Consider the following 72089-nt stretch of genomic DNA (forward strand, 5'->3'; position numbering starts at 1 on the left):
AAGCTTTTCTTGCTTGGAGCTCGCAATTCTTGCTGTTATGTTATTTGTCTTTGCTAGCCGCCCTCAATATGCAACCGTTCATACCATGGTCATTAGCATGACCAAAATCTCCATTTACTTGGCACTTTGCTAAGCTCCCCTTTAAAAACTTCTCTGACATGAACTTGGCAACGTTGGCTCTTTGTCGGCCCTATGCCCAAGCTGCCTTTTTACCTTGACATAAACTTTGTCATGAGGTTTTCATGATGACCATCAACATGGCCATTGAGCTCTTCATGAGCTACATTTGCATGCTATTAAGAAAGCGTTTTACAAGGTTTCTCTTAAGAAACCTTCGTGCCATATTTTGTGGAAGTTGCTGAGACTTCCACCCAAACTTACTCACTTTCAATGAACAAATCCATGAGCTATGCCCTTGTCGGAAATCTCCAACAAGGACTGCAAATCAGCCCATACATGCTCACCTCTAACTGGACAAGATTGCACCTTTTGCACTCTTGCCCAATTGCAAAAGCCACTAGATTCACAAATCCCACACAGTAAAATTTCTTCAATTGAGTACTTTCCTTGTGCTCAAAACCATATTCAATGAGACAAATATTTCACAAAGCCAACCTTCATTGGCATTCCTTCTTGACGATAGCATTGTTTATAACGAGGAATTCTTCAAAATGCCATCCTTGTTGAAATTTCTACAGCAAACTCCATGTTGGCACCCCATGTTGCAAAATCTCCGCTTACACAACCATAATTGGCAGCTTCTTTGTTGTTGATGAAGACTCCATAACCTTCATAATGCTGAAATCTACACTCTTTAACTTCATGGACTACTTTAAGTGACCTCCAATCTTTAAATGAACCATAAAAAAAGGCTTAATCTCACTCAAATTACTCTTCCTAAGATATTGAGTGTACCATGTTTTTTTTTTCTATACACAAACCATGATAAACCAAAACTCTAAAACAAACAAAGTTAATCTAGGCTTAGCTAAACCTTTCTCTAATACCATGTTAAGATTCTAAGAATTGTGCTAAGCTTAATGCTAATCACATATTAACCGAGGCTCATAAGGTGAACAAGATAAGCACACTCAACATCTTGTGTTTGCAATATTTTTATGAACCATACAATGAAAGGCTTCTTATATAGATAGCCTCCACCCCAATCTCCTTTACACATCATCATGCCATGTGGCATTCCCTTTTCCACATTCTTTTATATGACTCTCACCATTCACACAATATCTCATGTGGCATTCTTATCTTTCCACAATAAGATAATACCTTGCACTTCTACCCGAGCTTTATTTTACATTGCACATTTCAACACATGTTGTGGCTCTTAAGTCAAGTATGGCTCTAAAACCATTATGCCCATGCTATGGCTCTAAATCCCTCGCTCCATGGTCTGCCCCATTCCCATCTCAACCGAACACCACTACCCTTATAGTTGTACACAATTCGGCACTATGACACACCCTTCCCAAGTGACATTGGTTTACCGATGCTAGAGCTAATAATCGTCAATGCACTGATGGCCTATAATCATCACTGTCGTAGGTTATTATCATAATTCCACAACCCTTGTACTTTAGCATACAACCTTCATTCTCTGTTTTTTTCAAAGACTATCAAAGCTTCTTACACAAGCACCCAGCTCGAAAGCAAATGCTATCTATCATATGTGCATACATTAATCAAAGCTAAAAAAGAGGGTTTTGGGTAGAGGATCACCCATGTGCAACGTGCAATGGTCATAAAACTTTGCAAGTAGATGGAGAGTGACCTTATGGACTCATTCGTCGCAAAGTTCCATTAAATACTCGAGAGAGAGGCTCGTCACTCTAAGCAAGTTTTTGACTACTTGGTGGTCTATGGACCATATGATAAAAAGAAAGGGAGTTAAGGATCAACCCCATGCAGCGTCCGAGACGACCTACAACCAAGACTCCCACCTTCCCACACTAGCAAAGCCACCCAGCAAGTACCCCTACCGCTTATCCAAAGCATTGAAGGGGAAACTCTTATGGCCCAAGGTGCAAAAACAATAACATCTAGCACACGACCACAGTTGCCAAAGCTTGGATGGCCATGGAGCTTTGCAAAGTAGAAGGAAAGTGACCCAATGAACCCATCTTCTTTTTCTCCCTTCTTTTCCTTTTAGACTGCAATTGCCCAAGCTAGAGCAATCATCTAGACTTGGTTTACTATAGTCACGGTTTAGATGCCTTAACATGTACCAACCTACTTGCAAGCACTCCATCCTACCAAAGCCAGGCCTTTGAGATGGAGAATGGCACTAGAGCCATTCTTGGGGTTCCCATTATAAAGGGAGGGAAGGAATGGTACCACAACCATGCCTTTGGGATTGGGAGAATGGTTTAAGAGCCATTCTTGGGGTCTCCGTTCTTTTTAAGAAGCAAAAATAGATAAGGAGAGGGAGCGACAAAGTTGCATGCCAAGGAGCCACATGGATACCCCCAACGTTCAGAAACCTCCTCGCACCCTCCACAACCCCTATCCACGTAGGAACAAGATCTGGAAAGGCTCCCCCCCCCCCCCCCCCCCCCCCCCCCCCCTCCTGCCGCCCTCTCTCTATTGTTACCTGCCACATAAATAGTAAAAGGCAATGTTTTCTTCTAAATTGAGTATTTTATTATAAAATTTTAAAAAATAATTTTAGAAACCTCTAGCCCTTATCCTCACATGCATGCCTACGACCATGGACCCGAGATATCCACTCACACCCCTGAACCCTAGTAGTCCCTTCCGGACGAACCTTCCGAGTGCGCGCTTCCCGAGTGCCCCTACTGGCCAAGCTTGCTGCGCTTTTCGCACCATGGAACATAGAGTGGGCCAAGGTGCAAAACGAGCAGAATGTAGCACACCACCACACCCTTTCAATGTTGGAAGGCCATAAAAGTCTGTAAGTAGGGGAGAGACCTTATAGCCACTCTTGTAAATTTTCGTATGGCCATCAAGCATCGCAAAGGTGCCAATCTGTTCAACATTCCGCTCTTTTTGCACCATGGACCAGAAATGGTGTGCCTCCTCAACAAGCCTAGCTAATCCATAGGCTAAGACCTAGAAAGTATCCCTACTAACCCACATTAGCTAGCTTGATCAACACCTAGCTGGTCCGTAAACTGGAGTCGTGACATTGCAGGCCTATCTCATGCAACAAATCCAAAGGTCAAACCAATGTTCTACAAGCAACAATATGGCTACATATCCGAAAACCTTTTAACAGTACTCCCCTTGAACTAGTGAAACACACTGAAATTTGTAACAAATGAGATTGGAAAGGATTCATATGCCAGGAAGAGTTTATAAAATCTAGACTTGCCTGGAGCACGAGTTAGGTTCAGATACTGCAAAATGACAACATTCGATTCTTAGGTTTATAAGCACTACTCTTTCTCCATGTAGTGATAGTGCCCTATGTCTGCTCACTGCCGTACAATGGATAACTGAAGCCCATTCAAGATCACAACTATAATCTCATCCTGATCCAGGCCCAACTTGAAAATTGCCCTTGCTAGATAACCAGTCTCCTCAGACTCCTTGGACCAGATTCTGCTGTACTCAATGGTTTTTTCTCTGTAAGAGCCTTGGTGTATAAAGTTATTCATCAAGTAAAACACTTACCAAGAATGAAGCTCTAATTAAAGACTGCTTCAAACATCAAAAACAGTCAATAAAGACCTCGGCATATGCTAGCTTGTGATATAAGATTGAGCCGAAAACCAGCTCTTACACTTCCTATATACCCTAGAGCTACATTTCTTTGACACCTTCATTTTGAATGCAATCCATGGGCATACTGCAGACAATTTGATGGCTACCTACATGGGTATATCTGCATGTGGTTCCATCCACTAGCTAAAACCCAACAAAAGAAGGGGATTTTTGCTGCATCACCAATAGCCACGTCCCCTTGATCGACCCCGCCAACCACCTCTGAAACCTCTGAATGATCCCCTGCCACCTGGAGGGAGTCCTGCCAGTGCACGGTTCACAAGAGCTGGAGGAACATCATCACCACGACCTCTTTTTACACCACCCATTCGTCCAGCTCCGTTTTCAGCTGTGGCAGTTCGTTTGATTCTACGAAAGCAAACAAACATACAAGAGATCAGAGCAGAAGACCTAAGGTGAAAGGCCCGTAAGGCACATCTGTAGCAGTAACTGAATTTTGGTGTATACCCTGCATTAAGAGGAGTAGCAGTTGCAGGTGCCTTAGGAGCTTCTTTCCAGGACAGATTTATCTTTCGATCTCCAATGAATACAGGGGCTTTTTGATGTAGAGGCTGAAACATTATTTTGTCAAACGCACATGTTAATCCCCTGTATGATTGATGGTTGCCTGACTGCTAACCATTTAAAACTGAGAGTTTTACCTGTGTCAAGGATAGAATATTGTTGCAAGTTCTCATTCCAGAGAGTGTCTTTGCCTGTTTTGCTCTCTGAATGTGCAGCATTGATCAGCAGTGCGATAATCATTATGATAGCTTGAAGTTGATAATTTGAAACAGGGTAGAAAACTACTGTTAAGAGACATACCACTTCACTCTTCGCCATCTCATCCTTAGCAGCAGCCATTGCCTTCCCAAACTCCCCAACTCCTTGTGTCAACTTCTTGTTTGTAGCTTTTGCTAACTCTTCAACTACCGTCAACCTAAAAAATGTTCACATAGTTGAGTTCAATCAACAAGATTACTGAATCTCCATCAATCTTGGCTGAACACTTTGTCTGTCACCAAAACATCAAATCACTCGTACCAACACTGTGTCTCAATTTCAAACAACAACAAAAGCATCATCCTGCATTCTAGGATCTAGCCATCAGTGAGTGAGCTTAGCTGGATATCTTAATGCAACCCAGTTATGCAATGCGATCATGTTCAGCTTTGATTTAAGGGTACAGCATGCAGGTCCATGCTAGAAAATTCTGGCTTCATAAAGCATTGGTAGAGCTTGCTAACTCACGGCCGGGTCAAAACCAGAACGGATAGTTCAGAGATGGCTCTCAAGCCACCTCCAGAGAGCTGTAACTAGGCTGTATCCAGCCTTTGAATTGGACAAAAGGAAAATCAAACAATGAACCAATGGAGGGAAAGATCCTCCCTTGTCTGGAATACTACACCCTCAATTTAATGCTTCAATTATAATTCACTTAGAAAAAACACAATAGATTGCAATACAATGGACTTTGGAGTCACAACTACATTTTTTTGGCGAGTTGTGTCTGCTGTGGTCAAAAGAATGAGTGATGAGAGCAAGCATGAACCTAGCACTGTTTGAAAAATTCTAGCAAAATCTCATCTTCTTGTTCTCCCTCGAGCACCTCTTGAATCAAAGCCAACAGAATGTAACTTGACTGTGCTGGATTCGATCCCATCTGATTTGGCAATGACGAGATGTGGAAGCCAGACCGATAAGTATGGAGTCATAGTCACAAGAAACGTTTCGAGGTTTTTGGGGTTTTGTTTCGAAAGGTTTCATCCCTTGGCTAAGAAACCGCGAGGTTTCGAAAAATCAATAATTTCATAAAGTATAAATACTTAAAGAACTTATAGAGGCCATTTAAAAACATAGTGTAATGATGCAAAAATGGTCTCTTCTCACTCATCTCGGAGAACCATCCTTATTTTGGTGAGACATTATGGCAATTTTGCTTGATTAGATGCCACAAGTGATTCAATCAAGGACTCTTACGAAATTGAAGAAGAGAAGGTCAAAATTGGGAAAGATTTAAGACATTGAAGTAAGAAAAAGGGGAAAGGAGAGAGGAGAAGAAGAGAAAAAGAGAAGAAGAGCAAGGAAGAACAAGAGGAGAGAAGAAGAGAAAGGAAGAAGAAGAGGAGAGAAGAAGAGAATACAAGAGGATTAGACGTGAAAGAAGTAGCAGAAGATAGAAAAGGGAAGGAGGGAGGCAAGAGAAGAAGAGGGAAGAAAGGTGATAAGGAGGATATGGAAGAAAAACAAAAATAAAAGTCCCAGAAAAATCAAGGGGGAAAAAAAAAAACAAAACCTGGAATGTCGACGAAATTGTGCCGTACTGGAGAGGTTTCGAGGTTTTTAAAAACCGTTTCGAAGTTTCGAGGTTTCGAAATTTCGAAAGCTAGAAACAGGTTTTTTTGTTACTACGTATGGAGTCGGGACCAATAATCAAGAATTGAAAAAGAGTTGGGTTGCGACAAAATGTATTCTCATAAAGAACATATGTCAATTCTTGTTGAAGGCAAAATATTCCAATCTCCGATTTAAAAACAACTGAAGTTCAAATGCTTTAAGTATACAGGAGTCTAATGTTTTGGCATACCCATTTGCAGAGGCCTTTCAAAAGACTCAAGACAGGAGTCCACTAAGTGTACTGCACTTAGCTGACAAACATAGAGAAAGCTGCAACAGAATACAATTGCTTAATCAGTTTTAAACAGCTTACCTCTCCGTAAAATCTTTGAATAAATCCGAAAAGTCCTCGCCCAACCTATCAGAGGGTTGACCAGTTACTATCTTGTAGCCACACAAGCTGTTTGTTGTATTTGGTGTCTGTCAAGAAGATAAAACATGAAATCATATATATGGACCTCAGTAAGATAGACTCAGCTGCAATTGAAACCCCCAGTTTGCCCTGTGTTCGAGAAACGCAACAAGCTTGGATAAAGAGTAGCATTGAAAAAACACCTCACCTTGTTAGCGAGCTGATGGAAAGTATAAAGCAGGCACTCCACAAATGTGTAATTGAAGTCCTCAATCGTTTTCCTTCTAGGCATGTACTTCTGCAAAACACAGGCATCAAAGGAACTACCAACATCACTGAGAAGCAAACATGGGAGAAATCGAAGGTGAAATAAGAGGAATTCAAATGGGAAGAAGGAATATGAGGAAAGAATTAAGACACAATTATGATGGAAACAACTCTACACCACAAATGTAGATATGTGCCCCCTAAAACTATACCTTTAAGAGCTCCAAAATGGATGGCAGGAGGTGCCTTGCATCCTGTGCAGTCACATGCGGAGAGCTTTCTGCTAGGTTCTTCAATAAATCAAGCTTTTTCTCCTCGGAAAGCTGCAAAAGATAACACTTTGGTACTAAGACCCTTATTGTTCAGAAAAACACAAAAATCGGATAAAAATTTGGGACGGAGAGAACTCTATAACTAGAGAACTTTCATCCAGTCCAGTAGGACTCCAAAGCTTGCAAGAGAGGTATGCACACTGGTAACCAATCATTAACTTGCATGCAAACACATGCCAATTATGTTTGGCGTCAAACACACCATGCAAAAAGTTATCACAAACCCAGCCTTCTGACTACCATGTCTCACCTTATCAAATACAGGAAGTAAATGTTTGTTGATATAGTTTAAAAACTTGCTGTTTGAGGCACCTCGCTGCACAGGGTCCAAAAAGAACACATTTTTTTTTTCAAAAATTCAGAAGCACCAGCTCTTGCCACCACTCGACTTAACAAATTATACCATGTAAATTGGAAGAGCCAAGTATAAACAAGACATAAGCCTGTCTATATGATCCGTATCGGAAACCTGCCAAAGAGATAAAAAACACAAGCCATCAAAACCACTTCACTGAACTAATAAAATTGTAGCTAGCAGTAATCAACATTAAGCAAGTAATAGTCAGCAGAAGGCTCTCACATTAAACTGTGCATCTAGATCAGCTTGGCCCTCCACTATTTCCAGAAGCTCTTGAATTCGATCAGGAGATGCCTTGTCCCCAAAAATAGAGAGGCTTTTCAGGAAGTCCATAAACATCTTGAACTCTGCTCCTGTAACATCTTGTAGGCTCTGAACAAAAAGCAGACAACTCAAAACAAAGCTAACATGCGTGAAATAGTCGTGAATCAAACAACCCCATCAATCCATCTCAGCTTGCTCACCTTTTTTATCAGATCCGTTATGTGTCTCTCCATCTCTTCCTGAGGTTTCAGCAACTCCCCTTTCAAGGGGAACACCTGCCCATGCAAAGATCAAAGTGTGTGCAATGATTTAAGGAAGAACCGAACTGAGAGCATGGAAAATGAACTGGAGAAACACACCTTGTCTTTTACAAAATGAAGCACTTTCTCCCGAACATTCTCATCAGAGCTCTCAATGTGCTTAAACAAAGCTGTCAAGGATGCTGTCAAAAGTAAAACTTAGTTTAGTTTACAGGCCTCTTGGATTCTGTACATGCTCATATCAAAGGCTAACCAGAATGAAACTTGCTTTCAAGGCAAACCTTTTGAGTCTTGTCGAAGAACAGACATTAATGCTTTTTGCACAGCATCCTTCTCCAAGCTTTCCTCTGACCAAAACAAATCATTCAATACCAACATTAACCCAGCTTGCAAGCACCCATAACAATTCACTCCTGAAAACCCTCTACCTACAAATGAGCTTAAGATCTAGAATTCCAAATCAGACATGAAAGGCATAAACAATTTGGTCATTTCAAAACCATCAAGACGGAAAAAAAAAACTCTTCCTTCAAAGTCCACTTATAAGCTCGTAGGCAATCTATTATTGGCCCTTGCTTTATTTATAAGCTTTCCTGCTTTACTTATAAGCTTTTAGCCATTATTAGCCCTAGGCTATTAATTATAAGCTCTTAGCCAATCTAGACCTCATCTTGCTAGTGCCCTTAGTCCACATGTGATTCCTCTAGGTTCCCACGTCCTAGCTAAGCCTTAATCCTAATCTTGGGTTAACTCTAACCCTAATCTTGGGTTAGCACACGCCCCTAGCCCTTACCCTAGACTTGTCAAGACGTGTAACAACCCCAAGATACTCCACCTAAATCCTAGCCATCTCCTTAGGTTCTTGAATAATGACATCTTCACCTTTCTTGATCTGTAGAATGGTGTCCTGTGTTCTATTGTTTTGAAGGGCTTTATAGAAATATATAGAGGGGGTTTGTGAAGAACTACATTTTTTCCATTTTTTGTCTTCCATGAGGAATTGGGAGGACTTGCAATATTGCTATCTTCTCTCTCTTTGCTGGGAAAGAATTAACATATAGGCGCCAATGAAGAGAGAAAAGGGGCAGCAAGAGGTAGAAGGAGAATTTTGGAAAACAATAGGGGAGAGGAGAATGCCTTAATTCATACTCTAGAAGCTGACACTGGCAACCAAACACCAACTCATGTAGCCCGACAAGAGTTCAATTGACCTACTCGAACATGACATCTGTAGGCCAAGATAATGATTGGCTAAGGGCAAGATAACGACCTTAGCTTTTTCTCACATTTTTGGGCTTTCGTAAGTTTCCTTTTAAAATTGGTGTTTTTTTTTTCCTCACAATTTTTGGGCTTCTCAAAAACATCTTCGAGAAAACAACGTTTGGATAAAAGCGACGCGTATATTTTGGGTGTTGGGGTAAAGGCGTTATGCCCACCCTTATAGTGTGTACAAGCCCATAAGTTATAGTACATAGTACACTTAGTACTTTTAATGTACTAAGTGCACTATGTGTACTAGTGCAATATACATGTGTGATAGGGGAGTCACACACTCATGCTTTTCATGAGTTGACTTATCCCCACAACTCTCTCTCTCTCTCTCTCCCTTGTTCTTCTCTGTGTATGTCTCCCATGAATGAACTCTAAACCCTAATTCTGTTTTTCTCCCCATCAACTGGTATCAGAGCCGGTGCCCTTCGAATCTCTGTGCAGTAGCAATCAGCTTGACTCTCCATTCAATTGGTCGTGGCCAACAGCCAGTCTTTGCATTTGGGAATCCAGCAGGTTTAGCTGTGGTGCGTGAGCAAAGCACTCAAGCGACCAGCTTACAGGCATCGCAGCAAAGTAGAAAACGGAAGCCTCACCGTAGCGCAGCAGGTAGCCTACGCTACCCAACAGGCCAGCCCAAGTCGAGCGTAGCTGGAGGAGTCGGGCAACCATTACTGCGCTTTTTCCACGCAGGCGTGTAGAAGGCACTTCAGCGTGAACGAAGGCAGCAGCAAAGTGAAGCGAAGGACGACTTGACACAAGGCGTGTAGCGTCGGCTGGTCCAAAAAGCGAGCGAAGGTAGCAGCCGTAGCGCTGGGCGGATGAGCGATGAGCGTGGACTGTCGACTACAGATGCTGTGCGTAGACTGGCGCTAAGCAAAGACGTCAGCGGCCAGTAGCGAAGGGAGCCTCCGATAATTGTTGGCGGTGGTCATGCAGCAAGCCTGGCCGTTCGTGCAGTCAGAAAAGACTTGATCAAGGCTCGAGCAGTTGCAGCTGTGTCTCCTACCTGGGATGGGCCAGTGCCTAGAGTCTTCCGTCGAGCGACTGACATAGAAACAAGGGCATCAACACTCTGCTGTCCCTACCTGCACAACTGCAAAAGCATCAGCATCAGCATCAAGCATCAGCACCAAATTCGCCTGCAAATCAGAGAAAATCAAAAAATTACAAGGTATTTGCCTCAATTTTTTTTTGGGATTTGCAATTGAGCAAGTACAATCAACAATTGAGCAGGTACAGGTGCCCAAATTGCTCAATTTTTGAGCAAAATTGGCAAAATTAGGTGACATTGGTCACAATCAGGATAAATTTGCAAGAAATTGGTCAAATCAGGATCAATTTGCAGGAAATTGGATGTCGAAATTTGGGGCTTTTGATGTAATTGTGCAATTAAGCACTCATACATGCTGTATGATGTGAAAAATCGCACATTTGGGCAAAATCGCAGCAAATTGCAGTGCAAATCAAGGGGCTTTTGTGCCGATTTGGTTGATTTGCATGCAGGCGATCGCATTTGATGCTGTGGATAATGTGTTGATGCCTTACAAGCACTCAATGTGCCTGTAAATCAAGGGGCTTTCATGTATTTGATGTATATGTGGCCAGGGGGAAGCATCGTGAACACTCTGGATGCCTTCATGTGCGTCAATGTACCATGTATGATCAGAAATTGATCTCAAATCAAGGGGCTTTTCAAGTTTGTATGCTTGTTGAGCTTGGCAAAGCAGCAGGCAAGACATTTATGCCTTGAATCCTCAGAAATCAGCTTGCAGTCAAGGGGCTTTTGCCCAATTTCTGTTCGGGACTGTTTTATGCAGTGTTCGGGACTGTAAAAGTCTGATTTTTACTCATTTGGACAGCCAGGAGAGCATTTATTGCTACTGTACCTGCTGGTACAGATTTGGCACAGCTTTGTGCAAGTTTTGGCATGGCTGTACACTGTTTTGAGTGACCAAAAGGTTCAATTTCAGCTGCTGAACTTGCCGGGACAGGTTTGGTACATTACAGGTGAGCACTTAGTACTGCTGTACAGTACTTTGGAAGGGCAAAAGAGCACATTTAAGGTGCTGTCCAAAATCTGCAGCAACCAGATTTTGGTGTTTTCATCACATAAAGTGGGAGAAAAGTTGCATTCTTGCTTCCGCAGTGGGAGATAAAGCTTGGAAGAACATTTGTGAGCACTTTGTGTGCTTAGGGTGCAGTGTTTGCACATCTTTTGGTGCAGTGTTTGCACATTTTGCAGGGAGTCAGGCATTGACAGGTTGCATATTGCTATGGCAACCACAGGTGAGAGCTCTTCATTGCTTCACATCAAGAAGCTTGAAGGCTCGCATAATTATGATATTTGGCAAACCCAGTGCTACAATGTGTTGCTCCAGAAAAAGCAGCACAAGCCTATCAAAGAAAGGGGTGTAATGCCCGCTTCTCTTACGGCTGAAGAGTGGGAAGATATGGATGAGCTGGCAAGATCTACTATCATGTTGTCTGTGTCAGACTCATTACTTTTCAGCATTCGTGAAGAGAAGACAGCTTGGGGAATGTGGCAGAGATTGCAGGACTTGTATGCCCAACAAAGTGCCTCAAGCAAAGTGTATTGGTTGAAGAAACTCATAGGTCTTCAGATGAAGGAAGGGGCGTCTATGACAGCCCATTTAAATGAGTTTAATGGTATTGTCAGCCAGGTCATTAATCAAAAGTTGGCGATGGACGATGAGTTCAAAGCCACTTTTCTGTTATGCACTTTGCCAGAGAGTTGGGACACATTCAGGACAGCCACTAGCAATTCGCATGCTATGCTGTCATATGCAGATGTTGAGGGTGCTCTTCTTCAAGAAGAGATGAACAGGAAAAACAACTCTGTTGGAAAGTCCAATGCAATGAATGCACGTGGGAGATCCCAGCAAAGGGGGAAAAGCCAAGAAAGGGGAAGGAGCAAGTCTCGCTCCAAAAAGGATTTGGAATGCCATTATTGTGGCAAGAAGGGACACATTAAAAAGCAATGCTACAAATGGAAAAATGATCAAAAGGAAAAGGGAAAAGGCAAAGACAAAGAGAAGGATGAAGCCAAAGATGTAAAGCCAAAGGGCAAAAGTGGAGTCAAGATTGAAGAAATCAATGTGTCACATGCAGGTGGCAGTGAGGATGAGGTCCTCTTTACGTCTTCACTTCTTACAGGTGGTCATGGTATGCACTCATGGATCATTGATTCAGGTGCCTCCTTTCATGTCACAGGTTGCAGAGACTTGTTTGTCAGGTATACTGCTGGCAATGAAGGAGTGGTTTATTTGGGTGATAACCATGCATGCAAGATTCTTGGCAGAGGTGATGTGAGGCTTGTATTTTCAGATGGCTCACAGCTTATGCTCCATGATGTCAGGCATGTGCCTGAGATCAAGAAGAACCTGCTTTCTACTGGACAGCTTGATGATGCTGATTATGTTACCACATTTGGTAGTGGAAAGTGGAAAATTAGTAAGGGCTCACTGGTTGTTGCCAGAGGCTCTAAGGTGGACACTCTTTATTTTATGCATGCAGGTGTTTGTCACCATGCTAATGTAAATGCAACCGAGCTGCCGGAAATTTCTATGTGGCATAGCCGGTTGGGACACATGAGTGTCAAAGGAATGGAGCAATTGTCTCGTTTGGGTTACTTGCCTTCTCTAAAGTTTTCAAGTTTTCAGTTTTGTGAGCATTGTATATATGGTAGGCAACTACAGTGCCCCCACAAGAAAGCTCTTGGACAGAAAGATGCTCAGTTAGAGCTTGTGCATACAGATGTATGTGAGATGCCTCAGCTTTCTTTGGGAGGGGCAAAATATTTTGTGTCTTTTATTGATGATGCCACACGCAAGGTGTGGGTCTATCCTCTTCGCTTGAAGAGTGATACATTCTCAGTGTTTCAGAAGTTTGTTGCTCTTGTTGAGAATCAAACTGGCAAAACACTGAAGGCCTTGCGTTCCGACAATGGTGGAGAGTATATGTCCAAACAGTTTCAGAACTTTTGTGATGCTAAAGGCATCAAGAGGGAGCTCTCTACTCCTTATGATCCTCCACAAAACGGGACAGCAGAGAGGATGAACAGGACCATACAGGAGAAGGTTCGTTCTATGTTGTCACATGCTGCATTACCTCATGGTTTTTGGGCTGAAGCTGTTATGACAGCCGTTCACCTTATAAACAGGTCACCTAACACGAGGCTTGGTGGGAAAGTGCCAGAAGAAGTATGGACAGGGAAGCCTCCGTCATACAAGCACTTGAGAGTGTTTGGTTGCGTTGCGTACGTGCACATACGCAGGGAAATGCGCACCAAACTTGATCCTAAGTCTCACAAATGCATATTCCTAGGATATGGTGACAGAGGTGAAATGGGGTATAGACTTTGGGATCCCATGAATAGAAAGATCATACGCAGCAATGATGTCATTTTTGATGAAACATGCATGTATAAGGAGCCTGCAAGGCAACAGGAGCCTGGCAGAGTCATCTTTGATGATGATGGACATCATGGACAACAACAAAGGGCTGTAAATCAGCCATTACGGCAGGAAAACCAGCCCTTAAATGGTGCTGAAAATGGTCCAAATGGACAGCCAGATATGGCAGAAGATATCCCTATGGATATACCACAGTTAGAGGATATACCGGGCATGACTTTTCAGCCTTATGGCATGGAACAGGAGCCACCAATGGGTGATATGCAGGCTGAACAGCAACCTGCAAATGATGGTCATTGGGTACGGAGGTCCACTAGACCCTCCAGAGCCCCTGACAGGTTTGTTCCAGGGGTTGACTATTTGATGCTTACTGACTGTGGGGAGCCCTCATGTTATAAGGAGGCTTTACAGAGGGCAGACAAGGCTCTATGGGAGCGTGCCATGAAGTCAGAGATGGATTCTCTGCATAAAAATGGAACATGGAAGTTGGTGCATTTGCCTGCAGGCAAGAAGGTTTTGCCATGCAAGTGGGTATACAGGCTCAAAGTTGCACCAGATGCAAAGCCAAGATACAAAGCCAGGTTAGTGGCTAAGGGCTTCAAGCAGGAATATGGTGTGGACTTTGATGAGATCTTCTCTCCACTGGTCAAAATGACCACACTTAGAGCTGTGTTGGCTTTGGTTGCGCATGATGATCTGGACTTGATTCAGATGGATGTGAAGACTGCTTTTCTTCACGGTGATCTCCATGAGGAGATATATATGCAGCAGCCAGAGGGTTATGCAGTAAGTGGAAAGGAGAAGCTTGTATGCAAGCTGAAAAAGAGTCTTTATGGGCTCAAACAGGCACCAAGAGAATGGTATCATAAATTTGATACATTCATGAAATCCCAGAAATTCAGGAGAAGTGACATAGATCACTGTTTGTACACCAAGAAAGATTTGGATGGCAGTCTATTGATTCTCATTTTGTATGTTGATGATATGTTGATTGCCGGGAAATCTCGTAAGGAGATGGATGCATTGAAAAAGAGGCTGCATGAAACCTTTGATACGAAGGATTTGGGTGATGCAAATCACATCTTGGGTATGCGGATACTTCGGGACAGAAATCAGCATGTGTTGTATTTGTCTCAGAAGGAATATATTGGCAAAGTTTTGCAGAGGTTCAATATGGACGGGGGGAAGAAAGCTAGTACTCCTTTGCCTCCATATGTGAAACTCAGTGCTATGGACAGCCCACAGTCAGATAGAGACAGGGCTGATATGGCCAAGATTCCGTATGCTTCAGCTTGTGGCAGTCTCATGTATGCCATGGTTGCTACTAGGCCGGACATTGCATTTGCAGTGGGAGTGGTTTCTAGATACATGGCCAACCCTGGCAAGAAGCATTGGGAAGCAGTGAAAGGTGTCATGAGATACCTGAAGGGCACACAGGATTTGTGCATTTGCTTTGGCAAACAGGATGCATTAGTGCATGGTTACACGGATTCGGATTATGCCGGTCATCCAGATAACCGGAAGTCTACTACCGGTTATGTATTTACATTCACAGGAGGTGCTGTGTCATGGATATCCAGGATGCAGAAGTGCATTGCCTTATCTACTACAGAGGCCGAGTATATTGCAGCCACAGAGGCTTGCAAGGAGGCATTATGGCTATCTCGGTTAGTGGTTGATTTGGGTTATACAGGGGATATTCCATTGTTGCATTGTGACAGTCAGAGTGCCATTCAGTTGGCAAAGAACCCTGTTTTTCATGCAAAGACGAAGCATGTGGATGTGAAGTATCACTTCATCAGAGAGGTGATAGAGAACAAGCAAATTCAGCTTGTTAAGATTCATACGGATGACAACCCGGCTGATCTGTTGACGAAGAGTTTGCCTACGGAGCGGTTTGCTCATTGCAGACACTTGATGGGCATTGGATGAGGCCATTTTCAGCCTTGATATGGCCTTGTATATTATCATGTACATGCTGATTTTTCTTTTCCTTTACTTAAGGGCACTTTGCCTTTAAGTGGGAGGTTGTTGGGGTAAAGGCGTTATGCCCACCCTTATAGTGTGTACAAGCCCATAAGTTATAGTACATAGTACACTTAGTACTTTTAATGTACTAAGTGCACTATGTGTACTAGTGCAATATACATGTGTGATAGGGGAGTCACACACTCATGCTTTTCATGAGTTGACTTATCCCCACAACTCTCTCTCTCTCTCTCTCCCTTGTTCTTCTCTGTGTATGTCTCCCATGAATGAACTCTAAACCCTAATTCTGTTTTTCTCCCCATCATTGAGAAAGAGAAGGTGCAAAGCGGTTTTTTTCTCCAGGTTGACACTGGTTTCCAACATTGGCAAGCCGTTATGATTTTGAATGCTAAGGAAACATAGAGAATGTATGTCAACTCAAAAATAGTGTTTGGTGCGTGGAAATGGCCTTTTGAGGCACCTATGAGCTCTTGCCGTGTATCTCCATAGCTTGAGAGCGGTTCTCCCAAGCTGGGATACATGCATCTTTGGCTTGTCGAGCTGTTGCGGTGTCACATTGGCGATTGGCTTCAAGAGTAGCCAACGAAGTCACCGTCTCCATGTCCCTCCAATGTAGGGCTTCCTCCCTCTTACGTTGGGTATTCTCTTGGGCTTGGTTTGCAAGAGGTTACATCATTGCCATAAGAGAATCCATGGTAGGGTGAATGGGTGCATCTTGGGTGGAGGTACTTAGAGCAGAAACTTTGGGAATGCAGGATTCTCTCTCCACCGTGTTCTTCAGAGGAATGTTGCTCTTTAGGCTCAACGAGTCTCCTGGAGCGCAATAAGCACCTCCTTTGTGGGATGTTCCTACAGGTTCTTGCCCGGAGGAAAGTAAACCATCCACAAAGAAAACATCAGCACTACCTTTGGTCAAAGCCTAAGCTCTGATACCAATGTAACATGAGGCGTAGCGGATGATTTCAATGCTGATTACGGAGTTTATTAACTTAATGATTTGGGAAAGAGAGAGAAGAGAATACGAAGTATGCACAGCACCTAGTACTAAGTCCCAATCACCCACTTAAGGGCCCCCAGGGCTTGCCTGTGCATTTACTTATATTGTTGCAAGAGAATGATAAAAAGAATTGGACTGTTTTCAGTTCAAACTGAGAACTGACTTAAATAAGGGTTTTCCCATGGGGAACACCTGTTTTCCTTGACTTGATGGCTGCCTGGGACTGAGAGGTACAACCTCTGGCAGTAGCCAGCCTATTATATGATGAGGATCATCGTTTTGCAGAACCTCTACTTGGGCTGAGTCTGCACCTTCTCTGTTGCCTTGCATTTGGGCTTCCCTTACTTGCCTGTAGGTTGAAGTTTGAACAAATGAATGATAGGAGCAATCATCCGAATGGGAGGCAGATAGGGCACGGCACCTATAAATATGTTCTATAGAGCTGGTCGGCCAGTCCTACACAGGTTGACTAGGGTTGTTGGATAAATAAATACAAAAATGCCTTTTTCCCTTGTAAATGGGCGCCCTTTTGATGACCAGCCCTTGCCCCTTTTCTTTTGTGTCCTGGGCACCCATTTGGCTGCATTTTGTCATGGCCCCTCAATGGCACATTTAACCCTCCCTAAAGGCTCACAAATGCACAATGCCCATCCCAAAATGAGTCCTAATTGTTCTAATTAGCAAGAATGTACACGTGGCACCCTAGAAAAGCAGGTCTGTACGTGACAGATGCCCTTTTGGACATAGATGAGTTGCACGGAAAGATCTTTACACTGAAAATGATGTGTTTCAATGCTAAAAAAATTTAATTCCAGTTTTTAAGAGAAGATTGACTATTCTACCAAATTCAGTCGTTTTCGCAGTAACTAGTTTTTGTTGGCATATAACCTGAGTTTGCCCATACGTTGGTAGACAGGGGAGCCAAAAAGCATGTGTTGGCTGTAAGGATAGACTCGTTTGCGCACAAAAAATCAATGTTGCCTATGTAGCTACTCTTATTTGGCTAGTGACTAAGTGAATAAGGAGAATGGAGGAGATCAATGGCAGCCACTATTTCTGTAATTGGATAAGGTTAACTAAGCATGCTTAGTGAGTTGATTACTCCTAATGATGCTGCTAATTACCACTAATAATGAATGCTAAGAATTGAAATGGGTGACCTAGGCTCTGCTACCATGTTAAAATACATGGTTTAGGTGGGCTATGAGGTGCGTGAAGATTGCAAAAGCAAGCTATGGTGGATTGAAGATGAAGAAATGCATGATTAGAGCATAGCCTTTACACTAATCACAAGGATTAAGATATGAATCAACACTAATCATAAACTCATGACTTGCATTGATGAAATAAGCTTGCATACATCCATTTCATGTGTACTGATACTAAAACGGAGCCATGTGCTAGACTAAGGTTTACAACCATTTCATCTAATGTGCCCCTAGCACTTATTTATGTGCATTTGTGCACTATCCCTAACAAAAATAATATTTTCTGTGATATTATGAGCACATTACACCACTACATTTTTGCTGACATTCCCCCAGGCCCCCTTAGTGGTTATGTGCACATGTCTAGAAAACCCAGCCCGTGTCAACAAGTTAAGCTTCATCTTACTTGTGCTCTTCTAAGGTTGAGTTGGCAACTTCATCTCCAGCTTCTTTCTTCCCCCCTTAGTGGTTATGTACACATGTCCAGTGTTGCATAGAAACGCGTTTCTTACAGATTTGAAACATACGAAACGTTTCGTCACATACGAAACGTTTCGTCACATACGAAACGCGTTTTTTATTCATCATGCATATTTTAAAAACCTACAACGCGTCGCATCGAATCGTTTCGTACGGTGTACCTTTTCTGTTCGTGTTTCCCAGTGGCGGCCGCCTGTACGTTTTTGCCGTTTTGTGTGCCAGCTTTCCGTCGCCCATGTCAACAACTCAGCCCGCCTGCTCCTTGGTGTCCTTGGGCCTTGTGGAGGTTTTCTTAAGGGGTAATGTCATGTTTTACTTTATGTTGGTTTTCTCTGCACAACTCACAAAGCAACACGCTTTTTTCTCTTCCATCAATATTTATGGCATATCTTCCACCCTTGCTCTATTGAGGCCTAAGGCTATCTACCTTCTCTTCCCCTTGCTCTATTGTTGGCCAAGATGACAGTTAAAATCATGAATTATATAATGAGATTACTTTATGTTCTGTGTCGCACTTGCAGGGCCAACAATCTGCATTTATCCCGCCTTGTAGGATGCCTCGAACAGGTGATTCTCTTTGGAACAATGTCACCTTCGAGTCTAGATATGGTGGCTCGGGCTCCGGAAAGTGGAAATGCAACTTTTGTGTTGATAAGCACCATGGCAGTGTCACCAGGCTGAAGGCACATTTGTCACAAACAAAGGGTTTTGGCATCGGGCCATGTAAACATGTGCCACAAGAAATCTATGATAGCCTAAAGGCTTGGAAGGCCATGCAGCTAGGTATCCCCGTTGAGGATATCCCCAATCTGGGAGAGCCTGATGCACGTCAAAGTGTCTCCAAGAGGACTCGCAGTATCAGAGAGGAAGATACCATTGGTGAGGTTGCAGGTGGTGTTGCAGGTGGTTCTAGCTCGGCATCTCGAGCAAAAAGAACTAGTCTTCCAGTGTTCAAGAAAGGACATGTGCAGGTAGGGATGCAGAAGGCTGCCATGAAAGAGGCAACGAGGGAGTTGATGAAGCTGTTTATTCAATGTGGATTATCCTTCCACATTGTCAGGACTCCTAGATGGCAGAAGGCAATGAGAGCCATCTCCCGCATTGGGTGTCAGTGGGATGGCCCCTCCTACGAAACATTGCGCACTACTGAGCTTCGCAAGGAGCAACTGGCTGTGGAGATGGAGATGGAGTCTCTCAAGGCCACTTGGGCAAAGTATGGTTGTACTTTGCTTTGTGATGGATGGACAAATGTGCGGAAGAGAAATGTGTACAACATTCTTGTGTCCTCCTGCAAAGGCACAATGTTCACTCGTGCCATAGATGCATCGGTGGGAGGTAATATACAGCTTATGAGAAAGCTCGAGGATGAGCTTCTCATTTATCGCAACAGTAGCCATATGTTTGGGCGAGCTACTGCATTGCTCAGGGCGACACAGTTGGAGCCAGTGTCTTGGTGGGAGAAGTACGGTATTGGGACACCCAACTTGGTAAGGTTCTTGATTCTTGAATCTTGTATCTTTGTCTCCTATTGTTTCAAAATCGACATTCAAATGCTACTCTCTTTTTGACTCTAACTTAACATTCTTTTTTGTACAATGTAGAGACGGATTGCATTGAGAGTTCTCTCCCAGGATTGCAATTCAGGGCCTTGTGAGAGGAACTAGAGTACATGGGCTCTTTTTCACACGAAAAAGAGAAATAGACTCTCCACAGCACAATTGGAGACGCTTATCTTTTGTCATTGCAATCTCCAATTGCTAGAACAAAAGGGTCATCCCATTGAGCCTCACCAAGTGAACCCAGATAAGATTGATATCATGAAGTGCAAGGAGATTCCCGACATTCCTCAAGAGGAGAGAGACATCTATTCTATGCTCTATGAGGAGATCATGGCTCCGGCTCGCACTACACGATCTTCTTGAGAGGCTAGTACTAGTGGTGCACCTGCACCTCTAGAGGATGAGGCATTTGAGGACTCGGCTACCAGCAGTGACCCTGAGAGTGAGGCTACAGAGGCAGAAGATGCAGAGGAGGATGAGCATGAGGATGCAGATAGTAGCTAGCAGCTGCCAGCATCATTTTATTTGGACATGTTATTTATTTTGATCTTGGATTTTGAGTCATGACTCATCACCCACGTGGTGATCCTTTTGATTTCTGTTTAGTCATCACCCACGTGATTTGTGATATCAATGTGGTCTCTTATAAGTTATGTCAACAGTTTTTTCTTTTGTATATTTCAAGTTAAAAATATACATGCTTTTTCTATTTTGTATGAAACCTTTTTGTACCCGTTTCTTACCTTTTATGAAACGTTTCGAAACGTACGAAACCCGTTTCATACCTACCGTTTCAAAAACGCCTGGCAACACTGCACATGTCTGGAAACCTAGCTCGTGTCAACAAGTTCGGCTTCATCTTTCTTTAGCTCCTCTGAGGTTGAGTTCACAACAACTTCTTTCTTCTCGTTGGCAAGGGCTTCTGACACTCGTTGATGTAGTGTCTAGCCTTGTGGCCGTAGTGACATTTCCCTTTCTTCTTGGATGGATCCACAATCCATATTGTCTTTAGAGAGAAAAGCATGTTCTTCCCCTCTTTTAAGCTTGTTATTCCTCGTCTGCTCCTCTTGAAGAATTAATCCAACCAACTCATCAAAAGATGAAGGGTTTGCACCACCCCTCATAGACAAGTTAATGGATGTGTGAAAACTAAGATAGAAGTGTTAGGTTAGGGTTGCACACAAACTGAGACACACAGAGAAGTACAGCAACAAGCACTCTCGAGAGAGAGATGGTGATTGATGCCCACACAAAGAAGATGACATACAATGTGTGGAGCTTGGAGGTTGACTCCACAATATCAAAATACAATAATTGTGGTGTCCTTTCACACCTAATATCCAAGGGAAAAAAACCTAAAGGGAGAAAAGTACCCTTGGTTAGCCCATGTTTACATGTGGCACAACGTAGTCTACTAATTAGTAGTTGCCTCCTAAACGGTAGTCCAGACTACCAATTAGTAGTCCACTCTACTTACTAGTAACTAGTAAGTAGTTCAATCACCGTACTTTGCGTACTCATACACGTAACGTACCGTACCGTACCGCACCATACCTAAAGTACTCAATCACTATGATGTTTACCCACATTCACATGTGGCACTACTCATAGGAAATGTGCCAATAAATCCCCCTTGTAGTGGCAATGTGAACCTGTACAAGGTCTACAGCAAATCACTCTCTGTAGGAGAGTAAGCATAAAGCTTTGTGAAAAGCTTCAACTTCTCTCGAGGCACCATCTTCGTGAACAGATCTGCAACATTGTCATGTGTAGAGCAGTAAAATAATGAGATCTCCCGTGCATGAAACCTCTCCTTGACATAGTGATAATGAATCTCTATGTGCTTAGTACATGCATGAAACACACAGTTTCGTGCCACGGCTATAGCACTCTGACTCTCAATGAGTATGGTGGTGGGTGTCTGCTGACACTCACGAAGATCGGTCATCAATCTCCTCAGCCATACACAATCTACTGTGGCTGTAAAGGCTACCCTGTAAGTTCCATAGTAGTTAGGGGGTTGTTTGAAACGGGTTTCCTAAAAGTTTCAAACGGGTTTTGTAAAATCAGCCCAAAGTTTCCTACAAGTTTCCTACCTACAAGTTTTTGCATGTACAAAAGTTCAAATATATATTGTATAAAATATATAAAAATAACCCTAAATGCATAGAATACTTGGAAACATCAATTTGAAGCCTATAGTCTTTGAATCACAAATAACAAAAACCATATAATCATCCATCATCAATGCCCAATGATCATGATTCATAGACCATGGTCCACTGTCCATATATCCATGATCCAATCATCCATCATTCCATGCCACCAAAAAAAAAACCATACATTGTCTACATAAAAACTTTCGCACAGATTTCGACGTTAGATTTGGGACAAAAAAAGTCAAAAAAAATGCTTGAAAAAAACGTTTCAAAAACGCTTCCAAGTTTCTTTCCCTGTAGGAAACGCGTTTCCTAACTACTATGCCCTATACTCAGCCTCACAAGTAGATATGGCAACAGTGGGTTGCTTTTTGCTCAACGATGATATGCATGAATGCCCCAAAAAAGAAACACTTCCCACTGGTGGTGGATTGCCGTGTACCATGGTCACCAACCCAGTCGGAATCACTGTAAGCATGTAACTACAAGCTGCCCTCGCTGGGATATACCAACGCAAGATCCAAGGAGCCCTGAAGATAGCGTAGGATCCTCTTCACTCCTTGCCAATGCTTTGTACTTGGGCTATGCATAAATTTGCTACACTGGGAAACCCCAAACTCAATATCTGTGCGTGTGTTGCATAAGTATATGAGACAGCCCACTACTTGGCTGTAAACACTCATATCAAAAGGCTCTCCAACAACATACATGCTCAATTTAAGCCCTGGCTCCGTCGGAGTAGAGATGGGCTTACAATCTTGAAACCCAAATTTGTGCAACAGCTTTTGAATGTACTTTGATTGGTGTACATAAATCCCAACATCTATCTACACAAATTGTATGCCCAAATAATAATGCAACAATCCCAAATAATAATGCAACAATCCCAAATCTGTCATCTCAAATGACGTTTGCAATTCAGCTTTGAAAGTGATTTACTTTAGGTTTCCTTTCATGCCAAGCCTCATATGGCGTTATGGTTTCAATGCTTTGGTAGGGCATCTATTCAACACATGTGTAGCACACATTATTGCCTCCATCCAGAATTTGTGAGGCAAGCCTTTGCCTTTAACCATGCATCTAGCCATTTCCATCAAAGACCTGTTCTTTCTCTCAGCAACACCATTTTGCTAAGGAGAATATGGCATCGTGCATCGATGCTTTATGCCTTTTTCTGCCATAAAAGCTTTGAAAGCAATGGACATGTATTCCCCCCCTCGAGCTGTACAGAGGGTCTGCACTTTGCAACCTGTTTGATTTTCAGCTTGTGCCACAAAATGCTGAGAACATGCAAATACATCAGATTTTGCTTTCAAGGGATACACCCAAGCAAATCTGTAGTAGTCATCGATAAAGGTTACAAAGTATAGGTGCTTTCCAATAGATATATACCTTCATAAGGTCAGAAAAATCTGAACTTACTAATTGAGAGATTTGAGAAAGAAATAACAGTGAATAAGGACAAAGACAAAAACAAAGCATTTGAAAGATCAAAAATAAATAAACTAACAAACCTAGCTACTAAGGAGAGGAAATCAAAAGATAATATCAAACGAAGACTTTCAATTAAGACATTAACCCAAAAAAAAAAAAGCAAAACAGAGAACCAAACATTAAGCTAGACCTAAAGCACTGAGATGCTTTCCAATAGATGGTGTCCGCATAGGACCACACACATCACTGTGCACAAGCTGTAATTTCCAGACAATCCTTGTTGATCCATCTTTTGGGAATGCCTTTCTGTGCATCTTACCCAATATGCACCCTTCACATACATATTTTGGTGGCAGTTCTACATGAGGCATATCCTGTACCATTTCATGCCTTTGCAATAGCATTAAACTGCAATAATTTACATGCCCAAACCTTGCATGCCAAAATTATGCCTCTTGCATGGAAAGTGTAAGAAATCAAAATTGATGAGAATAACTCTTTTGAAATAAAAATAAATTTCTTTATGCATCTTCCTATGCATAAAATGAAAATTGATGAGAATAACAGAAGATTTATTCTTCCAATTCTGTTCCTCTTGTAGGAACAAGCCAACCAACTCTTCAAGCAAGATTGGTTCCGGGTTTCCTCGCATAGATAGAGCGAGCGATGTGTGGAAGTTCAAGTAAGTTTCTCGCAGAGATGATAGTGTCCTGGAAACCAGCTCCTTTTCAGAAATGACCTCATCAATATTGAGCAACTACTTCTGAAGATCCTGGATCTTTGTAAGATGATCAGCCATACTATCACCATCATTCATGTCCAAGTTCTCAAGTTCATTATTAAGATATACAACCCTAGCCTCATTCTTTGCCTGATACATGGTTTCAAGTACATCCCAAGCTCGCCGTGAGGTCCTGCAAGACCGGATATACAGTATGATTAATCGCTTTTGTCAAATCCCCACAGATCTCCTCGTAGAGCAATCCTGAAACACGACTCGAAAACCTGCAAAACAAAGCCAAACATTGTGAAGGGGGTGCATGCCGACTCACCACCCAACCATGACAGCCGTGGGCAAAACCCACAAGTCTTAGTTGTCCCCACCGAGCCACGAGCTAAGCTAACTAGCAAGACGCACCGACCAATCTCTATCCCATGACGTCCCATACTGCCACCACAGAGCCACCCTTGCGGACATCGAGACTGCTGCCGGCCTCAACTGCATGAAGCAAGTGCACGTCTGCACTAGATCCAGGCTCCTGACCGTAGAGCTCTCGCAAAGACTCGCAAAACTCTATCCCCAACTAACTGACCTTGGCCACCCTTTTGTAGGCTCTAGGCCGGTCACCGGGCGTCCACACTTGGGCGCCCGACCGTCCATACTTGGGTAGCCGCTCGTCAATCTATCCCTAGCCCACAGCTCGCCAATCAGCCTACCTAGCTCCAAGCTTCCCCAAGCCTTGAAGCTAGTCTTGTGTGCGTGTGTTGCACACGATAGATACACTCTCTACACATGACAGCTTTACTAACAAAGCAATCAAAGCCATCACTTGGGCATCGCGAGTATCCCATCTTTTATGCTCCTGTGAGAGAGGAGTAGGTACTGCAACTTGTGGATCACCACGACCAGGTGTGTTAGGTGCTATGTTGACAGGGCGTACATCTTCACCTAACACATAACCCCATAATCCTTTGGCCACAAGAAGGTTTCTGACCATGAAACTCCAAAGGGAGTAATTACTACCATCCAATTTGTCCTTTTGGGACAAAACCCTGAATATATATGTCGTATTCCCAACCATTTGCCGAAATCTCTTTACCAAGAGATATGCAAACACGTGCAAGCAAATATGCTGTAAAAAGCACCTGCCAGGCAAAATCCCAACACACCGGAGTGCAATGCCAAGCAACCACAAGGTCCTATACAAATGTTTTGCCCCAAATACAAGGTTGCAGATAAAGTTTGTAGTGTCCTGACAACACAATCACTATATAAATTTGGACAATCACCGCATAAATTTGCAATGCGGAAACACCCCAAATTTATGAGCATCAATGGGTTGCTTTATGTGTCAATTGCACATAATTCACAAAAGCCCCAAAAATCTGTGTACAAATGAGTTTTAATTGTGCGATTAAGCACTGATTTTAGGAAAGCCCCAAATTTCTCTATGTCCTGTAATTGCAATTGTGCAATTAAGCACTAATTTCTTAAAAATCCCCAAATTTCTTTGAACCCTGCACCAAAATTTTTGCCCGATATTGCCGCTTACACTTGATTTTTACAATGAAGCCCCATGAAATGAGCCCCAAAACTGTTGGGTGTTGGACTCACACACTCACACACACAAACCTGCACATTAGGGTTAGGTGCAGGGTAGAGAAGCTCACACACAGAAATGAGAGAGAGAGAGAGAGAGAGAGCCAAAAGTGTGGTATCCACAAAATGCAAGTCAACTCTTGCATGTGTGCCACATCCATATAATATAGAGGTACAAAATATTATATGTTGAGTGTCCTTTCACACTTGATGTCCAAGGGGAAAAACCACATGGGAAAAAGTGCCCTTGGTTAAGCCCTGTTCACACATAGCACTACTATAAGTGAGCATATGCCTACAAATCCCCCCTGTAGTGGAAGTGTGAACCTGTACAAGGTAGCAGATCACTCTCTGTATGAGAGTAAGCCCAAAGCTTTGCGGAAAGCTTCAAACTTTTCTCGAGATAAAGCCTTTGTGAATAGATCTGCAACATTATCCTGTGTAGGGCAATAAGATAAACTGATCTCCCCTGCATGTAGCCTCTCTCTGACATAGTGATAATGAATCTCTATGTGCTTAGTACGTGCATGAAATACTGGATTTCGTGCCACAGCCATAGCACTCTGGCTATCAGTGAGAATGGTGGTGGGTGTCTGCTGACACTCACGAAGATCAGCCAATAGTCTCCTCAACCATACACAATCTACTGTAGCTGTAAAGACTGCCCTGTACTCAGCCTCACAAGTAGATGTAGCAACAGTGGGTTGCTTTTTACTCAACCAAGATATGCATGAGCTGCCAAGAAAAAAACAATTCCCACTAGTGGATTGCCTGGTATCGTAATCACCAGCCCAATCTGAATCACTATATGCATAAAGCTGCAAGCTGCCCCCCCTGGGATAGAACAAACCAAGATCCAGGGTACCCTTAAGATATCGAAAAATGCGTTTGACTGCTTGCCAATGCTTTGTGCCTGGGCTGTGCATGAATTTGCTCAACAAAGACACCCCAAAAGATATGTCTGGCCTCGTGTTACACAAGTAAATGAGGCATCCCACTGCCTGGCTATAAAGGCCAGCCTCAAAAGGCTCTCCAATATCATGCATAGTAAGCCGTACACCTGGTTCTACCGGAGTAGAAATGGGCTTACATTCATCCATGTGAAACCTTTTTAGCAAATTTTTTATGTACTTAGTTTGCTGCATAACAATGCCATCATCTGTATGCATAAACTGTATGCCGAGATAGTAGTGTAAAGGCCCCAAATCTGACATATCAAATTCAGCTTTCAAATCAGCTTTGAAATCTGAAATTTGTGCTTTGCTTGTACCTGTAATGAGCATGTCATCTACATACAAGATGACTATGAGAATATCGGCATCGGTTTTCTTCACATACAATGTGCTTTCAGCTGAACTATTCTCAAAACCTTGGCTAGTTAGATGAGCATGTATCTTATCATACCAAGCTCTTGGAGCTTGTTTTAACCCATACAATGCTTTGTGCAACCTGCATACTTTATGTTCCTCACCAGGAACTACAAAACCAATGGGCTGATTTACATATACTTCCTCCTGTAAATCCCCATTTAAGAATGCAGTTTTGATATCCAATTGATGCACTTTCCATCTTTTATGGGCAGCCAATGCAATCACTGATCTTATTGTGGTCATTCTCGAAGTAGGAGCAAAAGTCTCTTCATAATCTATTCCCTTTTTCTGGGAGTAGCCTTTAGCCACAAGTCTTGCTTTGTACCTGTCAATAGTACCATCAGACTTTCTTTTGACTTTGTACACCCACTTTGTGCCAATTACATGCTTGCCTTTAGGCAATTCCACAAGATCCCATGTATTATTCTTCATGATAGAAGAAATTTCAGCTTGCATAGCTTGCAACCAATGCTCATTCTCATGTGCTTCTTCATAAGAAGAAGGCTCTTCTGAATCAAAGAGACCACCCATTGCGAATGCAGACTCCCCACGATGTACATTCAAGGCATGGCTGGAACTAGCCCTTGTTCTACCTGTGAGTGGAGCTGCAAGTTTGCTTTCTTGCAAAGTTTTCAGCAACCATCTTGGCACTGACTTGGCTGTGTCTATGCTCTTGTTTGCTCTTCCTGCAAGAGTAAACCCACGAGCTCTTCAAAAGTGACGGGATCACCACCTTTGCTCTTCCCTGACAAGATCTTCCACTTCTTCTACAGAAGGGGGCTCCATGGCTGGCTGGTCCACATGTTCTACATGTGGATTTTCTTGTGTAGGAGCTGGCTGATCTGAATCCCCCCTAATTGCAATGGGTAAAAGTCCATCAAACATGTCCTGTATGCTTGTATCATTGCTTTTATACAAGCTGACCATGGGCTGTTCTGAATTTTCAGCAAATACCACATCTCTACTCACAAAAATCCTTCGTGTAGTTGGATTATAAAGACGGTATCCTTTGCTTTCATTGCTGTAGCCCACAAAAATGCATTTAATTGCTTTGTCATCAAGCTTTGTTCGGAGTTGTTCTGGCACATGTGCATATGCCAAACACCCAAATGTACGCATATAATCCACTGTTGGCTTTCGGCTATACCAAGCCTCAAATGGTGTTATGGTTTTCAAAGCTTTTGTTGGACACCTGTTCAACACATGAGTTGCACACATTATAGCTTCCATCCAGAATTTGTGAGGCAACTTTTGTGCTTTCACCATGCATCTTGCCATCTCCATGAGAGATCTATTTTTCCTCTCAGCTACACCATTCTGCTGCGGTGTATAAGGCACAGTACATTGGTGTTTGATGCCCTTTTGAAGCATATAATCCTTGAATGCATTTGACATGTATTCTCCACCTCTATCTGAGCGGAGTGTTTGGACTTTACATGCACACATATTTTCAGCCATTGCTACAAAGTGTCGAAAGCATGTAAACACATCTTCTTTTGCTTTCAAAGGGTAAGCCCAAGCAAACCTGGAGTAGTCATCAATGAATGTGACGAAGTAAAGATGCCCCCCTATGGATGGTGTCTTCATTGGACCACATACATCACTATGTATGAGCTGTAATTTACTTTCAGCTCTAACAGCTCCATCTTTGGGGAATGGTTTCCGATGCATCTTTCCCAAAATACACCCCTCACATACATGTCTTGGCGGAGACTCAAGAGGCGGCATATTATCAACCATATGATGCTTCTGCAAAAGCATCAAACTCTGAAAATTTACATGCCCAAAACGAGCATGCCATAGCTCTGCATGATGCATAGCAGGAGTGTGGGCAGCCACTGTATTTGCATCATAAGTGCGCTTGTCATAGCTGTCCAGCTTATACAAGCCTTTGTATCGTGTTCCAGAAGTGACTATTTCATAACCCTTTGATGGGTCTTTTACCAAACACTTCCCATCTTCAAATTCAACCTTTAAACCTTGATCGTTTATGGCTGAGACGGAGAGCAGATTTTTCTTTATTCCTGGAACATACAATACATTTTTCATACATATATTGGCACCATTGGCTGCAATAAGTATGACATTACCAATTCCCTTTACTGGATATGTGGTATGATCTGCACATGATACAGTGCGGCCATTTGAAGCATAATCCAAGTGCTGAAATACATCTTTGCATGAAGTGATGTGGCTCGAAGCACCACTATCAAAATACCATGATGCATTCTGTCTGTCAGATGCAATGCAAGACATATCAGTGTTCGAAGCACTTGGTGTGTCACTAGTGCATGTGACCAAAAAAGTGTACTCTTCCTGGATTACATTAGCTGATTGCTTTGCTTTGTCATCCGAAGAGTCTGCTACTGCATTGCCTGCTTCTTTCTTTTTCTCTTTTGCAATCCTTTTTCTACATTCACTGATGTAGTGTCCAGGCTTATGGCAGTAGTGACATTTGCCCTTCTTTTTGGGCTTGTTTGCATCCCCTTTGTCAGACTTTTCACCACTAGAAGAGGGCTGTCCATGACCAGCCTTGCTAGACTGTTGTCCCCCATGCTTAAAGCTCTTTGCTTTACCCTTATCCTTGGCTGTAAATGCCTTTTCTCCACCACGGTTGCTCGATATGTTTGCTCTTGTTTGCTCTTCCTGCAAGAGTAAACCCACGAGCTCTTCAAAAGTGACGGGATCACCACCTCCTCTCATCGAGAGGTTGAGAGAGGTATGAAAGCCCAAGTAGGAAGGCGGTAAAGAATGAAGAGTGTTGGTGACCATCTGTCTGTCTGGGATAACCTCATCAATGTTGAGCAATTGTTCCTGCAAATCTTTCACTTTGGTGAGATGATCTGCCATGGAGTCACCCTCATCCATAGAAAGAAGATCCAATTGCCTCTTCAAGTAGGCAACTCTTGCCTCGTTGCGTACCTGATACATTGCTTCCAATGTGTCCCATGCAAGCTTCGATGTCTTGCATGAACGAATGTGCGGAATAATAGTCCTTTTCACTGAAAGGGCTATCAATGACATGGCCTGTGCATCTCTAGAGTCCCATCTCTTCTGCTCTTGTGTGGGAGCAGGATCTGCATCAGGAGCTCTTTGAGCACCTCCCCTTTGAGGCGTGGCTGGTTGAATGGTATGTGGGCGTGTGTCATCACCACACACGATGCCCCAAAGCCCTTTGGCTACCAGCAAATTACGGATCATAAAACTCCAGAGGGAGTAGTTAGATCCATCCAGCTTGTCCTCCTGGGTGAGCACACCAAATACATCTGTAGCATTTTGTGCCATGTCAACAAAGTATAACTGCAAGCAAACCAAGCACCAATGTGCACTGCCAGGCAACCAAATGTCCTGAGCAAATGTATGCCTGCAAATCAAAGCAAGTGTAAACCTGCACCAAATTGTCCAATTACACTCAATGTGTATACTTACGCGACAAATCGCAGCTGTAATGCCCAATTACATGCTCCAATCAGAAAATCCCCAATTTGTATGCACTCCAATCGCTTCAATGTGCATCTAATTGGCCAATTTTCACAAAAGCCCCAAATTTCTGCAAGTGAAAGAGGTTCAATTTGCCAATTTTGACCTCAATTTTGAAAACCCCCGAATTTCTGCAAATTAGAGAGGTTCAATTTGCTGATTTTGACCTCAATTTCAAAAACCCCCAAATTGCCATGCCCAATTTTATCAATTTGTCCTGAAATTGAGAAATTCCCCAAATTGGACCTGCAATTTTCCTGTGAATTTGACTTGCACAGAAGTGTCTGCTGAATCTGCATATGACCTGCACTGGAACTGCTGCAAATTTTGTATTTAGGTTTGATCTAAAATGTGTACAGAGAAATACCTTCCTGCAAGGGCAGCAGGCTTGGAGCAGACAATCAAATAGAGTTGACGGCGGGAGCCGGTGGAGCTGTGCAGGTGTCGAGGAGAGCAGAGCTGTAGACGGTTGCAGTCGTTGCAGGTGAAGCCGTTAGAGGGAGTGTTGCAGGGCGGCGGTTGGCTGTGGGCAGCCGACGGGGAGAAAAGCAAATGGGCGCTGGCTAGGCGGCTGGTGCGAACAGCAGAGGCGACCTGGCAGGCGGAGTCGGGCGCTCAGAGCAAGGCGAGCACGGAGGGCTTAGGGAGCGCTGGGCGCTACTGGGCACGTTGGTGTCGGGCGAGCAGGTCCGAAGCGGAAACCGCTGTAGGCGCTGGCGGGAGCGAGCCGGAACGGAACGTCGAGCAGGGACGGGTCGATACGGAGCAGACGGAACAGTGAGCCGGCGAGTCACTTCGACGGGTCGGAGGCGTACCTGTGCGTAGACGTCGGCTGCTGTGACGGAGCGCAAGGCGCCGACCGGAACGGAGAGGCTTGGCCGGAAGCGTTCGGACGACGCTGGGCGAGGCGACGGCGACGGAGGCCGAACGGGACGGGAGTCGTGGCGCGTTGGGACGGGCAGTCGCAGTCGTCGACGGAACGGGACGGCGCTGCGTCCGTTGGAGTAGCACCGGCCGGAACGGGACGGCGGTAGAGCCGACGGAGCTGGGCGGCGCTGGTGTGGGTCGCCGGCTTCAGGGCGGTGCCGCCCGCGAGGCTGGGCGGAGGAGGTGGGCTCCCCACTAGTGCCGCCCGTCTCTGGCGGCCGGACGGTGGAGCTACTGGACGGAACCGGCGGACGGAAACAGAGCGACGACGGAACCTGACGGACGGAAAAACGCAGGCGACGGAATATGGCAGCCTGCGGACGGAATTTCACAGAAATTTTTCCAGCAGCAGTTCTCCAAGGCCAGCTCCCAGCTCCCAGCTCTGATACCAAATGTTGGGTGTTGGACTCACACACTCACACACACAAACCTGCACATTAGGGTTAGGTGCAGGGTAGAGAAGCTCACACACAGAAATGAGAGAGAGAGAGAGAGAGAGCCAAAAGTGTGGTATCCACAAAATGCAAGTCAACTCTTGCATGTGTGTCACATCCATATAATATAGAGGTACAAAATATTATATGTTGAGTGTCCTTTCACACTTGATGTCCAAGGGGAAAAACCACATGGGAAAAAGTGCCCTTGGTTAAGCCCTGTTCACACATAGCACTACTATAAGTGAGCATATGCCTACAAAAACAAGTACCTGAATGATCTATGTCCAAATTTGCTTTCGCAAAGATGGGTCTTGATGCAAGCTGACAACAATGTGATGTGATACGGCGAAGCATCGAGCAAGGCAGCTAGCGTTGGCGTCGAACTATGGGTGATGGCATATAGTTGAAGGCAATGCAGGCGAACAGATGCCTGGCGTGACGATTGCCAAACTACAAAGCGGACGGCAACAACACGTCGTTTTTTGGACTAGTCGGGGCTGGTGACGGTGACGGCCGATGCGTCTGCCGAACGAAAGGGGCTAGAAAAATTGCAGAATCCCATCTAGTGCCACATAAGGCACCAATGCAGCGGAGATCGCCAAGGGCCACCTGCTGTGGTGAGAGCGCCGCCGCTCGGCCGTGGTTCTCTGTGCACTAGCGTCGCCCGCTGTGGAGGCGGAAAGAAGGTGGAGCACAGCTGGGCAGGTGGGCATGCGGCGGCAAAGAGGCGCCGGGAAGAGCACTGCGGACGCACAAGCGAAACAGCTCGCACAGAGTGAACGAACGGACGGGGATCGCTGAAAGGGGACTGGCAAGCATCAAGCTTTGATACCACTATTAGGGTTAGGGTTCCACACAAACAGACACAAAGGATAACAGCAAGCCGCACACGAGATGGTGATTGATGCTCACACAATAGATCGCATTGGAATGTGTGGAGCTAGGGAGTCAACTCCATAATATCAAAATACAATAAAAGTGAAGGTATCGTTTCACACCAGATATCCCATTAAACCTCCAACATCTGCTTAGACACTGCCCAAGGGTCTTCTGTAATCCATTACATGTCTGATTTTTTTGTAAATTGAAGTAAATGCAAAGGTTTGAAAATTGGGGGTTTCTCTGCAAGCACACTCCAACAAATGCCTCGCACAAGACATGCTATGTGGACCCATGTGATTGAATCGGCCTCCTACAAGGATGGAGGTGCTTCCAAATGGAAGTGCAAATACTATGGGTTGCAGTCCGGTGGCAGCATAGACTGGGTGAAGGCCCATTTCACAGGTTTAGCGGGAAAAGGGGTTGGCCCTTGTCCAGTTGTGCCGGATGCTATCAAGGCATCATTACAAGAGTGAAAGAGAGCCAAATTATTAGACCAAATGAAGTTACCGACAGAAAAGGAGAGTAATGAAGATGAGGAAGATGATTTGACGGGCACTTGCTCAAAATACAAGAAGTAAATTGCTGAATTGACAAGAGACACACAATGAGCCGGAACGGCCAACCCCTCCCTCAAATAAAGTATATTGATCTTTGGAGAATCAAGTACATAGTGTCATGGGCATTTCTGACCAGATTTCCATACCAATGCATATGAATACACTATTGCAAACAAGTGGTTGTCACCCTCTCAAGTGCCCATGTTCCCTACCATCTGCTCTCTATTGTTCCACCGACACATGGTAGCAACAATCTACAAGAGAGCATGTAGGACAAGAGAACACTACACAGGGTATGTGATCGTGTAATCCGGTTCCTCCCTCCTGCTACTTGCTCCCATATTTAAGCATAAAAGCTTACCAATAGCAAGTAGAGTCGATGACAGCAGAAGTCTTCGCAACGAAAGTCCTTGGAGTGTTGAGATCTTTGATTTGTCGCCTTTGTTCGCAACAAAAGTCTCCAAGAGGATGAAGGGAACCTTGGGAAAGCTTCCCATGTGGTTCAACTTGAGAAAGGAGAGCTGAAATTAGGGTTTTCAGCAAAAAGACCAGAAATTACAGCAATAAAGAGAGCTGTTTTGCTGAATTTCAGTCATTGGGAGTGTGTAGGAGAGTGATTAGCATCCGGAAACACTCTAGGAAGCTTGAAAATCACCTTAGCAAGCTTGGAAATGGAGTTGGGAAGGAGAATGTGCAGAAAATGCAGCCTAACAGCCCTCATGAAGGAGGCGCCAAACTCTAGAGAGAGGAAGAGGAGTGAGGTGGTGAGTTGTCCGGTGTAGGTGGCAGGCAGGTGCTTTGTGGAGCAAGCTAGAGTGGACACATGGCTGGTTACTCCCTTTGTACAAAGGGGATAAGGTCTGGGCGGTGGACATTGGGTTATGTCCACCTCGGGACATCAATGTGTGTGAACACTGGGCTGGTCATAATTTATAAGTGAGTTTTGGTCGCCCAAAACTTAATGAAGTGTCTACACCAATGGAACACCAATCCACCAAGCATTTCCGGGCATGTACACGGAGGCACAAGTCCCAACGGAAAGCCAAGTCTACAGTATCACATGAGTGGCATCAATCCCCGGCATAAATAACTGCCATGGACACCAGTCCAATGTACATACATGATAAGAAAGCACGGGTGGACCAATTGGGTGGCCAAATGGTGACATCTCCCCCGGCTTCTAAACAGTTGTCCGCAACTAAAAAGCATCCAAATATGTCTGAAGCACATGCGGGTAATCTTTGAAGAACTCTTCATCTACCCATTTAGCTGTCAGAATACGCAACGGAGATGATGACCAGATCTGGGAACACGAGAGCAAAAAACGCATGCAAAAAAACAGCACAAGAAAGAGAGAGATGTAGGCATGAAACTCTGCTCTAATATACACAAGAAGATCCTGATATGATACAAATGTGGTATGGGGGCTGGGGGCCTATTTATATGCCCCCATAGCAGCAGTCGGCCTGCTATAGGCAGCCGACTGGCCCTGAGAACTCCACGACCAGCATCACATCCAGTCGGCCAGATCATCAGCAGTCGGCCAGCTCTGGCATGGAGTCGTGGACCAGATCAGCAGTCGGCCAGCAAATGGGCTGCCTCCCAAGCCACAAAAAAATGGAAAAAATAGGGAAAAAATGTGGGGAGTGAGGAAAGATGATAAAACACCTCATAAGGGCGGGCACACCCACAACAAAGGCCCTGGTGTATAAATCTAGACAGGAGATGACTTCTAACACCCCCTCTCAGCTCCTGGCTGTGAAACCAACCACATGGAGCTGGGGTGCCGCCTGAGCAAATCCTGAGAGAGCGACTTCGTGAAGAGGTCCACCGTACTGTCCTCCGTCGAACAGAACTCTAGCAAGATGTCATCAGCAACGATCTATTCACGAACAAAGTGCCCCTGGATGACCATGGGTTCCTCCAGTGGAAGCCCAAACCTGCTATGCAACCTCTGCATCCTCACCACCTCACAAACAGCATCACAAACAGCCCGATACTCTGCCTCTGTTCTCGACAAGGCAAAAGATGATTGCCTCCAACTACTCCGTAAAACTGCTCCTGGGCCTGAAGTAGATCTCCTCGTGTCCGGATCTCCTCCCCAAACTGAGTCACTCCAACTGTGGAGTCGGACTCCATCCAACAATCCCCCTCCTATGTACAAGAGTCCCTGATCCTTCGCATGCCGCAGAAACCACAGGAAACGCAATCCTGCCTCCGAAAGAGACATCTGCAACCATGAGCTCAACTGCCTCATCAGGAAGCTCCCGTCCAATCTGGTGTCCATCAACCAGATCCATGAACCATACAGCTTCTGAGTCAAAGAGACATCACACTGCTCACAAGGATCAACACCTGTTACAGTGCACAAACAAGTCCTGGAAACCTGATGAAGACCACGCAGGGCCTTCTGAAACCTGTCAACCACCCCATCTGAATCCGGAACCACAAAGCCTGGAGAAAACACTTCCTTCTGCAAGTAATCAACTGCCACCTGCTCGGCTTTCCGAAAGGTCCCCCTGGAAAGAACATCCTCATCTATTGGAGGTTCTTTGTCCCGAATACTATGAGACATCAGAGCATAAGTTACCTGTTCAGTTTCCTCTGACTGACGAACACAAGAACTACCAACATCGGTACTAAAAAGTTCCTGCCAACTGCTGCCATCTTCTGGCAAGCTATCTACCACTTGGTCTCGGAAAGCCCGCACCTGCAGCGTATCCACACTTAAGTGGCCATTACCAGACTGCCACTCATCACAAACCTGAGGACCTGGGGGAGAGAGTGCTGAAAGCTTGTAAACTCCATTCTCCACTCCGCCTTCCCAAACCACCTGGCCTGTTGCTTTGTCCCGGAGAGCAACAAAATGCTCATCAAACTCCACCCGTACGCCAGTCTTACAAACCTGATGCACTGACAACAGATGGAAACCAAGTGACGGAACATACAACACGTGGGAGGAATGCTTCCCCTGTCATGGCCCTGTGAAAATGGAGCAGGACAAGTGTGGGCATGGTGGTTGCAGAGTCAGAATATTTTATGATTCACATGGGGGGTGCCCGGACAGAGTTTAAGATGTGTGGACATCCCTAGGTGTGAAGGGGGGAACTAGAAACATTAAGTTTTAATGTTTATTGGAGTTTGCCCCTAGGCCTTAGTGGCCCTAGGAACTTATTAAAGTTTGGGGCCCTAGGGATTAATTTTGGGGAGGAGTGTTTCTCTCTCCTCTCTCTCTCTCTTCCCTTACTAAGGCCTAGGAACTTATTAAAGTTTGGGGCCCTAGGGATTAATTTTGGGGAGGAGTGTTTCTCTCTCCTCTCTCTCTCTCTCTTCCCTTTTTGGGAGTCGTGGAGTAAAAGTGAAGGAGTTCTTGATGCGCATGTTGACAAGCGTGGAAAAGCACAAGAGAAGGGAGGCGGCTGCTGTTTTTCTGTGTACTGTTGCTGTTTTTCTGAGTGGAATCAGCCGTACAGCACTGTACGGCCAGAACTGTGCAAGGACTCTCTCTCTTTCTCCTCTGTTGCTGGCTGCGCATAGAAGCTGCTGCAAACGTCGTGTTCCCTCTGCTGGATACTCTGCGCACAGGCCAGTACAGGCTGTACCAGCAAGTACACAGCCCGTACCCTACTGTACGACTGCCGTACAGTGTACGGACAGTCAGGTACAGCAAGTACAACTGCTGTAGATGGTGTAAACAGGTGCTGGACAGGTCTGTGTACTCAGATTCAGGCAGGTACAAGAGTGGACAGCGGACTGTTTGTGCAAGTACAACTCCTAGCACGTATCCCGCGGCGGTACAGACGGGTACTGTGCTGATTTTCAGATCTGTATTTTCAAGGACAGCATAAGAGTGAACATCAGGAGGAGGATACAGGCAAGTACAAGCACACGTGTGAAGCAGGGTTGTGAATACAAGTGCCTGCAAGTACAAATTGGTGCTGTTGCTTCCTCCAGTGCTGTTTCACGAGCTGAACTTGGTAAGCCTTGTTACTGTTCATCTATCTCTCTTTCTACTGCTTGATGTCTGTTGCAGAGATGTGTTATCTGGCCCCTTGTGAGAGGAGGGGTATGGCAGATTGACAAGGGTTGAGACAGAGACTGGACAGCACATGTATGTTTGAGCTGAGAAGATGTATCATGCACTTGAGTTATGCCAAATGTATGCCCATGGCTGGCCTGCTTAGTGATCTTGGCTGATCAGAGGGAGGCACAGTGTGTTGTTTGAAGACACAGATCTGTGTGCATAGATCCTCTGTGCTGAGAAGGATTTGTGGGCCGTCAGATTGGATATACAGGTGTAAACTCTTGGCTGGTCTTTGTGTTGTACTCAGCCATTCATTTTATTATAATTGAATAAAGAAATACCGCAAGGGGCGCCAAGCTTTGGGGCCAACAGGTGTCGCTGTGTTTTCAGATTTGGGCACTCTAGCTCCAATCTGTGTTTTGTTTCTCATCTAGACTACAAGTGGACGGGTGATTGCTTCTACCGCACTCTGGTTTTCTATCAGAGGCCGGTTTCATCCCCTCTCTGCCATCGGGAACTATCTCCATCCTGCCTTCACTGTGAACTGGGATAGTGGATGTATCCCCAGTAAGAATATGACCAAAAAGCCTGCAGAGATCCTGTAAACCGGAACGGGAAGGAGTCATGTGCCTGGAAGCACCAATGTCTAGAATCCACTCCCGAGTATCCGTTGCGGAGAGTCCTCCAATCTGCTCCCTGCCTGAAGAAAATGAATCATAGGTGTCCATCAGCTCCAGGTGCACAAAAGCCGGAGTCTTCATGATTGCTACTGAGGAATCTTCACCCTTCTCGGTCTTCCGCTTGGGACACTGCCTCCAAAAGTGGCCTTTCTCGCCACAATCATTACAGGTCCTCTCTGCCTTCAGTTTCTCGCGGTCAGCGACGGACTTCTTCTCAGAAGACTTGCAGGGCTCATAACCCGCATCTGTACTTCCAAGGAAATCCTCTTCATGGGCGATACCCTGTTGTAAAGAGAAGCCAAATGCTGCCATATACCTCTAGCCAGCGTCATGTGCTTTACATGATTGATTACCTGTGGTGTGCAGTTGAGAAAGATAAAAGAACAGACCATGGCGTTGACACGATCCCACATCTGTGTCTGGGCCTCCCGGTCCTTTCGGGTTGACGGTAACTCCCCTTCCTCTACTTCCGACCGTGGAACACCAACAACGACGAAATCAACGAGGTCGTAAGACTCCAGAACAGATTCCATCATAACCTTCCATATGCCGTAGTTGCTCTCGTCCAACTGACGGTCCACCGGGAACGTGGGGAGTGTCGGGATCTTCACGTCTCTCGGCCATCTCAAACAGATCTGCCATTGCGGGGATGTACTCTGAATAGGGTGGGTGGGTGGGAACAAAGAAGAACTAAAACCTGCAAGTGGCTGTCCACAAAATCAGCCCGCCTTCCTCTTGCACCTTCTCTTCCCAATCAGCCCAAAACAGTCCACCAATCAGCAACACAGCAGCCCCCCTCTTGCTCACACAAATCCCAAGAACTATCTAGAGCCTAGGGCTCTGATACCATGTTAGAATACGCAGCGGAGATGATGACCAGATCTGGGAACACGAGCAAAAAACGCATGCAGAAAAACAGCACGAGAGAGAGAGAGATGTAGGCGTGTAACTCTGCTCTGATATACACAAGAAGATCCCGATATGATACAAATGTGGTATGGGGGCTGGGGGCCTATTTATATGCCCCCATAGCAACAGTCGGCCTCCTATAGGCAGCCGACTAGCCCTGAGAACTCCACGACCAGCATCACATCCAGTCGGCCAGATCATCAGCAGTCGGCCAGCTCTGGCATGGAGTCGTGGACCAGTTCAGCAGTCGGCAGCCAAGAGCTCTTTCTCATAAATGCCAAGAGATAGCTCTGCATCATGCAATCTATGACTCTCATAAGCCACGGCATGTCCCTCTTGATTAAGGACAGCTCCTATGCAATTTCCAGATGCATCACATTCCACACAAAAAGGCTTTTGCAAATCCGGAATGATCAACACTGGACCATGAGTAGTTGCATCTTTCAATTTGAGGAATGCATCTCTCTCTACATTAGTCCATTTGAACACGGCCTTCTTCTTTGTCAAATCATGTAGAGGAGAAGCAATCCATGCAAAGTGCCAAATGAACTTGTGGTAGTAAGAGCATAATCCAAGAAAACTACGGATCTCATGCACCGAACTCAATTCGGACCAATTCCGAATTGCATCAATCTTTGCAGGATCCATCCGCACTCCATCTTTGGACACAATATGCCCAAGATAATGTATCTCTGACAAGAAGAACTCACTCTTCTTTGCATTTATGAAGAGTTTATGCGGTATATGCGATCCATCATTCTATTGAATGTAACCGGGGCATTTGTAAGACCAAAAGGCATAACAAGATACTCATAAAGCCCAAATGCTGTCCTGAAAGCAGTTTTGTGTACATCTTCAGACACTACAGGCACTTGATGATATCCACTCTTGAGATCAATTCGACTAAAGCATGCCGATCCATCCAACTTGTCAAGGATGTCGTCTATGCGTGGAATCGAAAACCGATTCTTGATGGTAAGCTTATTCAAAGCTCTATAATCCACACACATATGATGAATGGGAGAGTGAATTAGGGTTATTCATGTGGGAGACATACACAGAGAAACAAGGGAGAGAGAGAGAGAGAGAGAGACCGTTGTGGGGATAAGTCAACTCATGAGAGATGAGTGTGTGACTCCCCTATCACACATGTATATTGCACTAGTACACATAGTGCACTTAGTACATTAAAATTACTAAGTGTACTATGTACTATAACTTATGGGCTAGTACACACTATAAGGGTGGGCATAATGCCTTTACCCCAACAACCTCCCACTTAAAGGCAAAGTGCCCTTAAGTAAAGGAAAAGAAAAAATCAGCATGTACATGATAATATACAAGGCCATATCAAGGCTGAAACTGGCCTCATCCAATGCCCATCAAGTGTCTGCAATGAGCAAATCGCTCTGGAGGCAAACTCTTTGTCAACAGATCAGCCGGATTGTCATCCGTATGAATTTTAACAAGCTGAATTTGCTTGTTCTCTATCACCTCTCTGATGAAGTGATACTTCACATCCACATGCTTCGTCTTTGCATGAAAGACAGGGTTCTTTGCCAACTGGATGGCACTCTGACTGTCACAATGCAACAATGGAATATCCCCTGTATAACCCAAATCAACCACTAACCGAGATAGCCATAATGCCTCCTTGCAAGCCTCTGTGGCTGCAATATACTCGGCCTCTATAGTAGAGAAGGCAGTGCACTTCTGCATCCTGGATATCCATGACACAGCACCTCCTGTGAATGTAAACACATAACCGGTAGTAGACTTCCGGTTATCTGGATGACCGGCATAATCCGAATCCGTGTAACCATGCACTAATGCATCCTGTTTGCCAAAACAAATGCACATATCCTGTGTGCCCTTCAGGTATCTCATGACACCTTTCACTGCTTCCCAATGCTTCTTGCCAGGGTTGGCCATGTATCTAGAAACCACTCCCACTGCAAATGCAATGTCCGGCCTAGTAGCAACCATGGCATACATGAGACTGCCACAAGCTGAAGCATACGGAATCTTGGCCATATCAGCCCTGCCACTATCTGACTGTGGGCTGTCCATAGCACTGTGTGACTCCCCTATCACACATGTATATTGCACTAGTACACATAGTGCACTTAGTACATTAAAAGTACTAAGTGTACTATGTACTATAACTTATGGGCTAGTACACACTATAAGGGTGGACATAATGCCTTTACCCCAACATATGAAAGGATCCATCCTTCTTTTGAACCAAGAGGACAGGTGAACAATATGGGGAAGAGCTTGGCTGAACCAAACCCTTCTTTAGAAGCTCATTCACTTGCTTCATGATCTCCTCTTTTTGGGATGCACTTACACGATAGGCTAGCCTATTAGGTGGTGAGCTACCCGGCACAAGATCAATGCGATGATCTTCCGGTCGTACAGGTGGTAACTCATTTGGTAACTCATCATCAAAACAATCGTTGTGCTCTTGCAAAAATTTCAGCCTAACATTACTAAGAGTGTTTACATGTACATTATTTTCCTCAACATGATCTCGTACAAAAATCAAGTACACAAAAACACTCTTTTTCATTACTTTCTTAATTTGTACATGAGATACAAGGGGAATGGTATCACCCTCTTCACCAGCATCAATTACATGTTCTCGGCCTTTATGCACGAAGGTGATCCTGTTGGTCTTGTAAGCCTTGCACGGATCAATACGTGTATGCCAAGGCTTTCCAAGCAATACATCACAGCCATTCAAAGGCGCCACAAGAAAATCCTCATGATCCACATAGCCTTGAATGTGTATGCACAACTTGCCAAAAATAAGCATGACCTACAATTCTCTACCAACAAAGGCAGCCGCTGCTTCAATTTGAGGACCCATGTCCTCCACTTCAATACCCAAAGCAGATGCCACCTATGTGGATATGAAATTTTCAGATGCACAATCATCAAACATGAATAAAGCGGGTTGATCTTTGAGCTATCCCCAAGCTTTACATACAACCCTATCTTTGCTATCATGTGAAGTGTTGCCCTGCACATCCAGAACCATATGCACATTAGGCTTTGATGCATTTGCATTATCACGCTTCTTGTTTGGACATGCCTTTGCAATATGCTCGGTACTACCACAAGTAAATCATTTCCTCTCACTCATATATTGCTTCTTTTTTTTGTTCCAGAGTGAGACCATAGTCTCTCAGTTTGAAGGGACGCTTCTTGGTAGTGTTATTTTGAGCCTTTGGACCATTTTTATCTTGGTTTTGGTCCTTTTTAGGTGGCTGTCCATCATTTTGCAGGATTTGGACAGCCCTCTCTTTGCCTTGAAATGAGGGTTTAGCCTTATTGGATCGACTCAATTTGAGTTTCAATTGCTCGGTGGTGGTGGCGGCTGCGATTAATTGGTGTAAGGTATGACCAAGATACATTTGTAGCCCCGCTTTGTACACGGGTTGCAATCCCGATTGAAACCTTCTCTTCCTTTCCGCCTCAGTGACATGCATAAATGGAGACACTTCCAAAAGCACTTTCCAAAACTTTTGTACATATGCATTTACCGATTCCCCCTCATTTTGCTTTACCCAATCCCACTTCATTGTTATCTCATTCAATGCATTGGGAGGCAAGGATTGAGCATAGAACCTCTCCTTGAACTCTTCCCATGATCTAACAAGATTCGGTGAGAGCTTCTCCATGAGCCACCAATGGGCATCAGTGCCTTTCATCATGGTTAGTTAGTACGAAAGGTACGATACGGTACGGTACGATAAAATACGGTACTAATTGGTACCTTAAAATTTTTTGAGGTGCGGTACGATGTTAGTACGGTTTTTTTTTAATACTTCCTAAACTTAAAAATTGTAGACAAGAAGTTACAAAATAGTAGAACCATGAACATAATGTCATCATGCCATTAGAGTACAAAATTGCTACAAAAGGATAGGCCAAAAACTCATGGCATGGGCGACCGCCAACATGCGTACATACATGATACTACATACTACAATACATCATCGATGGGCTAGGAGGAGATAGATGCCCAATGCCTAGAGAGCTATAACATATCAAAAGTCTACATCATCACCAACATCTGCATGATCATATGATCACTACTAGAGTGTCCATCAAGAGAGTTCTCTGAAGAGGACTCTTCAAAGGTGGACGAGACACTTTGGGGATCATTCTCGCTAAGTAGGTTGCCATCATCATCAAACAAGGGCTCTCTAGGCAGTGGGGTATCATCATGAGGGAGCAATGGAATATCATCATGAAGGCGGGGATTGGAGCTCGAGGATCCCCGTCTCACATATGTGCGAAGGCCACCCTTTGCCGATACCGAAGGAGGAGGCCTATGAACTCCAACTGCTCGGCCCCGTCCATGCTGACTCCTAGTGCTGCGAGTATCTGCTGCCACAAGCTCACTATAGAGCTCCATGAAGATTGCCTCCTCCTCCTCATCAGGCAATATGATCGCTTGCCTAATATGGCAATGGCAAGTGCACACGCTCCTGACAAACAGCTCCCTATAGGCTGCAAAGGGCGATGAATGGCTCTCTAGAAGACTGAAATTACTCCACGCAACAACAACAACAACAACACCACCACAACAACAACAACAACCCAAAAAAAAAATCGTACGGTATCGTACAAATCCGTACGGTACCGTACCGTACCGTACGGCAGGTACGTACGGTTTCAGTCGTGCGGCGTACGGAACTAACCCTGCCTTTCATGAACATGCTTACATGCCGGATCATGGATTTCTCAGTGAAATCCTCATCACTGAAAGCAATATCAAACTGGGCAATAAAAGCAAGTGCCCCTTTGATGAATCATATTCCCCATGATATGTGTCAAACTTCACATATTTGTCTCCGGCTTTGAAGTCACGAGACTTTGATGCATGTGTGTGCATCTCAACATGTTTTTCCCCATGTTTGTCCATTGGGACAGCCCCTGTGTGACTGGCATAATTTTAGGACCAAAAGGTGATGCATAAGGCATAGATACATGTGCCCTGTAAGCATGAGGCATGGCTGGCCCCTCAACATGCATTGATACATTTTCAGCCATAACTTCTCCCTCACGAGCACACTCGAAGGCATGAGTGGTATGAGAGATACGCGGAATACCTGCACCAACAGAAAAATGCAGCCCATGTTGCATGTGTTGTGCAGGCACATTTTCAGCCGACAATGGCATTTGACATACATTTTGACCACTGCCATAAACATTCTATCCTTCACGGGCTACATAAGGTGTTCCTGCATGGCGTGAAGTCACTGATTATTCCTCCCCCATCGCATGGAGATTCATCTTCTTAGACATAAGTTCTTCTGTACAGAAATGTCTACGTGGCATCCAAGTGCGGGATGCACGTGACATCCCCTTCTGCTTAACTTGACGGAAGCTACATAGCCTCCAAATAATCCGTCAATAACACCAGATAGTCTTCGAAAAACTCTTTGTCGAGCCATACCGCTTCATGGGTTCCTCGATCCTGAAACTTTGTGAGGAAGTGTCGTAGTCTTCGGCCTGAGCCATGCTTGAAATGGTGCAGAAGGATCTGTTCTGGAACCATAATTTCTCCTTCATCCACAATGTCTAGTTCCGCTTCGTCTTTGACCTCTCAAGGGGGTGGACCTACATATGGCTTTAACCAACTGACATGAAATACATCGTGCATAGTCCAACTCGGAGGTAGCTTTAATTGCATAGACACCTCATTAATCTTTTTCCGGATGGGAAAAGGTCAGAAGCTCCTGAAAGACAACTTTGGGCATCGCTTGCCCACCTGCTTTAATCTTTGCTTCATTATCCGAAGATAAACCCAATCCCCTTCCGAAAACTTCATATCCCTTCGGTCCTTATTGGCCTGTCGAGTGTAGGCCTCTTGCACTTTAGCCAATCTGTCTTTTACTGACTCTAAGATCTCCTGGTAAGACTCCATCACTCTGTTCGCCTCCGGTACAGAAGACAAAGTCCTGGTTAACAACGACTGGAAAGGTCTTCCAAACGATGCCTCATATGGAGTCCTGCCAATAGCTGAAGAAAAAGAGTCGTTCAAAACAACTTGAACTAAAGGCAAATACAATTCCCACTTACCTTGCTGATCGTGGACATAACACTTCAGCACATCAAAGCTCAACTGGTTGTATATCTCTGTCTGGCCGTCTGTCTGTGGGTGGAATGCACTGGAAAAATTCAACTTAGTACCAAAATTATCAAACAATGCCCTCCAAAAATGACTGGTAAACTTAGCATCTCGGTCTGACACTATGGTTCTAGGAATCCCGCCAATCGGGTACCAATGCCGAATGAACAACTGGGCAACATCTTCGGCGGTCACATTGGCCCTGCAAGGAATAAGCATAACAAATTTGCTAACTCTATCAACAATAGTTAAGCAGTGCGTATTACGCTTACTCAGACTGGGAGGCAGATTCGTGACAAAGTCCATCGAAATGTCCGGGAAAGGACCCTCAAGAATTGGCAAGGGCTGTAACAACCCTATCTTCTTTCCACGAGGAGCTTTCACCTTTTGACAAATGTCACAACATTGTACATAGGTAAACACATCACGCCTCATCTTTAGCCAATAGTATTGCCGTTCTAATTTCTCCAGAGTCGAATTCATGCCCCTATGACCACCTGTAATGGCGTCATGGACATCATGGAGAAGAGCTGCCCTGAATGACTTCATGACACATAGTCGGCCTTTGTAGAAAAGCCAACCATCGCGTATCAGAAAGTGACATGGTCCTGTGGCATCCAATGCCTATTCCCACTGTGTACCGAATTCCTCGGAATCCGCGTACGTGTGCTTCATGTCCTCTAGTCCTGTACCAACAAGGTCAAGTCTAGTGGTCTAAATCGTAGACACTTGTCCCTTCCTGCTCAAAGCGTCGGCCACTCGATTGGCCTTTCCTGGAAGGTACTCAATCATACCACCGAACTGCTGGAATATCTGACTACAGCGATGTTGTCGATCACTCCACTGTGCACTTGGCATCGTCTGAATCCAGCGTAATGCCTGATGGTCAGTGCGAACCTCAAAGTCACGGCCATACAGGAAATGTTTCCAATGTTTCAAGGCCTGTATAACTGCTAGGAGTTCACGATCATAGACTGAGTAGTTCTTCTCGGCGTGCAGTGACTTACGAGACATGTAAGCTACTGGATGACCATTCTGTTGCAATCCAATTGCGATGTTACTCGCATCGGTGATCGCAATCCAATTGCGATGTTACTCGCATCGGTGATCACTTGAAATGGGTGGTCCCACGAGGCAAGTGCTAAACAAGGTGCTTCTGATAAAGCCACCTTGAGATTCTGGAATGCCTCCAACGCTCGTGGAGTCATTCGAATCTTTTGCCTTCTTGTTTTCACCCCCTTTAGCAGATCGGTGAGATCTACCGAGAGGTCAGAAAACTTGTCGATGTGAGTGGAGTATGCCTGGCATATACCCACAAAAGATCTAATGTCATAGGTTGTCTGAGGTATCTCCCAATTGACAATCTCGGCCACTTTAGTCGGATCAAGTCGAATGCCTTCAGCACTAATTATATATCCCAAGTAATGCACCTGGAACAGATAAAATTCGGACTTCATTTCATTGACGTAGAGCTCGTTGCTTTCCAGCAACTTAAGGACTTTCTCCACATCAACGTCATGCTGCTCAACCGTAGCTGAAAATATTAGTATGTCGTCCAGAAATATGAACACACACTTTTCAATCAAATCCCAGAAAATACGCATCATCATGCGGTTAAATGTAGCTGGGGCGTTCGTCAAGCCAAATGGCATGACCACAAATTCATAGTGGACCCGTTCTGTACGGAAGGCTGTCGTGGGGATGTCCCCCTCCACAATCCGTACCTAGTGGTATCCACTCGTTAAATCCACTTTTGAGAACACCTTTGCTCCATTCAGCCTCTCGAGAATATAGTCAATTCGAGGCATCGGGAATCTGCTCTTCATGGTAAGCTTGTTGAGTGCACGATAATCGACACACAAACGGGAAGACCCATCCTTTTTCTTGACAAATAAGATCGGTGCTGCAAATGGCGACATGCTGGGGCGGATGAAGCCAAATTGCAACAATTCTTGGAGTTGGCGGTCCAACTCCGATTCCATTGCCTTGGAAAGGCGATACGAAAACTTGCTCGGGGGTTCCGAGCCTGGGAGGAGGTCAATCCTATGATCCTCCGGTCTGGACGGGGGGAGCTGGGGAGGAAGGCTGTCCCGAAGAAAAAATCTTCTGGAACTTTTCATGGAGAACCGAGTACTTCTCGGAAGCACTGGCCACCATCTGGGCTGTCTGGATGTAAATCATTGCACACTGTGCGCCTTTCCTGACTGCTCGCTTAGCCTACAAGTGGCTTATGATGAGCGGAAAGTTCAAAATTCCTGGCTCACACTATATGGTCACTGGGGCGTTTGACACATTCCGATTGATCTGGAACGTGTGCTTGTCCCACTTGACATCAGGGAGAAACTTGTGAAACCACTGAATACCCAAAATTATGTCTGCTCCTACAAGAGGGGCAACCATAAAGTCACGCACAAACTCTATGTCCTGAATCACCTTAGCACCTAGAGCTTCATACTTGACGCTCGTTGTCATGCATGTGCTAAAACCCTCAACCTGTTTGTCCACCGAAGTCAGCTCGAAACGGGCACGCCTAGCGGCCTGTTCCGTGACCACATCCTCCGTGCTGCCGCTGTCAAACAAGACGACTCTCTGGCCACCTATGTAGCCAAAGGACTTGAGCAATTCGTTGCACTCATACTCCTGGTCATGGGCGCCCTTCTGCTTATCTTCGAGCTCCCAGCTAATAATTGCTCCAACTGAAGCACCGGGGTTTGAAGAACTAGGGGTAGCCGCTGGGGTCTGTGTGGGAGCTGAGCTCACCACGGAAGCTGTGGAGGCGGCGGCGGCGGGCTTTGGAGGCTTCTTCGGACAATCCCGAGAAGTGTGTCCTTTTGTATGACAAAAGAAACATCTACCCTCCTTCTTGTACTAAGAAAGCTCCTCAGCACTTAACTTGCCACCAGTGTTGCCTGCCTCCGCTTTCTGGTCTGGAGTAAGCTTAGACGCATTGTTCGAGTTCTTGGAGCCAGAGGCTCCCAAGCTCTGTCCTGGGGAAGACCCCGTTTGGTTCTGGCTTTTGCCCCCCGAGGCGTTAGCCCTGGGAGAAGCCGGCTGGGAAGCCTTGGGCTTGCCACCATTATGTTTCATTTCTGCACTCTGCGCAAGCGAGAGTGCGTCCTCAAAGGTAGCTGGCCTAAACATACGCACCTCCCATTGGATTTGCGTGTCCAGGCCATACAAAAACTGCCCTTTTCTAGAAAAGAAAGTAGACCCACGTGAATCTGGTACAATCATCAACAAGCAGCATGAAATAGAGAGATCCTCCCAAAGATGGTATCTGCTGAGGTCCACACAAATCAGTGTGAATCAACTCCAATGGTTTCGAAGCCCGCCTGGAAGCCTGCTTTGGAAAGGATTCCCTATGCTGCTTACCACGTATGCAAAAACTGCAACATCCTTGCCTACTACCAACATCTAGCAAGCCAACCACCATCTGGTCCCGGAAGGCGCGCCTCAAAGCATCCACATTTAAGTGGCCAAAACGAAAGTGCCACAAATCTCCGACCTGAGAGCCTGTCAATGAGGAGAGTGCAGAGAGCTTGTAGATGCCATTCTCCACACCGCCTTCCCAAACAACTTTGCCTGTCTCACGGTCCCTTAGAGCAACTGAACGCTCCTCAAATTCCACCCGAAAGCCAGTCTTGCATACCTCATGCACTGACAAAAGATGAAAACCCAGAGCAGGGACATAAAGAACACGGGAAGCATGCTTGCCCCCCTTTCCGTCGGGAATAATCTCCATCCGGCCCTCACTATGTATCGGAATAGTGGAGTTATCGCCAATAAAGATACGACCTGACTGCCGTTTCAGATCCAGAAAGAAGTCACGGGATGGAGTCATGTGCCTGGAAGCACCACTGTCGAGAATCCATTCCCGGGTATCCTTCGCGGTGAAGCCAACTGCCTCCTCGCTCGAAGATGATGAAGCATCGGAGTCCACCATCTCTAAGTGCACAAATGCCGGAGTCTTTGCAGCTGAGGCTGAGGAATCAACACTCTTCCCTGTCCGCTTAGGGCACTTCCTCCAGTAGTGGCCTTTCTCACCACAATCATTACAAGATCTTTCGGCCTTCAGCTTCTCTCGTTCTGGATCAGGCTTCTTCTCAGAAGACTTCTCCGGTGAAGCCTTCCCTTTGCCCTTGTTGGTATTCCGGCCTTTCGACCATTGGCCAGTTAAGGCCTCCGAACCTCCGCCGTGACGAGGGTTCGTGAAACGTTCCTCCTGGCCCAAGACCATTGGCACAAGCTCCTCCCAAGTAATGGTGCTGAGCCTGCCACTCGTGATCAACGAGGAATAGAAAGCAGAATACTGACCAGGCAAGTGAGAAAGCAAAGTGATGGCCATATCTTCAGATGATATCTCTTTCCCAGCTTGTAAGACTTCCTGCTGAAGGGCCTGCAGCTTGTTGATGTGTTCCCGCATCGTCGAAGACTTTGCAGGGTTCATAACCCGCATCTGCACTTCCAAGGAGATCCGTTTCATGGGGGATACCCTGTTATACAAAGAAGCCAAGTGCTCCCATATGCCTCTCGCCAGCGTCATGTGCTTCACATGATTGATCACTTGTGGTGTGCAATTGAGGAAAATAAACGACCGGACCCTGGCGTTGACACGGTCCCACATATGTGCCTGTGCCTCTCGGTCCTTCCTCGTCAAGAGTAACTCCCCTTCCTCAGCTTCCGGCCGTGGCACCCCAATGATGATAAAATCAGCAAGGTCATATGACTCCAGCACTGACTCCATCATGACCTTCCAGATGCCGTAATTGGACCCGTCCAACTGACGATCCACTGGGAACGTGGGGAGAGTCGGAATCTTCACGTGCTTCTCAGCCATCTCTAGTAAATCTGCCATCGCGGAGAGTAACCTGAAAGGGTGGGTGGGTGGGGAAAAAAAAATCTGAAAATCTGCAAGTGGCTGTCCAGCACCTTAGCCCGCCTTCCTCTTGCACCTTCTCTTCCCGTTCAGCCCAAAACAGTCCACGAATCAGCAGCCTAACGCTCCCCCTCTTGCTCAGAAAAACGCCCAAGATCTGTCTAGAGCCTAGGGCTCTGATACCATGTCAGAATATGCAACGGAAATGATAACCAAACTTGGGTAGACAAGAGCAAGTAGACTGCAAAAAATAAACAGCACAAGAAACACAGAGAGATAGGTGTGTAAACTCTTCTCTATACACAGAGAAAACTGAATGAGGAAGTGGTGGGGGCACGGGGCCTATATATACATCTCTAGAAGAGCAGTCGGCCAGCATATGAAGTGCCCACGACTGCTGAAAATGGTCCCACGACTGCAGTCGGCCAGCAGATGAATGCCCACGACTGAGAAACTCCAGTCGGCCAGCAGCCCAGCAGCCCACGACTGATAAACATGCAGTCGGCCAGCACTGGAGTGCTCCTGGGATCCTCTGGCAACCCTCCCCACCACTAGGAAAAATGGGAAAAAATAGGGAAAAATACGGGGAGTGTGGAAAAATGATAAAACACCTTATACAGGGCGGGCACACCCACAACAGAGGCCCTGGTGTATGAATATAGACAGGAGATGACTTCTAACAGGTACCATCAAGCTCCAGTACATTTTCTTCAGCTAAGGCAAATACCAAGCCCTTTATGACGCCCCACTGAGGCTATGTATTTCCATCAGCTTCTTGAGGAGATGCGTGTTCCCATTGACACCGCTACTACCATCTTTGTTGACAGTCAAAGTGCGATTGCCCTCGCTAGCAATCCTATTTTTTCTAACCGTACCAAGCATGTTGTTGTGCATTTTCATTTTACCAGGGAACAGGTTGAGCTTGGTACCATCAAGCTCCAATACATTCCTACGGCGGACAACCATGCTGATATTCTTACAAAGTCCGTCAACCAGCCAATCCTCGAGCGTCTTTGTGAGCGGATCGACATTGGTCCTCCACCATCACCCTCAGTATCTTGAGAGGGGGACCATCCTCACCATTTGGATTACTTATCATTGTTGGAAAGGGCGCATGAGTCAATGAAAACCCCATGAGGACACTGCTCATGTGAAAACCCACTACCATCTTGCATTCCCTTTGCATCACATTCTGTTTTTTGTGTTTGGGGCGCATGCATGAATGAAAACCCACAGGGGCATTCATGCATGTGAAAACCTCTTGCATTGTGGCATTGATCCAATACAGCCCAAACATGTTCCTCTTCACCCACTTACCATCTTCCTCATCTTCTTTCATGGTCCCCTTTTGGCCTAAGAAGGTGCGTGAAAATCTACCCAAAATGACATTTAACCCGCCCAAAAAGGGTATTTATTAGACATTTTGTCTTGTGCTGCTGGCCGACGGCCTTTCTCTGAGCCGACCAATAACCCCTCCACATATATAAGCAACGCTTCACAATTCAGCAAGAGCACAACATATAATCAACAAACTTCTACTGCGGGTGCTACCTCTGCAGCAGCCCAACACATATATATACAGCGTTCGATTCTGAGCGCGCCATTCAGCGCACGCAGGCCAAATCGGGAGTAGTTCCAAGGCGCACCTCTACTGAGTCATTAGCACATATCACCTAAGCGCCTATCGGTCAGCCATACAAGAGCTCCATTCAAGCCCATTCGACATCAGCAGTCTCCTGTTGCTACAGTCTCATTTTCAACTTCTTCGTTTTTGCTCCTGTGCAGTCCTCTGGCAGCTGCCCAGCCTTGCACCCCTCAGGTACAACAGCACCCTCATCACCAAAGTCTACACCCCTCAGGTACAACAGCACCCTTGTCACCAAAGCCTGCACCATTGCTTTTCTGCTGCGCACTAGACATCTACTACCTCGGAGTGCCACCGCATCCACCGACGCAAGCCTTCGACACCGACCACCTCACGTTTTGCCACCACTATTCTCGGTGCGAGTCTTCGTCACCGACCAAGCCCTTTGCTTTGACATCGTCTTTGCTTCTTCGCCAGTCTACTACACGGTCACCTGGATTTCATTCACCATTCTACATACACTCATTCATCTATTTCATGCTGTGTTGATTTGCTTTGATCTCTCGCACATGTGATCCTTTCGTCCTTTTGCCCTCACACGGGCTTCTCCTCATTGCCCTGAACAATCTCCCATAGATCCTTGTGAATAAACCAGACCCGCAGATTTAGCTTCCAATGAGGATAATTTGTCCCATCAAACTTGTCCTCCTTGTTCGTACAAGCGGGAGCCATATCCACAAAAACAACAATCACCTCCAAAACACCGCAAATCTCAGCACTCCAAGACTTCTCTCGGGCACTTTCCAATGGAGCGAAGCACAAGGACCAATCAGGCCCCTCTCAAATCTAAGAGAGAAAGGGGGTGGACAACACCAAACACATGCCGGAAAGCATCCACTAGAAGGGGAGGGAAACTAGGGATGAAGAGGATCCGTCGAAGCCACTTGTTGGGCCACACCACACGCAAACACACCACCCTCCACTGCTATTCTTGCTACAAAAATCAGGCCAAAACACCATCAGCCACTGCAGAAACTGCTCAAGGAAGCCCCCCAAAAAAAAAAACGCAGCCCACCAAGGTTGCACCGTGATGCCTTGCAGATGATGCAAGGGCACAAGCACCACAAGATGAAAAATGCTGATGAGGAGAGGAGCCCGAAGAAGAACAAAATGCAGCCTCCAGAAGAAAACACAGCAGCAGCACCAAAACGCAGGAGGAGGAGGAGGAGGAGATGCCGAACAGAAGCACAGCCAGAACCTAGAGCGATGATACCATGTTGGAGTGTGCTCAGGCGGAAGCGTGAACAATGAAAGAGAGATTGCAAGCAAGATCACTTTGATTAATAGCAAGAGGCTTACAATGGCGATACACAGCCAACAGATGGCACTACAATGTGCTTGTAGAGGTTGAGTACAAGAGTGAGAAGAGGAGGCCTTTATAAAAGAGACCATGCAACTGACCGATTGGCATAAATCAGCCACAACTAGTATAAATCTCTATAAAGCATGAGATAAATGCCCAACCCAATACAAGGCCTAGTTTCCATTCAACACATGAGATGCATATATTCTAACACAAGCACCCATGTTACACTCTCCTCCCATCCGGAACCACCTCGGAGCCTAAGGTTTAGGTTGCCCCGTGAATCAGCTCTCCGCTTAGACAGCACGTGCATCCATCCCTTACCACCAAATCGCCTACCTAGAGCAACTGCAAGTATTTCTCATAATCATCATGATTGAGCCCAAGGCACTCTTTCATTGTCTAGTCCTAGCTGTTACTAGCACCCAACCCTATTATTAGGCTTTTTTCTATGTTTTAGCCACTAATATACTAATCTAGACCTCATCTTTGCTAGCCCTTAGTCTCTTGCGCAAGTCCAACATGCCTAGTAGACGTCACTACCATTGGATTCCTCATCATGATTGAGCCCAAAGTACTCTTTTATAGTCTAGTCTTGGATATTATTAGCACCCTACCCAATTTAAATAAGGTTTTTTCTTGTTTTAAGAAACTAGTATGCTTTTAATTGATCCAAGTCCAATCCATACCTCGTCCTTGCTAGCCCATAGCCACTTGGGTGGGCCTTATCAAACCCCATGCCCAACTAGGCCCTATCCTAATTATGGATTAGCTTTTTAACCATAAGCCTCACCCTTACCTAACCTTGGGCTAGCACATCCCCTTAACCCTAGGTCTACAACCCCTCTTACTACTAGCCACGGCCCAATTCAAGATGTAACAAGCACTACATAGCTAACTAGTAGTCAAACTATGTAAACATGCCAAGGCTAAACACCAAAAGCACTCATCACAAAAACATTGTCAGCGGTAAAGATGTTCTAGTGTGTCTTGGAGAACAAGAAGAGGTTCTAGAGTTATGCAACATGGGCCTTGGCACACCCACAACATGAAAGATGACAGTCACGATGGTTTAAAAGGGGGAAAGGGGAAAAAGGGGGGAGGGGGGGAGGGGAGGTTGGGAGAAACGACTAGTTACCTACCATATAGAAGAAATTCGTTGATGACCTAAGAGATAGTCCTTAACTAGTTCTTGCATTAAAATATAGTTGAATAAATTCTCATCAAGGCACTACCTAGCAAAAAACAAGTATAGAAACATAGCAAAAAACAACATCCATAGTAGTATAGAAACATAGCAAAAAACACACCTGCAAGAAGTAATTGACCAAGAACATCAGCTATCTTTGGTAGATGTCGAGGGGTATCCTTGCACAATAGAGGAAGACCTCGAATCGCCTGCACTCTTATCTGCAATACACTTGATCAACATGAGCAAATGCTTCCTTGAACCATGCTAAAATCCCTTATAACATGTCAACCAAGAGAGGGTGGCAGGGATATAATGAATTAGGTAGTTTATATCCTGATAAAAAGGTGTAGCCAAATGAGTTCTAACCATCAAATAATTGTCTATATATAGGCTCAACTAGGTGTCTTGAATTACTAAATTCACCATGATACTCCTCACAGAGAGTAAAATGGTATGATTTTTGGGGCAAAATCCTTAGGGCCTGTCTTAAGTAGAAAGAGCACAAGTCCCAATTAACAAGAGACGTTGGACAGATCAGAAATGTAGCATTTGCCGGAGTAATCTAGCCACCTGTGACCTTATGAAGCTTAAACTTCAATTAGCCATTAAAAAACAGCACATGCAATCACCGACTTGGGACCTAATTCATGATCAATCCAAGACATACAGCTGAAACTCTCAATATGTACCAAAACCAATCAAAACCCAAAAAGCAATCTTGCTTCCGTGAGAGTCTACCCAGAAAGCTTCAAATCATCAACTCCCTCATGCATAACATAGACTAAATGCTATGGCATACCCAATGTAGTTTCATGCATCAAGATAGGTCACCTTAGTAGACAAATCTCCATCGATTAACTTGAACTGAGTTTCTATCACATCTCCAAAGGTGAAGAGCAAACTCAGCCATGATGAAGGCTAGCACAAGTTGGAGAGTGCAAAAGGAACAACATTTCTATCACAATGGAGTAGAAACCTCCCTGGATATCATGATTTGGATTAGATTTACTGATATGCTAGAATGCCATGCAAGATTCGGAAACCCACTCACCCCCGCCCCCTAAATAAAAAAGAATTATCAGAACAAGATGGCCTAAACTCTCCAAGAAACAAAATTAGTACGTCTCACGGAATTCAAGCAATAATATTAATTTTATGGTGGGCTTCTAGACATGTGTAGCCCTGCTCATGATATTGTGGATCTGTTGAGTGCCTTCTCATGGAATGTCATTAAGTCCGTGTAATAATCCAGCAATCATACCAATGAACCACATTGCTGGCAGATGTTCACCAAGACTCGATACACTATCCCTGCCCCCTCTGCAGTTTTGTTGTATAAGAAGTGCAGCTTATGGATGACCTCAAAGACCAAGGAGCAAGTATCCACTATAGTGCATTTTGGGACCTGACATTGCATGGACCGCTGCTGACGAAATGCTCTTCATAAAGCCAGAACCACCACTTAATAATTGTTGAGGCCGCTCAAAAGATGAAGCCATGATAAAAGAGTAGCAGCAGTGAGGTAAAATGTGTTTCCAATTCTTGAATAACTGTGACAGGATAAGGAGCCCCTCAACAAGACATCCTTCTTTTCAAACGTTGCATGCCTCAATCCAACTGACATGCATTCCTGCCCTCACATGAACAAAATGGATGAGATCCTCTAAACACCAAACTTCAATCAAGGCGTTCAGATTTCCTTGCCAAAACCTACTGCAACTCGGTAAAGACTATGCACGATATAAAGAGAGGCTACAAATTTTTCTCCGCACAGATTAATTGCTTATATTAAGCACCACTCCTGAAGGTCCCCTCCCCCCACCCCCCCAGATTAAGAACCTTCTGCATCTAAACCTGCTGCGTTTCCACAAGGCTGTTCTCTTACCATGCCAACATTGCACCACTGAGATCAAAATCATGGCAGAAAAAAATGTGTTTCTCCTCACACAAACCAATAAAAGGTAACATTCCAACAGATATCCATGACTTGGTCCATCCAACAATGGCAGAATGATGGCAGGACCTGGCATTTATTGCTTCAAATCAGCCACAAAAGCGCTTGAGACCATCCTTCAGGATAATCAGCATACATTTTGGTATGGAATTGCATGTCACAAATCTCACTTTCTTGCAGCCTCTTCCACCGAATCTCATCCAGCATTTCAAAACCACAAGGGTTTCTCTAGGTTCTGTCAACCATGAAGGTTCCTCTAGGTTCTGTCAACCACGAAGGTTTTATCCTGGTTCTGTGATTGTCTGAAGACTTAGTGATTTCATAACCTTTTTTTAAGAATGCCATTTGTTTTAAGGAACTCTGCCACATGACAGTGCCTTGGCAAGATCATGTCCATGGGGCCAAAACCAGCTGCTGCCTGTTGAGGAGTAAAGAAAAATCATCCCAGCAAAGGAAAGAGAAACTCACCCCCAACTCATCTTCTTCGCATAAATCCAGCTGTGCATTGATGGCTTCAGATGAAAGACTGGGAAAATGCTTGAAGAAACGTGGAATAAGCTGTGCAGCAAGCTGCTTAGACTTGCTGCTCCCTTTGGCTGCTGAAATTATGCCAACATAATCGCTCTCATTCTGCAAGTAAAGAGAATAGAGTAAACAGGATTCAAGGTCAGAGTCAAAAGCCAAGCAAGGGTCTGAAAAGAACCCTCTCAGTGCAAAAATTAAGGTACTTGAAACACTCAAAACATGATCTAGCATCCGAGGTCAGGGCCAAGCAAGGGTTTCACAACGACCCTCTTAGTAAAAAGAGGCAAAACTATCTCATAAAATAGGTTACTGCCCAGAATTAGGGCTTCTGAAAGGCGGCACGTTATGAAGCTACGGTTCACATACAGAAACCGGGTGTGTGTGTGTGTGTGTGTGTGTGTGTGTGTGTGAGAGAGAGAGAGAGAGAGAGAGACCTAACAACGCAGAGCTCAACATTACAAAGCGAAGAACAGCTGAAATCCGACTTACCTTGGTTCCCGAGGGTTCGGCGAGGCGTTGCCCGTACTCGTAAAGCTTTTCCACAGCGGCCGTTTCATCAGGAGGAGCCATGGGGAAGACAACTTGAGAAGCAAAGCGAATTTTCTCTGAGGCTGAAAAACAAACACAGCAAAAGAGCTAGGGTTTTTCCCCAGAGACTTGGATTGGATATGGTCTGTCCTGCTGCTAGGGATTTGGGAAAAACTTCTGTATCAGAAGAAGGAGGGGGAGGAACAGGCATTCGCCATAGCCAAATACGTTTGTCTTCTCTCGCACGAATCAGCACCACCAGCAATACCTCAAATGTGTGTTTTTCCGAGACTGTGAACTCTCCCTAATGAAGTCCTCATTGTTGGAGTTCAAAAATTTTGAGAAAAGTAATGAAGTCCTCATAGTTAGAGTTCAAAAAAAAACAAATGAGTTTATGAAAAAAAAAATTGAGCTATCACTTATTTTTTTTAATTGGGAAAGTCAAGCTTACAAGTTAACGTGAAAATTCTGTTGTCTTGTGAACATTTACCCTACCAGTGAAGGAGTTGAATGTCTTCCGAGGATGCAGAGTCGAATTCGAATGCGCTCAACTAAGGCTTACACATCGCCATACCCCTGCCTGCCCATGCTGATGTGGTGGGGGTATCCACCGCCCATGATTCATGGGCAGGCAATCTCCCCCGCCCAATCGGCCGCCCATACATGGGCGGTGGGGTATGTGTAACGGGCTTAAAGATAATCTGTCGAAAAAAAACCTTCCTTTACATATGTATTGCCTATAATATATGCTAACCCTTAATCATATATGTTATGTTAGCATTGTCTCTCTATGTCTTAAAGGCGTGTTTTTGCATCATTTTAACGAATATTTTAACTGTAAGTTACACATTGTAGACAAAGTTGGCATGTCATGCTTGAGAGGTGAGTTAACTCACATCAAGTTTAGAGTGTAAGGAAGTTCCCACATGCAACCTACAACACCTCTTGTTCAAAACCTTTCATTGCCTTAAACCCTTCATTCTCTCCAATAAACTATGCTTGGCATTAGCATACAAACATTGCATTACATAGTGCCATTAAGTTTGGAATGAATAGTTTTATAATCTTCCAATAATGTATGTGTACAAAACAAATACAAGCACATTCAGTTACGCTACTTGATAAAAACTTGATAGAACAATTTCAAAACCATATAATATCTTTCTTATGAGCCTTCAAGGATATAACATAAAATTTCATTTAAAAGGAATTTGCACAGAAAAGGGAATTTGCACAGAAAAGGGAGCAACTCTCGACAAATACGAATATATCTAATAACCTTAAGAGTAGATAGACTCAATGGAACGTTTTGGACCAACGTTAAAATTTGGATCTACTACACATAAGAGTACAAGAAGTCACTTAAATGTTTAGAGTGAAATATCACGAAATATTACTTATCTTGCATTCTAAACAAATCAATTGTAATGTTTTCTACCTCACATTTTTTAGGTTATAAAAGTGTATATTTCATATAAAAAATTATGGAATATATTTTAAAATATTATGAAGAAATTTGATATACTCTTAAGACTATCAGTAATGTAGCTTCCTTTTATTTATCAATTGCTTTCTTTATTTTTGTCTTAAGGCTAATGTATTATCTTTTGTTAAATAAATTACTTTAGTTTAAGTTTGATGTAACATATAAAATGATTACTTTGCTCTCTTATACTTATTCACATTCTTATGCATACTATGGGGAGTGCCATTATTACTCTCAACATAACAAAAATCAAGTTCGATATTTTGAGTCAATTCATTCTTTAGAGGTTTGTACTCCCTTGAGCTTGCATATACATGATGTCTTTACTTTGATTATATGTGGTATAACTATGGTACAATTAGAGCAAGTGTACAAAAGTGCCTTTGGTTTGAAATGGGGTATACCTATGGTACAACTAAAGTAAGTGACAAGGTGCCTTTTGGTTTGAAATGGGGTTAAAACCTAAATCTTGAGGAAGGAAAGGGGCATAAGATTGTGATAGTTATGGTGAAAAATATATTTTCAATAAATAGCGAGGTGTTTTTACTTACTCCTATGTGGGGGGGGGGAGATGACAAAGTCAAAAACAATGATATATGACAATTATAGTGGGACAAAAGATAATAAAAAGAGGGCTAATGGGGCCTTATTCTCTTCCTCTAGATACAAGTGTACATGGGTGGAAAAGTCTTACATGTAATCTTCACATCATGCATTTTATTCATACAACACTCAAGCGAGGATAAGCTTGAGCTTTCTCTTCCCCTACATACAAGAGTAGATGGGTGGAAAAGTCTTACATGTAACCTTCAAATCATGCATTTTATTCGTACAACACTCAAGAGTTAAGGTTAAGCACACCAATGTGTGTGTGTGTGTGTGTGTGTGTGTTTTCTATCCAACAATTATTCACTATCACTTCAAATTAGTGAATAACAATTGGACTACCCTTGTAGACACATCAAGGAAGCTCAGTTACATTCATTCAAGGATAAACATATATCTAACTATAACTTTCTTATGATAATTTGTCAGATGGAAAAGTTGTAAAACCTTACCAAAGGGAATCCTTTATATACAAAACCATAATTAAGGGTGAAGAAAGGTGTTGATGGAATGCACATAAGCTATACCCACCATCAGTCCTCATATACGGTATAAATCCAAAGGGGAAGGACTTTTACCTACCACCATCCCAAAAATAAAGCAAGTTATTTTATTCAAGGGAAGTGTAAGTGTCAACATCTTGTCCCCCTTGTTATTGAAATCACGATTTTAACAAATGACTATGGTACAATAAACTCCATCCTTAGCATCAAATAAATGTCAAAGCACCATGCTTGAACCTTTAGAGTACCATCCTTTAAAATAGATCAACAAGTTTATATCTAATAGAAAACTATTGTAGCCTTCTATAAACTCCACCAGTAGATATGAATCCAAGTCCATCAAATAAGACTTTTAAAGAGAGAAATAAGACTTAACTCCACACTTCCATCAGAGTCTATTTTATTCTCGAAACCTTGACTTCTTGTTGGAAGTATCCTATGGAATAAAAAGGTATCCACTAAAAGCAAGAGATCATCTTTCAATCACCCATTGCTTGTGTAGAAGATTAGCAACAACTGAGGGAACTTGTTCTTAGAGAACCAATCATTCTCCCAAGTCATCTTTAAGCCTTGGCATAATAAGGCCCAACTCCTTGAGTCATTTCGATCCTCCAGTCGTTTTACATTCTTTGAGCCATCCGCTAGAAAGGCAATAAGCTCTTTTGAACACCATATGCTCTTTGAATGCTAGTAGCCTATCATGAAGCATCAACTACCACAAGTTCGGTTCCAACTACTTTTTTCACCCCACCAACTTAGGCAAACTTTTATTAGCCACACACACACATATATATATACACATATATACATATAAATATATACATCATATATATATATATATATATATATATATATATATATATATATATATATATATATGTATGTATGTATATGTATATGTATATGTATATGTATATGTATGTATGTATGTATGTATGTATGTATATGTTAGATATCTATACGTGTGTATACCTTTACATATACATATCTGTATGTGTACATACCTACATGGGTATATCTATCTATATATGTACATCTTGTATATTTACATACATGTATATCTATACATGTGTACCTATGCATATACATACATTGTATGTACATGCATGTGTATACATATATGAATATACACACACATACATACACTAGTTTGTTAGCCTAACTGGACATAGAACGTCATGTTTCTAGGGTTATAAAGAGTTTTTATTTTGAGTTTAAATGGTTCTCCAATCTACATTTCTTTCTAGATGTGTAAGATACATAATCGAAAAGAGATGGGAAAAATATTAGGACAAGAGTAAAAGGCTCAATAAGCATCCTTACAAGACATAAAAAATGCTATTTTTATGGATTTAAAAAAGCGTTTTTCTTAATTTTATAATTTGAATGTTTCTCCAATGTAAATTTCCTTATAGAAATATGTAAGATATAACCAAAAAGACATGAAAAAAATGCTCGAAAAAAAGTAAAAACTCAATAAGGTATCCTTTTCACTCTTAACTAATATGAAGGGGTGCTATCACTTATGTTAACTATAAAAATCCAACATCTAGCGTCTACGCTTATGTTTTCTTTCAAATTATTATTATTATAGAGAAAAACACATGGTGAGATTGAAGGTATTAAAAATCCTTGAAGTCCCAACAGAATTCAATGAATGTGTACATGCCACCATATGCAATAAGTCTAACCAAAGACATAGAACCCAAACAACTTTTATATTGCAAGGTATGTATTTCTAGTGTTTCTTCTAAAGGAGAGCACCTTTTAATTACTTGTGTGCTTAATTTTAATTTATCAATGACGTATTTGGCCCCAAGTTAGGAAGAACTATTGTTTTCAAATGTTTGTTTGTAGTGTTTAAATTGTCCAATACATGGGGTAGTATTGTTTTTGTATAAGGAAATTGTGAGTACAATGAAGAAATTAATTGGAAGTTTTTTTCAAAGAGAAACATAGAAACTTGAAAAAATCGTGATTTACGCCAAAAAAAATTGGTTAACATCTTCTAAAAATGTGCGGTACATTGAAAAAAAATCATTGGGGAAAGCATATTGTTGAGGATTTGTTTCTTTATTATGTCTTTTTTTTTAAGAAACATAGAAACATATAAAAATCTTGATTTATGTTAACATTTTTTGGTGCATTTATTAATAAAGCACGGTACATCTAAAGCCCCTACTTTGCACGTGTGCATTGTATCCATGTAACATTTCATAATATATGTTAATTGGATACTAAGAATAGAATGCTTATATAACGACAAGTCGATAATCATCTTTGTAATGTAGATAGTCTAGAAGCATTGTCACACCCAAATATTTTCTAAGCGGCCATTTGTGTTTGGCTCTAGTAGTAGCATCATGTAAAATATTCATGCCCTTTGCCTTTACCTTGACCATCTCCTTGAGAAGGGTTACCATCTTGCCAAAAAATAAATGAAATGATTGCTCTTTGAGAGAATAACCAATGAGCACAAAGAACAAAGAATGAAAGCTTGATAGGACAATATGGAACAAAAAGAGTAACCTGATAGAGAATTATTAGATAAAAGTGTAGATTAGATTAAGAATTGTAAGTATGGCCTAGAGTATTGTGCAAAAATAGGTAATGATTATTAGCGCGTAGTTAAGGAAATAAGAATCTAGTAGAGAGATCACTGAGGGTTGTGGAGGCTTATTATCAAGTTTGATAATTATGGAGGAATTTGGCATGCTGCCTTTTCCGTGTTGGGTGCGCACCTCGTGTGAATAGTCTTTAGAGTCATTGTTAACTATCACCCTTCAATTGGCAATAAGGGTTATATATTCATGATAAAATTTTCTTAACTAGATTCTTCAGATCCATAGTGCCATTAGTGTACACATGGTGGACTTAGTATGGTTTTAATCTATCCAAAGAGAACGCAAGACACCTATATCTATCCACCATAAGCTAGACACCCAATCTTTGGATAGGTCACCACCCTTCTTTATTTTTATAACACCCAATCATCCAAGAAGGATGCTAACCACATCAATGAAAAATAGTCTAATAACACCCAATCATGCATCAACTTGATGTGTGTGCAAAGTATGGGGCATCTAAATCAGCATTATATATATATATATATTGCCTACAAGAAGAATTACCATGCTACAAGCTAGAGTAGGTGTAGCCTAGGAGAACCTAGTTCTCAAGCTTCCAAGAATTATACATCTTCTCTTCTGTCATAAGCTGGTCTCATGATGATTCTTTATCACTTTTGGTTTTCCCCATAATGGACATTATATATTTTTTGTTCACCTGAAGTGGTTAATGTAATTTATGCATTCACCCTTTTTATGTGTGGGGAGCTTCTTGGTGATGTGCTTTTCTTGCATTATTGTCACACTATGTAGATCATCCTCAAATGGGTGGTGCAATCGCTCCTTCCGATGGTCGAGTGGGGAACCTCACATGAGCCAATTGCTATGCAATGCCTAACTGCTCGAGAGAGAGGGAAGCAAAGAGAAAAAGAGGAAGTAAGAGAAGATAAGTCAATTAGAGCAAAGCAGCCTCAAACCATAATCCAAACATACTTGACAAGGCTCTTCAAAGACATGAACTTGGCTGCTTGTGCGGCTTTTGCAATAAATCATATTGGAGCCAACCTTTGGTTTAAATGGCAAGATAAAGCACACATAATGCATGGTATCATGTCACATGGGGGGTAAATCGAAGATGAGGTTGATAAGGGTCATGTCACCCTTGATGACACGCTTCTGCTCAAGAATTGTGTGCTGACACAAGATGATGATATATTAAAGATTTAGTTAGCATGGTAGACCATACTACCTCTTTGTCTCAATATGTTGAATTTTAGGTAATAATAAGGAAAGCCACCATGCAATGATGTTAATGTTTAGTTTGATGATGTTGATGCGGGGTAGTTGTTGGTTGATGCAAGGCTAGTTAGGTGCTAGGCTTTGTTATACAAAGAGATTGGGTCATCCTTTAAGAAAATGGTGGTGGGACTAAATCTAGAGCTCATTTCCAACTTATTTGCCTTCGTTAAGCTTTAGCACTTCTACTTTCTTCAACTCTTGTAACTACTTTCCTCAACATTTTTCTTTGAGCTATTGCTACATTTAAGAAACTAGTTAGGCTGCGATGACAACAAGATTATCATGATTTGTCTTGTTGTGAGGCTCATGATGTAGTTAGTGTCATCTCTGTAATATAGTTACCGTTGTTTATGTAATGTTGATGGCCATTGCATAGCCACATTGATGTGCAAGAGACTACTTGTGATGTCCTCCATTTGGTGTTGAGATAAGCGGAGGAGATCCTCCAAATTGTTGCCACCTTTGAAGTATCTGCTTTCTCTTGAGAGATCATAGGAAATAGGCTTAATGGTGAGGTTATGGGGAAGGTTAAAGTGTTTCCCTCATGTGAGACGTGTTCTTGTGGTGCTACATCTTTTTTGGATGTGGGTTATTGTGATTCCACTTGTGTAAGGGGTGGTGAGGTTTTCTTGAAGAAGGAAACTTTACATTTAGGAGAGTAGAGGGCATATTGAGCTTTTGTTTTCTCTTATCTTTCACATAACAAGGTTCTTGTGTCTTCCCCAATTACAACAAGGAGAAGGTCCTTGTATCTTCCTGAATTACAAGGAGAGGTTCTTGTGTCTTTCCCAATTACAAGGAGAGGTTCTTGTGTCTTTCCTAATTGTGATAAGAGGTTCTTGTGTGGTTGACTTGCACTCCCTTAGGCAACCACACCATTTAAGTTAAAGCATATTTTTATAAGGGTTGTGTTGGTGGTGATGGATTTAGGGCCTTGTTCTTGGTAACCTAGATGATAAATTTTTCGTTTTAAAAGCCTTGAACCTCTAAGAAATTCTTGGGTTGGCATGTGACATAGGTTTTTTGTTGGTAGGGTTTCTTGGCCTTGCTTGGGTTTCTCTTTTGACTTCTTGGCTAATGGGGGACGAGGTTGTGTTGGTGGCCTTGGGAGCCATAGTTGGGCATTGCCCTCATGGAACTTTTGAGCTTTGTTTGGGCACCCAACAATGTTAGCTCCTTTGAGCTTGAGGTCATCATATCTTTGGGTTCTTACCTTTGGTGTTTCTCTTGAGAGGTTTGTTGAGGGTGAAGGCATGAGTCATCCTTTGGGAGCAAGATGTGAGTGTTAGACCTATAGAAGGTTTGGCTTGATTATTTGCTCAATGGATGTCAATGAAGGGGTCTTGGTTGTAGAGGCCTTTGAGAGGTAGAGATGCTATAGATGGCAAGGATAGATGTTTAGTGAGAAGGAGGGTTGATTTTGCAAGAGGAGATGGTAAGAGCATTTTGGAATACCTTTGGAGCATGAAGAAGGGACACACATTAACAAATATTTTGTTGAATGTTAAAGAGGTTATTAAGGCCGTGGAGATTCCTAGGAAATATAATGGTGATATTGCATTTGAGTTCCCACCAACCATGGGAACACATTTAGGAATGGACTCCATGGACCATAAGCATGATCCCCACTAGTGGTCAAAGCTACAAACCTCTAACATTGTCTTCCCTGGAGGAGTGTGTCAAAGAAGACATTGCCTAGGTAGTTTGAAGTGTGTGAATGAACTTTACCCGATTTAAAGAACCACGCGGCGTGTCAAATACATCACATTTTACTAGAAGCATACTAAAGGCACCGATCATCACTGGAGAGGAGTGCAGTAATGCGTTTGGAAATTTACTTTGCCATTACTTCTTAGTGCCGACAATGTGCATTGCTACATCTATTATGTGATGTCCTCCGACAAGACGATGAGTCGATTAATAATACACCTCAGTTTTCATCAACATAATGTATGGGCAGGCACATCAAAGGCACTAACTGATAAGACAAAGCAAATGGTGTCGAGGGTGCTAGGAGTAGTTCACAATGCCGGGGCAAGAAAGGTACAAATGTGTATGGTCAAGAAAGGTACAAATGTGTGTGGCCAAAGAAATTGTAATGGCTCCGCTAGTGCAAGAAGGTGGCTCCTTACATTTTTTTGGGAAGAACAAGAGTTAATCAACAATGCAGAGGAGATGGGACCACTCATGGAAGACAACTGATAGGCTAATTTGGTTGGGTAATTACGTTTTTGTAAAAGAGTTATTCAAATCTAGATAAGTAAAATGTGAAATTTGAACAAGTTGATTTTTAGGTTTCAAAGGTTAGTCACTGCAGCCCGCCGGCATGGGCCTTTAAAGGAGAGCTTTGGCTTGGATGCACTTTTGAAGCTAAAACGAGAGTGCACTTATGACTTTTTCCACGGAAGGAGATTCCCGGGGGGGACAAGGGTCCTCAAGTGAGAAGTGCTTTGTTTTCAAGACGTCCACCATTAGATGCGCTTCATGGTTGATGCGACGGACCAACTTTGGTGACCTGCAACATGTGTGGATATAGTTTGACCACACCTGACGAACATCATATTGGGTGACCACGACTTGTCATGCGTATGATCCAAGGTAGCATATTACAAATGGAGTGTATAAAAGTAGTCAAAGCTGGTCAAGCATGTTACATCATAAATGACTAGAGTTTTCACGTAGCATGCATGATCTTCTAACAATTGTGACATGTGAAATGAAAGAGGAGGATATGGAGGGCCATTATCTGTTTAAGGAATGCATTAATGAAGTGATGGTGGCAAACCATGGTTGTGAAAGGGCATATTTTTTTGGTTTCATGGTAGATGAGGCTCAGGCTAACTGGAATGCATTTCGACATGTGTTCAATGGTGAGAAAAATAACATCCTGACATATAGGGAGAGGTCTTGCCTATTTCATTGGGAGATGACCATGGCTGCCCACACAACAAATTATGTGTGCGTTACATCTCAAGGAGAGCACAAAGAAATGTGCAAGAAGTGGCGTATGGCTCCTACCAGTGAAGCTGCATCAATGGAGGCTTGATTGATACGTTAATGGTGGCGCAATGGTCATGTGATGGATAGGAATATGTCAGCAATGCACTCTTGGTTGAGTTGGTGGGAGGTGCACATAGCACATTGGGATTTGGCTATGACAATAATAGAGAGAAGTAATGATGGTCCAAATACCCAAGAATAAACCTAGCAGAAAGCAAGCATGGAAGTTGGCTTGCAGGGGAAGGATATAGATGCAAGATTTCTCTTTACAATGCATGTACTACCGATATGGCAAATGCAAATTTGCAAAGCACTAAGGCAGTCTCACTCTCAAGGAAAGCACATAGGATGCAAACCCATACCAAGTGGTCCGAATAGTTAATTAGGCAACTGAAGGAGCACCCATGTATCAGGGGCCTACCCCTCTCACCACTAACAAAGAAAGTGCATGTTACAAGAGACCAGCCCGCTGTGGTCATTAATATTGATGATGAGGCCACGCATTGACGAGAGTATAACGCACATGTACGAAACCGCAAGTATGCTTGGAGGCCACATAAGATCATTTTTAAGGAGCATGGTACAAGTAGTAGTCCAGAAAGAATAGTGAAAGTCATAGAGTGCAGTGTCATTGAGCACAAGGTGAATGAAGCAATGTGGGAAATCCAAAGAACATGCATAAGCAGCAAGGTCACATGCAATGGAATGCCTAATGGGGGTAAGAGCCCAATCCACCACACAAGATATGGCTAGTTGCTAGATGTTGGGGGGATTCTTGGATGTAGGTGGACTTGCTACCTTTTGCAAGGTGTCATTGGTTGGAAAGCCAAGCCAAACTATCTCAAGTGTGGTGGCTCGTTGGTTATTTTGATGCTATGAGGGCAATATGAGGCTTACAAATAACTATCAGTGTTATTGTCCTATGAGGGAGTTGCAAGTATTTGCATTGTGCCCTCCCCTTCCCATGGAAGCCAACTGTTAGTGTTTCCATTTTTGATGGAGCTGCAATATCAACACTGTGCTCTCCCTCTCCCATAGTAGGAGAAATATTACTTTGCTAGCGTGGGGAGCTCTAGGATATTTGTTTTGTCGATCGAGTTAATCATGCATTAAGCTTTTCTTACCCAACATCCTTTGTCGAGGATGACTTCCTCTTTGAGGGGAATATTTTTGGTGAGCTTCCTATGGTGAGTTGTTTTCCTATTTTGGTGAGCTTTTTGGAAGCCAATCTCTTATTTGTACTACTATATGAGCATATTTACTTTCTTGATGAGCTTTTTTAAAGCCAATCACTCTTTTGTACAACAAGGCATATTAATGTAAAGGTGAGGATAGTCACTCTTTTTTACAATAAGACATAATTCACCTGAACATTAGAGTAAGCTACCTTCTCTCTCTTAGATTATAAGCGTGTTTATATGTTTTTCAATTGTAACTTGTGCTCACCTCTTCTCTCTCCCAAATCTCATCTACTTCTATCTCTCGAATCATGGTCACCATTAAGTTATTAAAGTAGCATTGTTTATCTTTAAATTAGTTGTTTTTGTTAATTAAGAAACCAAGGAATCACGTGCTTCCACATTTGGTGTTCTCTCTATTGGTGGTGCTTTTTTGGGCTAGCCCCATGGTTTCTTTGTGTTTAAAACCCTAGCACCTAGGAAACGCCTGCTGGAAGCCCCATTTCCCTTGGCGATGCTGCTCGAGTGCACGTAGGATCTTTTGTGAGCTCGTGAGCCGCCCATGACCTCGAAGCCCCATTTTCCTTGGCTTTACTAACCTGGCCGGGTTTGCTTGGCCGGGTTTTCTTTCTTTGTCGGGTTTACCCAAGGGAGTGTTTGTCTCACTCACAAGCTCACAAAGGATCTTGCGCGTGCATGATCCTTTGTGAGCTTATGAGTGAGACAAACACTCACACGATACTAAGTGTTGGTTTACTTATCTAAGTACTGCAAATTGTAAGGGAGGAAAAACTAGAGAAACGACACCACAAAGCAAACACTTTCCAAAGGATTCAACTCCCAAAATCTGTTGAATGTTATGAGTTAGCCCCATATTCCTTGGGTTTACTTTTTTAGCCAGGTTTACTTTCTTGGCCAAGTTACTCCCAAAATCTGTTGAATGCTATAAGGAGTTAGCCCCATATTCCTTGGGTTTACTTTTTTAGCCAGGTTTACTTTCTTGGCCAAGTTTATCCAAGAGTGGTCGATGAGCCAGCTTGTGAGTGTTTGTCTCACAAGCTTACAAAGAATCCTGCACACATGCAGGATCCTTTGTGCGCTTGTGAGTGATAAACACTCACACTATACTAAGTGCGCTGGGGGTGGTTGAATTATCTAAGTGTTCTGCAAATTGTAAGGGAGGAAAAACTAGAGAAACGACACCACAAGGAAAACGCTTTCCAAAGGATTCAACTCCCAAAATCTATTGAATATCATCAGGAATAAGTCCCATTTTCCTTAGGTTTACTAACTTGGCTGGGTTTGCTTTCTGGCGGGGTTTACTTTCTTGGTCGGGATTACTAACTTGGCCGGGTTTACTATCTTGGCTAGGTTTACCCAAGGGTGATCGACGGCCCAACTTGTGAGTGTTTGTCTTACTCACAAGCTCATAAAGGATCATATGCGTGTAGAATCCTTTATGAGCTTGTGAATGAGACAAACACTCACACGGTACTAAGTGCTGGTTAACTTATCTAAGTGCTACAAATTGTAAGGGAGGAACAACTAGAGAAACAAGACCATAAAGTAAATACTTTCCAAAGGATTCAACTCCTAAAATTGTCCCTCATCTGTTGAATATCATAAGCTTGTGAAACCATATAAAGAAAAGAAATAGTTTTCAAAGGGTATAGTTAATGATTAAGTGCTTCCTTTAGTGGGATGAGAAATTGTAGCCTTGGTGGATTGTAGAGGCTTAGAGTATAAGTTAGATTCATTTAGTGATCTATAATAAGCTATCTTTGCATTGCATGCTTCTATCTTCTTAGAATCTGACTCTACTCTCATCTTTGGTTTCTTTGAAGGAGGCATCTTGAGCATCTTGAGATGATAAATTGTGTGCCTAAATTGCAGAAAAAGATCATCAGACTTGCCCAAAAGCTCACCATAACAAGCCCACTACTCGTAGGCATAAGCCTCACATAGTCAAGCTTGTCGATGGGAACATATTTAAACCATTTGTGGAAACTTCAAGATGCAAAACTCAAGTTCACAACACAAAGGACTGATTTGTAGAAAGAAGTGTTTAATAAACAATACTACTACTTGTTAGCTTTACTAATAGCTATTCACCCACCTACTAAGAGAACTTGACCATAATGAACTCAATGATGGACAAAGGCTATAAACTAGTTTATATATTGCTCCCATGGTAATCTGAGATCGTTTGGACCCTCAAACGGTCCCTCCAACCCAAGAATAGTGTGTCTTTGAATTGCTATCACAAATGTGGTCACATATCATGTAAGATCCCTCTTTCTTTATCCTAATGTACCTTAGATATTAATTTCTAAGATGTTTTTTGGTGAGATAATGTGAATTTTAATAAGATATGCATTTTAATTATATAAACTTAGAAGTATGAGAAATTGAGAAATCAAAAAATAAACTGGGATTTTCTCATGTCCACATGTGCACCCCCTTGCACATTGGAGTTAATAATAACAATAATATTATTATTATTCAAAATTTTCTTAAAATAAATAAATGATTTTTTCTAAGAAAATTAAATAATAATTATCCATAAAAAATGTTAGGGTGTAAATAGAGTGCACATTTTAATTAATCCAAGGTCGAATGGGTGAAAGAATAAAGTCCAACATTGGAAGATGGAGTGTAAAACCTTAGGAGAAATTTTTGGAAAGAAAAATAGTTATTAATGTGGAGCTAGGCATGGTGAACTAAAAGATAACTATAGCCATGCATAAATGTGAAAGTTGACTAGATGCATGGGTGGATGCATGTAGGAGTGGTTGACTACATGAAAAGGGGTAGATGCATGAAGTCTAAGGTTGAGTTGCATGGGATATTATAGGCTACCAACCTTGAGTAAACTAAGGGTGCATGTACAATGTGCAACCGTCATTTTCACATATATAAAGGGCCCCCTTCTCATGAGAAATCCACAAAATTTTATATTGAGAGGAAAGAGTACTTTTTGCATTGTTTTTAGTGTTACACTTGCCCCTTGGTCACATGTTTGCATTACCTAGGCTTTGTAAGTAATCATTTGAGTGCAAAGGAGTGATAATTAGGATTGTATAAGCATTTTGGGATCCTCAAAGAATCTCATTAACTTTTGAAGAGGTGGGAAGCTTATTTCTCTGCACACAAGGTACATCAAGCCCCTTTTAAGCCAAATTTTAAAGGTACAATTAAACCCTTTGCTTAAAAATGGTATTTCTCCTTTTCTTTTTAAATTCGTATTCCATGGTGATTCAAGTTTAAATCAAATTAGAATAATAATTTCTCAATCTCTATAATTTTCTCAAAATTAGAGATCTCTAAGTTTCAATTTTGACCCTTTACCCTTAGTTTAGTTTCAGAAGGTGCTCAAGAAAAAACATAAGGTGCTTAGGTGAGTGTGTAGATTAGTGCTTAGTTCAATGAGTGTTATGTAAAGCCCAAAATAATAATGTAGGTGTAGGGTGCATGGGATATGAAAAAGGTGAAATACAAGATGGCAACTTGGCTAAATGATGGGTCATACCATGGACCAGGTTTGTGCCCACCATGCCCCCTTCCTCTTAGATGGCTATTGATGAAGAAATTGCAGTATAGCCAGTGGCTTGTAGATTTTCTTCCTAGGACACTCTTTCATACATGTCGATTACTTCTTCTTTCTTCACTTGCATTCTTCTGTTTCTCTACCACTCTTGCTTTCTTCAATTTCTCTAACATTCATGCTTCCTTTAACTCCTTACTAATTTCTTTGACATTTTCCCTTAGGCCCTTTTCATGGGGGTTCAAGGTATCATACACATCATACAATCTCACCATCACATCTTCCCTCGCAATACATACTGCTTCACCACAAATGGCCCCAACTCATCTTATGCATGTGTGTGTGTGTGTGTGTGTGTGTGTGTGTGTTTAGAGAGAGAGAGAGAGTAAGGATATACTTTTTAGTAATTCATTCATTACAGTTACATGGTAGTGATTATGATTCCTTTGGGCACACACCTCCTTTACGTACTTGTATATTAGAGCACCATTTGCTCCTACATCTCATCAAGGAGCACCATTTAATCATGGAGAGTCATCAAATATGGTCTCTTCACCTGAGTCTGATGAGTAATGTAGATTTTTATTTTGGAGGGCATGCTGAAGCATTGGTTTTGTTGAGGGCAAATTTAGCACATAGGTGATATTTATATC

The 72089-nt window shown here is 43.4% G+C and overlaps 1 protein-coding gene across 2 annotated transcripts; it reads right to left on the reverse strand.

Annotated features, from left to right (window-relative positions):
* Positions 1 to 3301: 3301 nt before the first annotated feature.
* Positions 3302 to 57620, reverse strand: LOC147604344 (apoptosis inhibitor 5-like protein API5). Of its 2 annotated transcripts, XM_086795617.1 has the most exons (16): positions 57215 to 57620; positions 56669 to 56830; positions 54365 to 54464; positions 8250 to 8315; positions 8068 to 8150; positions 7909 to 7983; positions 7667 to 7816; positions 7490 to 7555; positions 7337 to 7402; positions 6967 to 7077; positions 6696 to 6785; positions 6449 to 6555; positions 4564 to 4678; positions 4401 to 4466; positions 4207 to 4310; positions 3302 to 4107 (listed from the first exon to the last, which is right to left on the reverse strand). In XM_086795617.1, exons 1-16 carry the CDS (start codon positions 57293 to 57295, stop codon positions 3918 to 3920), a joined length of 1632 nt encoding a protein of 543 aa, XP_086651743.1. In that variant the 5' UTR covers positions 57296 to 57620; the 3' UTR covers positions 3302 to 3917. The 2 variants fall into 2 exon arrangements, with proteins under 2 accessions (XP_086651743.1, XP_086651744.1); XM_086795618.1 differs by lacking the exons at positions 56669 to 56830; positions 57215 to 57620 and adding an exon at positions 55508 to 55811.
* Positions 57621 to 72089: the final 14469 nt, after the last annotated feature.

Source organism: Cibotium barometz, chromosome 62 (genome assembly GCF_041138505.1).
Source record: "Cibotium barometz isolate CiBa-2024 chromosome 62, ASM4113850v1, whole genome shotgun sequence".
Taxonomy (NCBI): Eukaryota; Viridiplantae; Streptophyta; class Polypodiopsida; order Cyatheales; family Cibotiaceae; genus Cibotium; species Cibotium barometz.

Bases quoted from the DNA above. Each gene is read 5' to 3' on its own strand.
- LOC147604344 (XM_086795617.1), bottom strand. From the start codon at position 57,295: ATGGCTCCTCCTGATGAAACGGCCGCTGTGGAAAAGCTTTACGAGTAC. The intron at 7,817-7,908 runs GTGAGCAAGCTG...CTTTTTGTTCAG, and splicing joins TAACGGATCTGATAAAAAAG to AGCCTACAAGATGTTACAGG. The intron at 7,403-7,489 runs GTATAATTTGTT...GACCCTGTGCAG, and splicing joins TGGCTCTTCCAATTTACATG to CGAGGTGCCTCAAACAGCAA.